Genomic DNA, 66,704 nt, shown 5'->3' on the forward strand with positions numbered 1-66,704 from the left:
CTCCAAAGCTCAAATTCAACCCCTGGCAATAAACACCGTCAATGGTTTTCTTAAACAAACAGGCTCCTTTCATCAATTTTTGGGAAAACCACGCCAGTGCGTCTGTCAGTCACACATTTGAGTGAAAGTGGCACCAGCGGCCGGTTTAGCTCGTGACTTGAACCTCCGCGCTGTGCTTTTCCGAGACACTGCAGCCTTCGGGGTGTGACAGAGCCCGGCGGGTGGACTTCCCGGCTCCTCACACGGAATACTGAAAAGACGCACTCCAGCGTCAAGATTTAATGGGATTAATAAAGTTTACTGCTTCGTCAACGAAGTTCCTAAGTGACACTGGCAGTTGGCCAAGTCCCGGGACTGTGGTGGCTTCTTGGGGTGAAACCCATGTTTTGGGGTGACCTGCAGTCCAGCCCCACTGCCGGGCCCCTGGGCCCAGCCAGTTTCCTTGTGTGAAGGGCCCTCCCTGGGGGGCCTGGCCCAGCCCCCTCCCAACCCTGCCTCTTCTCTGTCCCCCACCCTCACAACTCTTCCTCCCCCAGATTCTGTTCTCCTAGGTCTCTGGGGCACAGCTCGCGTCCCCTCCTCCAGGGAGCCCTCTCTGACCAGTTCCCCTGGAGGAACCCTCTTCCTGGATCTCACGTGGTCCCTCGTCCGCCAACCTGTGACTCCAGGGCCGCGCGCTTCCTCCCAGCCCCAGACCCCACGATGTGGTCTTGGGTTTGGCAGCTGTTTATCTCTCCGCCATCCGGCCTGGAAGTGCCTCCTGCAGTCTATCCCACAAACCTGTTGCTGCACCTTAAGCCCCTTTCCTTGGCCCTGGCAGCAAAGGGGCTCCTCCGGTTCTGGGAATTCTTTTGAGCCCTGGTGAACCACCGGGAGCAAAACACTCGGCCCTTTGCTAATTACAAGCAGAGTGTGGTCAGGGCGTGCGGCTCCTCACTGCGATGGGCCCTGCCCCAAGCCCCTTTTCATGCGCAACACTCAGTAATGAACTTCCTAGCATGTCACAGGGAATTAGACTCGAAATCCAGCGCTGAGTTTCCATGGAGCTCACCGTGGGCAAGAATTACTGGGATTAAGGGGCCCGAGCCCCCCCTTGGGCTTCCTTTCCCGGGCAGCCCCGGGATGGTCCTTTCCACGGTGGAGCCCAGGAGGCTGGGGAGGGGGCCACGGGCTCCAGGGCCACCCCCTTCCCACCTGCTTCTCCTCTGCCTATGCAGCAGAGCCAGGCTGGCACCCAGCAGAGCCTGCAAGAGGCCATCGGGCCAGGGCCCGGCCCGGGCTCCCCCTCGCCTCTCCGTCACCGGGGATGGGAGCACACGGAGTGCCTGACACACGTCACTGAGCTGCAGGGGACTGCACGTACACCCCCTCCCTGGAGCCTGGGCCTAGCAGAGAGAAGACCTCCCCAGTACTGGGCTCGTCACCTTTCTCCGTCCTCCTGCCCCAAGCGACTGGCCCAGTGCAGGACACGGAGAGGGGCCTGGTTGCTGGGACCGGGCCTCCCCTCCAGGCTTCCCGCCCTCCCGCCTGCTCAGCCAGCTTCCAGGACCCCAGTCGGGAGGTGCTGGGTGGGGAAAGATCAGGCACCCTGGGGCTCTGGGGAGGCACGGATGGAGCAGTCGACTGGGCACCTTGAGGGACCTTGAGCTCGTCCCCCCCACTACTCTGGGTCTCCATCTCTTGCCTGGATGGGGGGACGTGCGATCCCAGAGCCTGCTTCCTGGGGGTGCAGGGGGGCAGGGGCCATCAGGCAGCAGTCTCCGCTCATCTCTGTGTCCCTGGCATGGGCCACTCACAATTGGAAGTGAGGCTGGAACTAGGGGGTGCTGGAAATCAGGCCCCCAGCCCTCCTCCTGCTATCACCTCACAGGACCCCCGGACCCTCCTCTGGGGTGGCAGAGAGACCCCAGCCCAGCCGAGAGCGGGGGCCTGAAGCACCACTTGGCGCTGGGTCAGCACGAGCGAAACCCTCAGCAGTCCCACGAGTCGCCTCCTGGAGCCCCTTTCTCTGGCTGCTTAGTCGGGGGGCAGGAGGGGAAGGAGCCTGCCCCCCGCCACCTGCACCTGGTAGACAAGAGCAGAGCCGAGGGCTTCCCGGCAGAGACAGGCCCACAGACGTCTCTGGCATTAGCCCCCAGAGAAACGAGGACTCGGGCCACCCAGCGCCGCTGGGGGCCTGGGGAGCTTTAGAGCCAGCAGATCCAAGGGCCTGTTACGCGCAGCCGGTCACTGGGAATCAGCTCATCACCCTACCTGTCGGTGTCCGTCTCTCCCTCCGGACAGGGAGCTGGCCGGGGCAGGCTGATGGCCAGCGCCGAGCACGAGCCCGGCCCAAAGCACAGCCATCGCGAGCCGCTGCCTTTTCTAGGGGGCATCTATGAAATGGGGAGTAGGACCCCACCTCTGAGGACTCAGTGGTAGAGCAGATGTACAGCAGGCAGCGCGAAGTGGCCCCGGTCAGCGGAAACCTCCGGAGTGGAGGCTGGCTTGTAATGGTTAAGATGGATGGGTAACAGGCCCCTGGAATGTGGCGTGAGAGAGACCGGGGTGGCCGACACCCGGAATTCCGGCTCAGACGGCTGAGCGGATGGAGCGGTGCTTCTGTGAGACGATGGGCGGCCTGAACTGGAGGTGCACGTTCTGAACTCGGGTGTTGGGGGGTAGACCGGGCGGAATGTGGGTGCACACTTCCACCTCGGGCGGGTGGTCCTAGAGGCCGCCTCTGGAGGGTGGTCATCGAGGAGTGGGAGTGGAGGACCTTCCCCAGGAGGAGCAGGGGAAAAGATGCCAGGACAGACACACAAGGCACGACAACGCCCGGACGGTGGCCCGGAAAGCCATGGAAGACGAGGTGGGGGCAGGCTCCCAGGCTCAAAAGACCCTTCTCCGTCATCTTCTGCCCCCAGGTACTGATGACCAGTCTATAGCTTTCCCCTGACTGTAATGTGTTCTCTTCTTCTTTCAAGATTTTCTTTTTAAATTTTCATTGTCATCAATTTAACTGTGATGAGCCTAGGCCCGATTTTCTTTGAACTGATTCTATTTGGGGTTTGTTCCGCTTTGCTAATGCTGCAGTTTTGCAGAACATCAGAAACGGTTGGCTTTTGTAAAAGGGGCTTATTCGGTTACAAAGTTACAGTTTTAATGCCACAAAGTGTCCAAGATAAGGCACCAACAATCGGGTACCCTCACTGGAGGATGGCCAATGGTGTCCAAAAAACCTCTGTTAGCTGGGAAGGCACATGGCTGGTGTCTGCTCTCTCCCAGGTTGCATTTCAAAATGGCTTTCTCCAAAATGTCAGCATCAGCTTTCAACAGCCGTCTTCACAATGTCTCTCAGCTGCAGCTGCACTGAGTTCCTTCTGATTGTCAGCTCTTTTACAGTGCTTCAGTGATTTAATTAAGACCCACACTGAATGGGCGGGGCCACACCTCCATAGAAATTATTCAATCAAATGTCTCGCCCACAGTTGATTGAGTCACATCTCCATGGAGACACTCAATCAAGAGGTTTCAACCTAATCAAGACGAAATACTTCTGCCCCCACAAGACTGCATTAAAGAACATGGCATTTGGGGGGACATATTACATCCAAACCGGCACATTGTTCTTTGAAATTGTATCTGTCAGTTTATGTTTTTAAGCAATCTGGGAAGCTTATAGTCATTCATTGTTTCTTCGAATAAGTTTTCTGTCCCACTCTCTCTCCTCTTCTGACACTCCAATTACCCATGTGTTAAACCTGTTCTATTCAGTTTCTAAAATCTTTTTTCTCTCTCTTTTTCATATTGGATAACTCCTATGATCTATGTTAGTTAGTTCACCAACTCTTCTATCATCTTCATTCCGCTACTAATCCCATTCAGTATTTTTCTTTAATTTCAGAGATTGCATTTTTCAGTTCTAAACGTCCGTTTGGATTCTTTTTTATATTGCCTATTTGCCTGCTGGAATTTCCTATACTTTCATCGACCACAAATGAAGCATACATATATATGCTTATCTTCCTAAGCATAGTTATACAAGCTATTTTGAAGTCCTCCTCTGGAAATTCCAGTATAGAAGTCACCTTAGGGCTGGCCTCATAAGTTGTCTTTTCCCTGGAGTATAAAACCCATGTTCTTGGCCCTTCTGTGTGTCATATAATTTGGGATTTTAACCTGGACTCTGTGAATTTTACCTTGTGGAGGCTCTGGAATGTGTTATGTTTCTTTGAAGAGCTTCGATGCATTTGGTTCAACTGGACATTAACTTGATTAGATTCCAACTGCAGACTCTTACCTTGCTGGGAGAGAGGTGGTGCAAATCTCAGTTCAGATTGCTTTCAGACGTACCTGTGCCAGAAACTGGGGCAGTTTATATACAAAAAAGGGATGACCCCTGCTCTGGCTACTTTTAGGATTCCCTTCTCAGTCTCCAGCAGCCTTGGCTTCCCCAGGCTTCTTCTCCTGGCTCCTCTAGCGGATTTCCACTGTGCCGTGGCGGAATCCCACAACATTCCATGACTACAGCTGCCCTCGGGGTCTGTTGCTTCCTCCAGGTTTTGACTCTTTTCCAAAATTTATCTGCTTTTGTTAACTCTCGAGAGCCCTCGGGTAGTGTTTTGTTTGTTTTCCCGGGTTTATTTTTATTGTCTGCAGGAGGGCTGCTTTGTTAGAAGTTTACTTCTCCAGACTGGAAGTTGGACCAAGAGCAGTTTCAGGATTGGGGGGGGTGGGGGGGGGCAGGAGGGTCAGTGTCAGCAAATGCTGCCAAGAAATCAAGTCTGAAAAAGTAAAACCGTGTCCATCAAATGTGGCTATAAGAAGGCTGGTGATGCTCCAGGAGTTGTCTCAGTGGCAGGGAGATAACGGGAGACTGAAGGGTAAACTTCCTCTCTTAGATTAAGACAGTTTCTTTTTATTCCTAACATGTTATATAATCGGGAATGAGTGCTAAATTTTATTAAATAACTTTTTGGCACTTGTCAATATTATATGGCTTTTCTCCTTTGGCTTATTAACTTGATGATATTAATGGATTTCTTAATGTTGAGTCATCCTTCCATTCCTGGAAATAAATCCTGCTTGGTCATGTTGTGTTATTATTTTAATTCAATACACTGCTGGATTTAATTTTCTAATTTTTCTATTTACAATTTTTGCCTCTATCTTCACATGTGAACTTGGTCTGTGGTTTTTCCTTTTTTGTGCTACTGTGATCAGATTTTGGTATCAGGGTTATTTTAGCACAGAAAATGAATGGAATTTTGTCCATCTTCTATGCTTGTGACATTTTGTATAGAATAGGTAAGATCCTGAAAGCTTGGGGAAAAAAAAAAAAAAAAAAAGACCTTGCCCATAAAACTCTCTGGGCCCTGTGCCTTTGTCTGATGTAGACTTTTATAACTTTTCAGTTAGTAACCTGCTTATCAACATGTCCAGATTTTCTAGGTACCATTGAGACAATTTCCAGAAATTTTTAAATAAGACTTTTAAATTCCATTTCATCAACAAATATCTTTGAACATCTATTATGTGCCACACTCTAGAAAGAGGATATATTACAACCTGAATCAGCACATAGAATTTCTATGAGAAAAGACTTTCAATAATTTTGTTCCATTTGCTCTCCTCCCTTATCCCCTACTAGGACCACATCAGGTAAGGACACAGACAGGTATTTCTTGATGTGCACCCATCCGCTCATCTACCCACCCATCCACCCATATACCCATCTATCCTCCCATCCTTTCATCCTCCCATCCACCTATCTACCCATCAATCCATCCACCCATGCAGTCACCTGTCCATCCATCCACCCATCCAACCTCCCATCCACTCACCCATCCATCTACTCATCTATCCTCCCCTCCAGCCATCCATCCACCCATCCACTCATCCATCCATCCACCCATCTATCTTCCCATCAATCCATCCATCCACCCATCCACCCACTGATCCACCCATCCATCCCCCCATTCATCTATCCACCTATCCTCCCATCTACCCATCCACCCACATACCCATCTATCCTCCCATCCATTCATCTTCCCATCCACCTATCCATCCATCTGTCCATCCACCTATGCACCTATCTGTCCATCCACCCATTCATCCATCCTCCCATCCACCCATCCATCCTCCCATCCATCCATTCATCCAACCATCCATCAATCCATCCACCCACCCATCTACTCAGCCATTCATCCACCAATCCACCCATCTGTCCATCCACCAATCCACTCATCCACATCCATCCAACCATCCATCCTCCCATCCACCCATCCATCCACCCATCCATCAATCCATCCACCCACCCATCTACTCATCCATCCATCCACCCATCTATCTTCCCTTCCATCTATCCACTCATCCATCTTCTGTCCATCCATCCATCCACTCATCCACTCATCCATCCATTCTTCCATCCATCCACCCACATACCCATCTATCCTCCCATCCATTCATCCTCCCATCCACTCATCTACCCATCAATCCATCCACCCATGCACCCATCTGTCCATCCATTCATCTATCCTCCCCTCCAACCATCCATCCACCCACCCATCTTCCATCCATCCACCCATCCACTCATCCATCTGCGGGACACTGATTACGTGCTTCAACTTGGCGGGCCTGGGCTGGGGGACCTGATCAGCCCCTGGGGAGGGTGGTGGGCACGGGCGACAGCGCCCTCCACTGCCCCCCAGGCCTGGGAAAGTGGAGCCGGAGGCAGGCCCCATTTCCTCACCCAAAATACCACCGTTAGGGGAGGCTTGCCGGAGGGAACCGCCTTTTCCCCACCCCCTTATCTTGCCCCTGACACTCCCCATTGCCAGAGCAACTCCCCCACCGTCAGTGCGCATGCGCAGTTACCAGAACAACTCCCGCCCCTTGTCTATCAACCTCCGCGCCCTCTCCGAACCAATCCAAGCCTTCGACCTCTACAGCTACCCCGCCCTCTAATCGCCCAATATAAGCTTGTGCTCTCGCCTAATAAAGCTCTCTCTTAGTTTTCATCTGTTACCTTAAAAGAACCGTGTCCTGCCTGTTCCTTTTCGCCGCCCTCCACACCTTGCACGCCCCCCCGCCGGGGACCTGGCCAAGTCCCCCGCCTCACCCTCGCCTCCGGGAAAGAGCCCCCGCCGCCGGTACCCTCAGAGCAAGCCCGGGAGCCTAGGATTTAGCAACCGGCCGCCACCCCCCCCCCCAGATAAATCAACTGCGACCGCATCCATCCACCCATCTATCTTCCCATCCATCCATCCATCCACCCATCTATCCATCCATCCACCCATCCACCCATTCACCCATCTACCCACCCATCCATCCATTCGTCCATCTACCCACTCATCCATCCATCCATCCTCTCATCCACCCATCCACCCACATACCCATCTATCCTCCCATCCATTCATTTTCCCAGGCACCCATCCACCCATCTGTCCCTCCACCAATCCACTCATCCACATCCATCCACCTATCCATCCATCTACCAATCCATCAATCCATCCACCCACCCATCCATCTACTCATCCATCCATCCACCCATTTATCCTCCCCTCCATCCATCCACCCATCCATCTTCTGTCCATCCTCCCATCCACCCATTCATCCATCCACCCATCTATCCCCCCTCCATCCATCCATCTATCCACTAATCCATTCATCCACACATGTGTACATACATACATGCACATACACATTTGTGGAACACCCATTGAGTGCTAACTCTGCCAGGTGCTCTTCTAGGTATTGGTGGTTCAACTGAGACATGAAAGCCAAGTGCTGGAAGATTCAAACTGGCCCCAGCAGGCTAAAGCCATACACAGAATAGAAGAAGATAAGATGCAGTGCTGGAATCTTGGAAACCAGTGACCCAGAGCAGCAGACCTGAGTGAATAATTCCAGAGTGTGCCACCCTCAAGCTCAGAGCAGGGCTGGACCACCACGGGGCCCACCTGAGCCAGGAAGGGGTGCTCAGCTGCTGCTGGGGGAGGCAGCCAGGAGCTGCAGGGCACTAGGAGGAGAGGCCCGGGACCCCAAGTAAGAAGCCCCGAGGTGACACCTCCCCCACCGGGGTCAGAAAGGGCCCTGTGGGGCGCTCACCTGGCACCCCCTTGGCCCTGCAGTCCCTGATGCTTTGGTGGTGAAGTGTGTCATGGAGATGGCCTGGAGGGCAGGAATGGAAACTGTTAGTCCTTGTAGCTCCGCAGCCTCGTGCAGAGCCTGGCATGAGGCTTGGGTCAGTGCATGAAAGAAGAGGGGAGGGTGGCGGCCGGGCTGCAGGGAGCTCTCTGCCCCCGGGATGTTGGGCAGGGGCCTGTGCCGAGCCTGCCATCCCTGGATGTGCAGTAAGTGCTGGGCCGTGAAGCCATGGTGGGGGCACAGGAGCTGGGGAGGATGGCTGCTTCATCCCACAGAGGGCTCCAGGCTCCAGGTCTGGGTCTCTGGGACCCCACCAGGCTTCCCCCAGCACTTGCCCTCCCACTGCAGCTCCCCAGCCAGGTCCAGGGGTGGGAGGAAGCCCCCCAGACACAGGCCACCCCCCCCTGCCGAGAACCAGCCGGCCCTCCTCGCTCCAGCATCATCCGACGTCGGGAGAGGTCTCCAGGGTTTTTCTTCCCCAGGCACTGCCCAGGTGGGGCCGGGGCCTTGCTGGGGTGCGGCCCAGGGCCCTCGGACGTGAGGAAGGGGGGACGTCACTTGCCCCTGCTCGCCCCCCTCCCCCAGCTCTGCAGAGAACCAAGTTGCCTTATCAGAAAGTCCCGCAAGTGACTGGTTAACCAAATAGCTGGAATTCCTGCTCAGAGGCACATCTGTTGCTGACGGAGGGGTGGACAGGATGACAAGGTGGGGGGCAGCAGAGGTAGCAGCCAGACCTTCCTAAAACGGGCTCCCAGCCAGCCTCGTGGCTGGCCAGTATTTCCAGGTCCAAGGGGCCCCCGCCAGCCTCTCCACTGCCCCTCACCCCCACTGCTGGGCAGCTGGGACCTGCCTGGGGGGTTGGGAGCAGGGGCAGAAGGAGTTTGACCCCCTCCCTGGGGCAGTGCAGAGATGCTGGGCCCACTAGATCCCTTCCCAGCCCGGCAGACTCCCCCTGCCCCACACACCTCCTCACCCGCACCAGACCATCTTTCTAGAACTTGCATCCCAGCTGCTCTCCCCCCAACCCTTGGAACTCCTTCCCTGCTGTCCAAAGCTCCAAGATCATAGTCACGTGCCTGGGCCCAGCCCTCAGGCCCCATGGTGGCCTGGCCTCCGTGCATCCCCGCGCCCCACTCTGCAGGTCTGTCCCTTTGCTCTGCTCCCCCGGAATGCCAGGCTGCTCCCCAAACCTGCACAGGGGTCCTACCGTCAGGAGCAGCCCCTGCCACACCGAGGCCAGCTCACCTCCGAACACCCTGCACATGAGTGCCCCTCGTCTGGGGGTGTCCCTCCTGGTCCCCAGGTTTCCAGGGACCCTTTGTTGGCCCCTTGCTGGGGGATTTGTGGGTCCGTCCCTCACGGCATCACTAGCCCCTGCCGGGGAACTCCGTCTGTGACTCCGGCTCCCTGGCACCCAAGGGGCTGTGGCCAAGCACGTAGATGAAGGAAGAAATGAAGACAGGCAGCAAAGGGGAGATGGGGTGGGTGGGGGGCGGTCTCGGGTAGGCCGTGGCCCTGAGGCAGGGGAAGGGGGAGAGGGGCCTGCAGGCCCCCGGCCCTTGGCTTCTCCACTGCCTTCCCTCAGAGGTGCTGGCAGGAAGGCCAACGCTGGCTTGTTTCTCCATCCATCCGGATCGCCTTGGGCTGCTCAGCTTCTTGGAGGGCAGCTGGCCGAGGCGCGTGGCCATTTGCAAACCGCAGAGCAGGCCAAGGCCCGGGGAAGGTGGAGGAGGGACGGGGCCCGTGGGTGGCCGAAGGGGCAGGCAGCCATCCCTCTGCCCTCCCCAGGGCACCCCGAGGCCCTGCCTCCCCCTCACTGAGCACCCTGCCCCTCACCAGCCCCACTGAGGCTGTCCACTCCGGGGCGGGCAGCTCCCACGGGCACAGACTGCACCCGTCTCCTGTGCACCCCGCAGCTCCGCTGAGTGGGGGACACAGGCCTGGGGTGCCCGGGAGACGGAGGAGAGGGGGAGCCTGCTGGCAGGTGGGTGGTGGCCAACAGCCCCCCAGCCCTGCCTTTCCTGGGGTGCGGCTCCCCTGCCACCCTTCCCACCCCAACTCCTAGACGGACACGCACCCGCTGCTGCCAGTCTCCAGTCTGCACGCCGGGTCACAGACCGACCCCGGGGACCAGAGCCTCCCCTGCCCCCCCAGCCCCCTCACCCCGCTCGGCCAGGCCTGCGCCCCTCGCCCGGCCCGCCCGTGCCTAGGGCACGCGCTGGGGGAGAGGCCGGGCTGGCCGGCCCGGAATGCTTTGCGGCCAGTGTAAACAGATCCGTTCTGTCCGCCTGGGGGGGGAGCAGTGGGGGCGGGGAGGGAGTTGTCTTAGGCTTTGTTATGTTCTGAAAAAAAAAAATAAAAGGCAAAAAATTTGGGTCACAAACCACAAACTGTTTTGCTTTCTGCATAACTGGCATAAACAGGCATTTTCTCTTGGGTTTCTGGCCGGCTGGGGCCCGGGCTGGCCGGGGCCGGGAGCGCCCAGGAGGGCGGAGGCCGGCTAGGGGCGCCGAGGCTGGGGCCTGGGACAGGGCCGCGGCGTGGGGGGCAGGTGGGCCGGGCTCCCGGGCAGGCAGGGGCAGTGGTCCACGGCCCCCCAGGCCTGGCACCCTCCGACCCAGCTGCACCTGTGCACGTGTCCGGCGAGGAGCGGTGGGGACCTGGGAGCCAGGCCAGCCGGGCAGGTGACCACGTTCCTGGACAGTGAGGCCTCGGAACAGCGGCCAGGAGTGTTTCTGGTCTGCTGGGAGGGCCGAGCAGCCAGGGCAGCAGGCAGGCTGCCTGGGCCAGGGGCTGGGGTCCTCCATGGCCCCCTCCTGGGCCTCTCCCTGCCCTGTCGGTGCTGGGGGCTGCAGAGGACCCGACGGCATCCGTCCTCCCTCCGGGGTCACTGAGCACCTCTGGGGACCGGGGAGGGTGCTAAAGGCTGGCCACTGTCTACACAGGAGGGGACGTGGCACAACCGAGTAACTGCACTGGGGGGCTCTGGTGGGGGTCAGAGAGAGGCTGGCCAAGGGCTAGCGGAGGAGAGTGGCTGGAAAGTCACCCGGTAGCTGGCCCATGGGCCTTGGTGCCCACTGTGTGGAGTGAGGGGAGGACAGGATACCCTGGAGCTGCCCCCTGAGCTGAGAAATGGGGAGAGGGAAGTAGGGGAGGCTGGGGTGGGTGGGTTGGTGGAGAGGCCGCCCCTGGGGGGCTGAGCAGGAGGCCCCGGGAGATGTCATCTGGAAGCTCGGGAGAAATGCCAGGTCGGGGCTCAGCCACCTGATCGCAGTCTAAACCTTGGGGTGCCCTCCTTGCACCCCCACCCTCCTCAGTCAGTGACAATCTGTGGACCATGCAGACACAGGTGCCCTCTGTGGGTGCTGCTCGGGGCAGGCTCCATAGAGGGGGTGCCATTCAGGAAAGGAGAGGGGGGCCCAACCCAGGCCAACATGGTGAGCTCCAGGCCGCAGCAGCCGTGCCAATGCCCTGGGGCCACAGCCAGCGCCTGTGCTCCGCGAGTGGCCTCCGGGGCTTCCCGAGAGTGCCTGCTTGTTCTCCAGGAAAATGAGGCGCCTCTTTGGTGTGCTGAGCTGACACAGGGCCTGGTCTGACGTTTTGCAGCAACAACCAGGCTGGCAGTGGGGGGCCGGGAGCCCCCAGGGCAGGAAGCGTTTCCACGGCGCGGGAACGGGGACTGGGAGAGCAGGGGCTGGGAGAACGTGCATTTCTTAGTCTTGGGCAGCCTTAGCAGCACCACAGAGCGGGAGCCCTAAAACCAAAGAAATTCCTTCTCCCCCAGTTCTAGAGGGAGACCTCCGAAACCCGGGGGTGGGCAGGGCCTGCTCCGTCCAAAACTGGGATGGGGGGCTCCTTCCGCCTCCTCCCACTTCTGGTGGCCACCGGCCACCTTGGGGCTCCCTGGTTTGTGACGGTCACCCCAATCTCTGCCTCGTCATCATGTGGCGCCTCCCGGGGTGTCTGTGTGCTTCTCAGATCAGGCTGCAGGCCCAGGTTCCGGGTGTCAGCCCATGATGCATTCTGGGGGGCACCATCGCACCCACTGCAGCAGAGACCCATAACCATTGGTGAATGAATGACAAGGGCCCCCTGGCCCGGCTCTGGCCCCTGCTCTCCCCACAGCAGCTCCAGCTCCTCCTCCACGGAGCGCCTCCCCAGAGAGCCCCCGCCTGGCCCTCAGCCCCCCGGGCCTCCACGCCAGTGCCCCCCACCTTCCCTGCTGCCCCTCTCCAGGATCCTGAGCCCAGAACGCGTGTCCAGTGAATGAGTGAAGGAGTGAACAAATGAATGAAGCCTCTGGGGTGAGTGAGAGCTTGCAGAGCGAAGAGAGGGGAGACGAGGGCTGGAGCAGGGTGTCCCCACCCCCGAGTGAAGCTGGCCGAGGCAGAGCTGGAGGGGCAGGGGCTGCAGTGAGGGGGTGCCGGGAGGTGGGTGAAGTGGGGGGCTGGCAGCCGACCAAGGAGCCTTTCCAGAGGCCGGGAGGGGCCAGCCGTGCCCAGCCGTGCTGGGAGGTCAAGGGGAGGCCTGGGGTGGGGGAGAGCAGGAGCTGGGGAGCAGTGGAGCCAGCACGAGAACGCCCATGGTGAAGGGAAGCCTTGGGGCCCAACTCTGGGGAAGGGACACCCCAACTTGGACTTCGGGGCCCTGGTGCTCACGTAGGGGCTGGGGAAAGAGAGGCTCCAATGTGGGGGCTGGGCAGGGTGGGGCAGAGGGTCCCCAAGCCATGCCTCCACCCCCCAGAAGTGTCTCAGATACCACCTAGGGGCTGTGGACCCTCTGCCCCCACCCAGCTTCGCCACTGTCCAGGCCCCTGGCAGCCCCAAGAGGGGCACAGGTGACCCCCACTCAATGGACACTCAAGCCAAATTGGACAGATGGACAGATGACCCATTTCCCCTGAATCCTGAAGGCCCAGGAGTGTAAGATCTTCTGACCCACATGGGGGTCCCTGAGAGCAGAAGCCCCCCTTCCCTGTTCTGGGCCCCTGGTGGTGAAGTTTCCCTCTGGACAGGCTGAGCCCACCCTCGGAGGCAGCTGTGCCCTGAGCTCTGTGGCAGCCCTGTCCACCGAGCCCCCTCCTGTGAGCCCTCCCCACAGGGCACCGTCCACAGGCTCGGGTGACTTTGGAGACCCCAGAAGTCAGAGGCAGGGCGGTTGGAGCGGGGGTCGGGGTACAGGCTGTGTCCCGTCCATCTCTGCCCCTCCAGCGCCTGGCGGGTGGGCTTTCGGGGACACCACGGTGGCCACATCTGCCTCCGTTGACAGGGAGATCTCGGCTGGGTCTCCAGAACCTGCCCGGCCCCCAGCCACCCAAATTTGGGTTCTCTGGAGCTTGCAGTGGTGGGATTTCACTTTTCTGCACTGGACTCTTTCTGCAAGAAAGACCCCCACAGAGCCCCCTCCCACCCTGCAATACCCCATCCCCAGAGGCTTGGTACCCCAGGCTCAGGGCCCCAAGAACTGCTTTGTGCGCTTCTCATTTCCTCACGCGACTGGCTGGGAGGCGGAGGGGGCGTCTGCACCTCCAAAGCCGTCCCTTGCCCCCTACCCTCCCCTGCCAGGTGTGCAGCCCCCTCCCTCCCAGGGAGCCCAAGGTAAAGAGCAGAGGAGGCGGAAAAACGATTTTAAATGCTTTATTAAGATTGCGAGCAAAAGGTTAAAGACAAAACCAAGCGATGGATTTTGCCAGAAAGAGCATGTTAGAGGAATTAAGTCGAGGCGAACACGGGCCGCTGCAGGTGGCTGGCAGCGGGCACAGGTGACATGGGGTGTTCGGCGCGTGGGGTCTTCAGGAGCTGGCACGGGGAGGGGCCCGAGAGGGGGCCCGGCTGAAGACACTGGGGGGGACGGGGGATGGGCTGCCACTACAGGGCGCGGGCGGCAGGGCAGGAGCGGCGGGTCGGGTGGTGGCGACCAGGGGAGAGCTGCACTTTGGGGGACACAGAGGCTCCACGGCGAGCGCCCCAGAATGCCCATCCCGAGCGAGGCCAAAGCATAACACTGGGCGGGCTGGGCGTCCGGCTGGACGGGCAGGCAATTTGGGGTGCCTCGCGGTGCTTTGGGTATCTCCTGCCAATTGGTTTCGGGGGTCCAATTGCAACAATTTAGCTCTTTGGGCTCGTCCAATGGGTCCAGATGGCCTGTTCGCCAAGCGTCCCCGGGGACCCTCTGTGCCACGGGCAGACTGGCAGAGACCGCCCCCTGGGTCCTGCCAGTCCTGTCGCCAGAGTCCAGGGGCCTCGGGCCTCTAGATTGCTAGTCGGGCTGCTGGGCAGGGGGGCTGTGCTGGGGGGCAAGATGTGGGGGTGAGGTAAACCCCCCAGCCGCCCGGGTCCCCGCCACAGCCTTAGGCTCCGTGGTGGCTGGTCCGGATGAGCCAGACCCGTGGGCCGCTGGGCCCTGGCGACCCCGGTCGGTGGACGGACGGGGCAGCTCTCCCGGCTCTGCGGGTCCACTCCTCCCTGCCAGCCCTGCTCCCCGGCCTCGCCCCACTTTGTGCCCCGGAGACCCCGCGGAGCTCCAGGCCTCCCGGGGACAAAGCGGGGTGCTGAGGAGGTGGGCAAGGTGTCACCGAGGGAGAGGGGCGCGGGGTCCCCGAGTGCACGGAAGGCGGCCACGGCTCCCGCCCGGTGGAGACCCTCTGCTGACACCCACGCAGCCCCTTCCCTCCCGGTGGCCGAGGCCGGCCAGGAGCCCCACCCACGTGGCCTCCGAGCACCAGCCGCGCCCCGGGGAGCCGTCACCCCAACTCCCTCCACCACCCCTCAGGACCTCCGGGAACCAGCCACCTCCCGGAAGCCAGGCCGGGGAGCAGCCCTCTCCACCCCCGGACTTCGCGGTGGGCGTGGTGGCGCGCGCCCACCGGGGCTCCACTCTCAACTTAACCCAAGCGACAGGGACAGATTAAGAAAATCAAATCGGTGGCGATAAATGGCGGAGAGCAGGGCGCGGTGGTGTGGCTGACGGGCTTTGCTTGTTCTTGACTTGTGGCCCTGCTCCCCTGTTACTTAAGGATGGGGTGAGTTTAATTTGGCTTAACAGCGCGCATAAAGCTAAGGAAGGATAAAAAAAAAAGATAAAAACCAAAAAAAAAAAAAAAAAACCCCAAAAAAAAACCAAAAAAAAAAAAAAGGAAAGAAGCCCCAGAGAGCCAATTAAAGGGGGGGAAAGAGATCAATTGACGTGAATTTGGGTTCCTGATTTCCATCTGTAATTCCACAAGCGTTCCCCGTTGCACCCTCTTCCTGACTTTTCTATCCAAAATCTCCCTGGACACCTCCTACCCAGGAGCTCCCCCCACCCAGCCCCCACTGTCCCCCACCCACCCCTCCAACCGCCAGACTTCCCACACTCCCCGCCATCCGTGCGAGCCTCCTGGGGAGCCCCCGTTTGTGGCAGAGGCTCCCCAAGAGGCTGGCAAGGATGGCCACTAGATGTGCTGGGGGGTTGGGGTCTCCCCCACCCTTCTGCTAGCTGCACACCTAGAGGGTCAGGCCACACGGGGGGGACGTATCTCACTTGCTTCTCACCATCTCCCATCAGGCCAAGCTCGTTCCCTGCTCTGCGCCGTCTGCACGGGCCGCGGAGGAGGCTGGACGCACGGAAACCTCCTGGCCGGACAGCTTCAGGGGTGGGTGGGCCGCAGCCTGAGCCGCAGAAGGCCGGGCCCACCGATTTTAGTGTTTTGGTTATTTTTTCATAGTTCTAACTCAGCTGGGGGGCGGGTGGTGTATGCGTGAGGGTGGGAGTGTATGTGAGGGTGTTTGCTTGTGTGTGACAGAGAGTGTGAGCGTGTGGGTGAGTGTGAGTGAGCATGTGGGTGTGTGAGAGGCTGAGTATGGGTGTGAGGTTGAGTCTGCATGTGTGTGTGTGCCTTAGAGAGTGTGTGTGTGAGTGGGGGGATGTATGCGTGCTCATGTTTAGGGTTGGTGATATGTAAGATTTTGGGGGGATGTAAGTTTGGAGATAGAAATTTTCGAGTAGGGGGCTTCTGCTAATTGAACTTGACTTGCACTAATTTCGGTTTCCGTGCTCCGTGGTCCCCTCCTTTGTCCTCAGGTCCCTCCAAATAGTTGGAACGATTTTACGATGGACAGTGGACTGAGGAACGAGGTGGGGTTGTTGCTGTCATCGTCACGCTTTGCGAGAGGGGAGGTGGCGATGAAGCAAGCCTGACTGGTGACATTTCTGGGCCTTCCTTCGTCTCGGTGGTCCAGGACTCCTAAGTCCACGGCCAATCTGACTCAAGGTCCAAAGGGAGAGAGAAGGAAGGGGTGGGGGGCCAAATTCCTTTATTTTGCCAATTGTTTCTAAGCCAGTTAATTTTTAGTATTTTTTCAGCCAATTGGTTTTTTGGTTTTGTTTTGTTTTGTTTCTTTCAAACTAGTTAGTTCCTATTTTGGGGGGTCTTTTTTGGGAGGGAAGAGAATCTTTGAAGCCAATCAGGTGTACACATTTTTGAAGCTGTTTCTGGGTGGCCTGACTCAGGGGAGGCTGGGACACGGGGGCTGGGGTGAGGGGGAGCCCATGGAGGGGTGCAAGAGAGATTTTGGAGGCGGGACCCTGGTGCAAAGGCCCCTGGTCAAGAGGAGGGCTCGCGGGCGATGGCACTGGCTTGTGGAATTAGACAATTTGGCTCACTTCCGACTGCCGGAGATCTCGGAAGTGGAGGGGGTCCTGGGTGGGCAGGGCGGTCGGGGGGCGGCGGCGCGTGGCCTCTCGGAAGGCCTCGAGCTCCTTGGCGAGCGCGCGTCCCCGGCGGGCACGCAGGAGGGCAGGCAGGCCCCTGCGCAGTCGCTGGGCGGACTGCTTCCAGGTGTCGTAGTGGAAGAACTTGCCCACGGGGTATCTGGGGAAGTTGTCCTGGGGGGGAGTGCAACCGTCAGGGGTGCCCGGCCCCTGGGGCTCCTGCGCCGCCCCCAGCCCCCTGCGGACCTCGAGCCTCCTCGGGGAGGGGCCCTGGGCGCTCCTGGGCCCCTGGCCTGGCCGGGGAGCCCTTACCTACCCATTAGTGGGGCCAGCTGAAGTGTGACAGACCAATAACCCGCGTGTCTTCTGGCTAATGTCCACGGGGGGGAGAACAAACAGCAAACATGCGAATTACTCTCCAGTCACACTTCAGACTGAGACGCTGGCTGTGCCTCAGCTCCTTCGCCTGGAGACCCCAGCCCCCGAGCAAGGGTGGGGGGCAGCCCCAGGGGTCCCCAAATGGGAGAGGAAGCGGGGGGGTGGTGCCTGGCTCCCCCAGCCTCCTGCTGGCCCTCCCCGCCCGGCCCGCTGTGGGCACCCCTGCGCTGCGCCCTGGGGGGCTGCCTCACCGGGAGTTGGGTCGGAGGGGCTGACACGTCTCGCTCGGACTTGGCGGGGGCGGCGCAGTAGGTCTCCAGCAGAGCCAGGTCGCAGCTGCGGAAGCAGCACTCCTCCACAATGCCACGGCTGCGGCGGCTCGCGCGGACGGTCGGCCTGCCTGCAAGCCCCCGGGGGAGGCCGCCCATCAGCGCCGGGGACCCCGAGAGCAAGGGGGTGCCCTCGGGCCGGCCAGCCTGGGCGGCTGCGGTGGACAGAAGCCCCAGAGAGGGGAGCAAACGTGGGTGGGGGAGCGGGGAGGCCTCGGGGGGCCCCCAGCCCTGCCCGGGAGGGGGACCTGGCACCAGGCACCCCAGGCACCCCGAGAGACGCGGCGCAGGCAGGACAGGGGGGAGAGACAGAAGACAGGAGGGGAGGAGTGAGGACCAGCAGCCAGACCGCGCCCTCCTCCCTTCCCGCCCTCCCCCTCTCCCCCAGCGGAGCTGCAGGTCCGGGCGCCCGGCAGAGCGCGCTTCCCCTCGGGGGGCCCGAGGGCCGGAGAGGGAGCCCCGGGGTGCAGGTCGTGGGGGCTCAGCCTTTGCATTTAAGGACCCCGGGCTTGGGGAGAGGTCTCCTCCGACTGGGGTCCCCCAGTCCTGCCCACACGAGGGAAGGGGCAGTGGGGGAGAGGGTGTGTGAGGTCCGAGGAGAAGCAGGACAGAGAGCAGCGCCCTCCACCACCCCCAGGCTGGAGAATCCAGAGCAGCAGGGAGAACTGGGAGGGTCCCTGTGGCAGGGGCTCGGTCTCTCCTGCTGGACACCCCTGGCTGGCATCTTCGGTCCCGCCCTCCACCAAGGACATCTGATCTGATTTCTATTTACTTCAAATCACCCCAATAATCCGTGACTGCACTCCCATCAGTAAAATGATAGATACCACCAAAATGCACAAAGGAGAAGGCGGGGGCTCTTCTCAGGCCCTGCGCCCCATGACCCCAGCACCCAGATCGGGGTGTACAAGGGGAGGCATTGGTGGGGGGCAGGGCAAATTGTCCCTTGCCACTCCCCCTTTCTGAGCAGGGTAAGACCCTGGCTACGCCCCCTGTGCCTGCCCACTTGGGGACAAGGCCTCAGACGCCACTGGGACCCATGCATCCGGTGGGCCACAGAGGCACCCCAGAGTCCCCGAGCAGGCCGGGCGGCGAGCTGGACCCCAAGCAGGCTGCAGCTGCTCATCGAGGCTGGAAGGAAGCTCTGGAGACCCTGGAGGCCGGGACCTCGCCCCCAACTCAGGCTTCCAGCCTCTACCTTGTGCCCACTGGGCTCCCCCCGGGCCCCTGCCCTCGGGGCTACTTACTGAAGTAGAAGCCGCGGTCCCCGCAGACGAACTGCAGGGTGTCCACGAGCTCGCCCCCGCACAGGGTCTCACTGGGGCGGTAAGCAGCAGTGCAGCACGAGGCGAAGGCCAAGAAGGCGAGAAACATCAGCGTCGACTTCCCCACTGGGGTCCCCATTGGTATCTGGGGGGCAGGAGAGGGGAGAGGCCCATGAGCAGGGGGCCCGGTAGGCGGCGGCAGGGGCTCCCGGACCAGGGTGAGCAACTCCCCTGGGGCGCAAGGGCCCTGCTGGGGGATTAGCCACCTCCCGGGCCCGGGGACACCCCAGCCATCACCCCAGGAACACTCAGCTAAAATGCGGAAGACGAGCTTGCTGCTGAGCTCCACCGTCAGGGTTATGGGAAGAGCACGTTTGGGGAACGGGGGGACGCTCATGAAGCACGTGGGCTTGAAGTCAGAACCAGGCCCTTTACGGGAGGCCCTCACCGCCCCCCTCCTGCAGGCACCCCGGCCACACCCACGGCTGCAGCCCAGCCTGGACGCTGGACCTCGCCTCCATGGGATGCAGCCGGGATCGGGGGACATAACCGTTTCTCAGCCCCCCACAGCCCCAGCTGAGCAGGAGGACCCAGGAGGACCACGCCCCCTCCCAGCTGAGCAGGGGGGTCCAGGAGGACCACCCCTCCCTCTCACCCCTACCCGTGCAGCAGCGAGATGCCCTGGCAGGCCCACCCCTCGCCTGCCTGGCCCAGCAGCACCCGGGCCGAGGGGTCGGCACCGCCCACGCTGGGGAGACCCTGTCCTCCAGCTCACCCATCTCCCCCTTCCATCGCGTCTGCCCTGGGGTCCCCAAAACACACAAAAAAAGCCCAAGGCCCCCTTCCCAGGCCTCACATCCCAGCCCAGGGCCAAGGATGGCGAAGTCTCTCCACAACCCCCGGACCATTTCCCCATCTCCCCATTTCTGGTACCAAACTCCCCCCTCCCCGGGGCAAAGGCTGAGGACACAGGAGCTGGAGGGAGCCCACCTCCCTCCTGGGGACCCGGACCCCCGCTCCTCTCAGGCCGATCACCTCGGGCCACACCCCCTCCAGAGGCCCCACAGCTGCAGGGTTAACCGAGCCCCTCAGGGGCGAGAGGCGCGGGACGGGGCCAGGGCTTCTCTGCAAGCGGCCAGAGCGCCCCCTCCCAGGCTTCACACCCCAGCAGGTACGGGGTCCCCAGCATGGCGGGAGGGGCTGCGGCTAGACGGCTTGGGCCGCGTCGGGGGTGGGGGAACATGCAGTAAATCACGGAAGAGTCAGAAGGAAAATAAGGAAACACAATCTTGAGCTCTCCAGAGAGCAGCGGTGGCCGGCTACGCCCCCTCGCCCACCTCTGCCTGCCCCGCACTGGACCCCGGCTGAGACCCCACCACCGCCCCCTCCCAATTCCAGGGACAAACATCGCCAGCTAGAAACGCAGCTGCGATCTGGGCAGCCCCCCTCCCCTGCAGACCTGCCCACCCCTGCGGCGCTGGGGGGAGCCGGGGGCCCAGGGGGCAGAGCTGGGGACAGGTGAGGGGCGGGGAGGGGACAGGACGCTGGGACAAGGAGGGAGGAAGGCAGCCGAAGGACTGGGAAGGAAGCAGGTGAGGAAGTCAGAGGACAAGGCGGGGTGAGGGGGCAAGGCCGGGAGGTGGGGGTGTGGGTCCGGCTGGGTGGCGGCTGGTGCCCTGGGGCAGGCGGGCCAGCCGGGGTGGGCGGGCGGAGGGTCCTCGCCCAGCGGCCAGGGTTTACCTGCTGCTGGCTAGGAGACTCGCCGGGGCCGGAGGAGGAGGAGGCTGGAAGGCTCTCTCACAGGAGAAGCTAATGTCCAGTTCCCAGGCTGGTCAGTGCCTCAGCTTTTATGTGGGAGCCGGCTCCTCCCAGCCCCCGGCTCCACCCTACCCCCACCCCTCTCCAGCTGACCACTCCCCCCGCCCCCTTGCTCCCGCCCCCTCCCTCCTTCCAGCCAGTCCCTTCCTCCTACCCCCCTCCAACCGCCAGCCCTGGACCATCCCTTAGCAAAGTACCGTGGGGGGGGGGGGGCATCCTGCATCCCCAGCCCATCTCCCCCCAGGGCAATGAGCGTGGGGGAGGGGGCCGTTGGGGGGGGAATGCTTGCCACCTCCTGCTCCTGTGGAAACTTCCAGGCTGCCCAGTGGGCAGGGGCACTCCTCTGGGAGCTACACACCAGCCCTTCTGAGGCTGGGTCCCGACCCCTCTCCCCGCATTCCTGGTTGGAGATGTTGGGGACAGGGAAAAGGGGGTGAGGGGAATCTTGCGAATGTGGCGCCTGGCGTGACTGCTGGGCCCACCCGGCCCCCCTCGCTCCCAGCTGGCCCCGCCCACCCAGTTTTCCTCTCTCGGTCTCGCTGGCACAGAGTCAACATACCGGGGTGGGCTTGTGCGCCCCTCCTCGCTGGCCGGCGCGCCCCGAGGCGCCCGCGAGGGGGGAGGGCGGCCCGGGCCGCTCGCGACACGAATCGCGAACTTTCCGCAACACCCCGCTGTACCCCCAAACCGACCAGGAAGTCGCCGCGGCAGACAGCTCACACCTCCCCGGGCGCTCCCGCCGCACCCCCCCCCCCCCGGCCCCGCGGCGCAGGGAGAGCCCCCCGCCGCCGCCCACCTCTGCCCGCGCTCGGCCCGCGCCCCCCGAGCCCCCCGCGCCCCGCGGGGCGGCGGGCCGGGAGCGCGCAGGGGGGCAGGGCCAGGCGCCCGCGCCGCTCCCCGCGGCCCCCGACCCCGGCCCGCTCGCCGCTTACCTGGAAGCCGGCGCCGCTGCCGCCCACCTCCCTGCTGCGTATTGCAAACCGAACAGCGGGCGTTGGCCCTCCTGCCGGGCACTCCTCTGCCAGGGCCGCTCTGGCCGGGTCGCGGAGGCCGAATGTGCGACGGGTCAGAACGGGGGATTGGCTTTTTTTTGGGGGGGGGGCTCTTCTGATCGTTTAAGGGAGGATGGGCTGTCTGCGGGCCGGGGCGGGCCAAATGTTGTACTTTTCGGGGGGGAAAGGGTATCGGGAAATGAGGTCAGCTGTTGTATCAAGGATAGAGGGGGGCAGAGATAGAGGGGGACAGAGAGAACGTGAAACGGTCGGGGGGGGCCGAAGAGAGGCGGAGAGAGAGGGAGAGGGGACAGCGAGAGGCGGGCAGGCTCACAGCGGGAGAGAACAGCGAGGAGAGAAACAGAAAGCTGGTAATTAATCCACTTTGGTTCGGCGAAGGCGAGAGGGCGGGCGTGAAGGGGGGAGGGAGTCGGAGGCGAGGAGCCGGGGGGGCCGGGAGGGAGCCGAGGGAAGGTGGCGGCAGAAGAGAGAGCGGGGGGCCGGGACCAGAGGCCGGAGAGGGGCGAGGCGCGACAGAGAAGCCGAGGGAAGGCTGCGACGTCGGGGGCCGGGGGAGGGCGCGGACGGGGGCGGAGTGGAGGCGTCACCCGGGCCGCGGGCGCCCAGCTCGGTTTGGGCCGACGGAGCCCTCGGCCGTCGCGAGCCCGGGCCTCGGGGGAGGAGGCGGTGGCGGAGCGCCGGGGCCGCTCGGGGACGCGGCGTGGAGGGGGAGCGGCCGGCGGCTGCGCGCCAGGGGAGGGCCGGGCAGGGAGCGCGGGGGGATGACAACGCCGGCGGCCTGCGAGCCGGACTGCCTGCGGGGGGGACCGCCTCCTCCGGCGAAGCGGGGACGGGGGGTTGAGGTAGATGGAGGAGGAGGCGGCGGGGGATCCGCAGGCCGGCGGAGCGCGGCCCCGCCGACGGCGCCCGGGACGGGGTCAGCAGCGCGGCGACGGACGGCGTCGAGGCGGGGCCGCCAGCCCAGATGGAGGCGCTGGCGGGCTGAGCGCGGGCGAGCGTGGGCCAGGAGGCGGGGGCGGCCGGAAGGGGGGGCCGGGGGCCGGCCTGGCCTCACGCAGCTCCGCCGGAGAGCAGGCGAACTCCGGGCGCCAACGCCCGGCTCTTATAGCCGCGCCACCCCGCGGCGCGGCGCCCGCTCGGGCCCCGCTGGCCGCGCGCCCGCGCCAATGGGCGCCCGCGGGGCCCTCGCCCCGCCCCCGGACCGCCCCCGCAACTCGAGCCGACGGGGAGGGGGCGGCGCGGGCCGGGGGCCCCGGACCTCGGAGGGGGGGCCCGCTGTGGGGGGGGGCGAGGGGTGCGGGGCTGGATGGGGGGCGGGGAGCGGCGGCGCACAAGAGAAATGGAGAATAGCCTTTCTCAAGCGTTCAGGGTACCCCTCCTCGGGTTTCTGGGGTGCCAAGGGCGCGCTCGTTCCGGCGCTGGGGACGCGGGAAGAGCCGGGGCCGCCGGGGTCCCAGACCCGAGAGGCTGCAGGGATCTCCGCGGCTGGACGCCCCGTCGGAGCCCGGACGCAGGTGGCTCGGCTCTGGGTCCGCAGCTGCGGGGGGAGGGGGTCCCCGGCGGCGGCGGGACGAGCAGTCCACCACCTGCCCGAGCAGGCGCAGCCGTCGCCGCAGCCACACCTGGAGCCGCCGCCGCCGGAGCCCGAGCGCCCCCCGGTGCGCGGCGCGGAGGATTGAGGAGCGAGGCCGGAAACACCGCTCGAGTCCTACCTGCAGGGCCCAGCTCCCCGGGCGCGTCTAAGCAGCTCGCCTTCGGGGCCCCCCAAAAATATCTGCGTAGTGGTTCCCGCGTCCTCAGTGCTTTGGACTTGCGTGGACGCGGGTTCGGCCTCGGGAGCTAGCACGAGAATTCGGGGGCCTGGGGAAACCATCTCCTGGAGAGTTCGGACGATGTCAAGAGGCGCTATGATTTTTGCCGACTCAAAACACCGCACAGCCCGCGCGCCGCGCTCGCCAGGGAGCAGGGGCCGGGGCGGAAGCCCGCGCCCGCTCGCCCCTCGCTCTCGCCATCGATCACCTCGCCGCGCCTTCCCCGGAGCCCTCGTCCCGGCGGACTGGAGGCGCCACGGCGCTCTCCCCGGGATCGTGAGCTGTGCAGAGACCAGAGAGCGCGGCCCGAGTGAGCGCGGCCAGGGAGCCGCCAGCCCTCCTCCGGCTGCTGCGCCCGGCGCGGGCCTCCTCCACGGGCGCCCGCGACGAGCGCCAGCCCGGCGGCCCGGGTGGAGAGCCCGGCGCGGGGTCGTGGAGGCGGTGGGGCCCGCGTGGCCGGCGCGGCGGGGGGCTCACCGCGAGGCTGGAGCGGAGGCTTGGCGCCGGAGGGACCCTGGCAGCAGCGAGCCGGTGAGCGCTCTGCGGAGGTGGACTCTTCTGAAGGTGAGCAGGACCCCGGGGGCAGTCCCCGATGTCGGGGGCAACGCCCAGTCCGTTGGAAGACCCGGGGACAATGCCCAAATTTGGGGGAACCTGGGGGCATTGCCCATTCGTTTGCCTGGATGCGGGAGAAGCACTGCCCCAGTTCTGGTGGACACGCGCCGGGCCAAGTGGGTTTGGGGAACACGCAGAAAAATTTCCGAGATTCGAGGAGCTCCGTGGCTTGGTAGGAGACATGGACAGGCCCCAGTGCAGTGCCCGCCGAGCCGCTGCTGGGGAGGCTGCCGCGGGCGGCGGGGACAATGCGCGAAGTTCAGGGAGGCGAGAGTCAGAGCTGCTTCTGATTTGCGGTGAGAGAATGAGTGTCCCCAAGACAGAGGGCAGACCCCGCCAATATGAGGGGTCTGTGGTTAGTGACTAAATTTGAGACTCCAGAAAAATCCAGTTGGAGTTTGGGTGGTCAGGGGAATTGCTCCGTGTGGTGGAGATAGGGCTCAAAATGGGGGGGAATCCTGCATCTTGGTCAGCAGCTGGGGAACCCATGGAACCCGGGTCAAATTTGTGGGTATCTTGATGGAAATCTCCAGTGTGAAATTCGGGGGACCTAAGAGGCACACTGCCGAAACTGGGGGCACATTTCGGGGACCCAGGGAACTTCTTAGTGAGGTGGGGGGCACATTTCAGGAATGCAAGCTCATGGCCCAAAAACTGAAAGTAACGTCCACGACTGTGGTGGCTTCGGGGAAATTCCTGTGTCCTTTAGAAGCCTAAGAAACATTGCCTAAATTCGGGGGGAACACCAAGTGTGATCAGAACACTAGGGAGATGCAGAAAAATCAATGTCCTTGTTCTATATTTTTATTTTTTAAGTGGTCTAAATTAGTTTCTTTTTAGAGAACTGAAAAAAGATATTCTATATGTTTGCTTGGACAATGTCTGCATTTGGAGAACCCCAGCCAAACATGGTTCAGGTTTGGGGGAAGCAGGGAATTTGCTGAATGCAGATCCATTTCTAAACTGTAGGAAACCTGGTTAGTGGCCGGGGAGATTGTAAGGCTCAGGCCGGTAATGCCTGGGATTTGGGGAGTCCAAGAATATTTTTCTGTGTGCTTTGGGGACCCGTGGAACATAGCCTACATTTAGGGGTGCTTGGGATGGGAGAATCAAGTCAGGGGCCCCATAAATCAGTGTTCAAAAAAAGCTCGCATTGTGTAGATGGGAAAAGCTCAATTTGTCTGAGAGGGCAGGAAAAAGGACCTCAATTTGGCGGCCCCAGGGAAATAACTTTAGAATCTAGGGGCCCAGGAAGAGTACTCAGACTCCTCTGGGAATTTGGGGGGCAATATCCAAGTTCTAGGGTGGAGGGGCTGTGGGACCTGGAGAATCAACATCAAAAATCGATGATACACAAGGGGTGAACAGTTTTGGGGGACACGGGAAATGTCACTGAAATTCAGAGTGACCCAGGGACATGTATTTTTGTGACCCTAGGAAAATATTAAATGTGTTTTGGGGGGGGCCAGAATGCAATGCCTAATAATATTCAAGGAACACCAGCATGTCCAAAAATGGGGCGCATGGGAAGGAACCAAGGACCCACATCTAAATTTGAGGAAATCCAGTTGCTGGTCAGGAAGCGGGGCGGACCCAGCAAATTGTTTTAACATTCAAAATGTTGCGATGCGCAGAGAATGCTCAGAATGCTTGGGGTCTCGTCACGCTCCAGACGAAGCTTGGAATCCTCCAGAGACCCAAGAAATAAACTTTGTCCGAGGGGTTTGTTTTGCGGGTGGCATGACCCGGGGACGGTCCACGAGGCTGTGGGCTGGAGGACGGTGTTTGACTTGGGGCGGGGGGCAGGGGGGGACATGGAACCACCACGTTTACACATGAGCACCCTGTGGCCTGATGGCTCCTTGAGGTTCAACGACCTGGAGAACAGGGTCTAAATTTTAAGGGGCCTGATAGTGGCCAGGAAGTTTGTAGAGCCTCAGAAATAATTGCCCCAAATCTTTGTGGCACACACAAACACACACGCGCGCGTGCGTGCACTCCATGAGTTTTGGGGAACAGAAATTATTCTCTCAATTTTAGGGGACCCAAGAAGTCAGTGTAGCAATTATCTATAATTCAGAAAAGGGCTCAGTGTATTTGGGGGGTCTGGGCGTATGGCCTAAATTTGGGGGGAGGCATAGGATATACTGTTCAAATTTAAGGGTTCCAGGAAAATTGCTCAATCTATTGTGCGCGGGGGAGACCTGGGAGTCAACGTGTAAAACTGAGGGAGCCCAGGTTTGTGGAACTCCGCAGTTAATGTCCAAAACTGTGGTGAACTAGGGCACAGGGGTGACAGCTTGGGAAACTCTGGAGTTAAAGTTCAAAATTGTGGGAAGCAGGAAAAAAAGCTGCCTTGTTTGGGGAAGCTGGGGGACAATGCCTGATTCAGGAAGAACAGTCTGCATTCTGGGACTGAGGGTTTATGCTTAGATTTTAGGGGACCCAGGTTAGTGCGCTATAAATCTGTTGGGGGGGCCGGGGGATAAAACTATCGAGAACCGGGGACAATGCCCGGTGAGTTTGGCCACATGGTCTGAATTCGGGGAAGCGGGTGGGGACCGGGTGTATTTTAAGGTCCCCAAGCAGTATGCCCAAGAAAACTCGCGTGCCCCGAAAGCTGGCTGTTTTTGGGGGATCCGGGAAGCAATGCTTACATTTGAAGGACCCCAGAAAAATAACGTGCTCCGTTTGAGGGCAGCAGGGAAGTCGCGCTGTGGGTTGGAGCCCTGGGGGTTGAGAACCCTTTGAGACGAAGACCCCTGGGCCCGGGAAGGAGCCCGCTGCCGGGTTCCGCGTCTGACGTCCGGGGACCTGCGCCCGCCGTGGGGCCCGCCCCGGGGGACAGCAAGCGCGGGGTGCGCGGCGGCGGCTCTGGGGAGGGAGGCGCGCGGGGCGCGCGGCGCGGGGCAGGGAGCGGCGGGCTCCTCGGAGCGCACGCCGGGTGCCATGTGGCTCCGCTTTTGCCTGCTCCGCCACGACAGCGTCTGGGTGGCGAGAGCCGGGGCCGAGCGCGCGCCGAGGAGAGACCCGAGGGCGGCGCGCGACGGCGGGGCTCGCACGGCGCGGCTCCCGGGGCGTCCCGGGGCTCCGGCCGCCGCCGAGCAGGCCCTCGGGCTCCCCGCCGCCTCCGCGCCCCACGCGGTCCGCGCTGCGAGCCTAGGCGAAGCCGCTGCTGGCGGCCGCCGCGGGCAGGCTCGTCCCCGGCTCGGCTTGGGGACCCGGGAGCACCCCGGCCCCCACCCGCCGGGCGCCCCGGAGCTGTGCGCGCCGCGCGGGCTTTCGTTGGCCCCAGATAACGGGCGAAACCAGTTTTGTTCTGTTCAGCAGAAACAGGAGGCCAAGGGGAAGAGAAGGAGAAAAATGAGGGGAGTCTGAGGGAAGAGACGGGGGGACCAGGCCGGGGTAGTGCGGAGAGTCGGGGATCTCCTTTCACTCTTGCAAAAAGAGTTTTCCTGAAAAGCCCCCCACCCTCCCCCTGGTGGGGAAAGTCCAGTTTCTTAAGGACAAATAAATGCACAGGCCAGTGCGCCCACGGTGCTGCCGCCTGGGGCAAGGTCACCCATGCAGAATTGGGCAATGTTCCGGATGGGGGCTGCAGCTTTTGGGGGGCTGTGAGGTTGGGGGTGCTGGCAGAGGGGCGGCACTGTTTGGGGGCAGTGAAAGAGTGGGGATCCTGGGGCAAGTACCGTGAGGTATTGCTTGCCCCCATGGTCACCCCCCAAGGGGAACGTGTGGGCCACCGCAGCCCAGCCCAGCCTGGCACACTGGACAGGGAAGGGTTAATGAGGTCGGGCAGATGTGGGGACCCAGGCAGGGCCAAGGTCTCTCCTTTGCATTAAATTAGCTGGGAGATCCCCCAACCATGAAAAACAGCCCGTTTTCCACCCCTAAAGTCCAAAGCACGTGGGGAATGTCCCCCCTGCAAATTCCAGTCCTCATCCATCACCCCCGTGTCCCATTCCAGGAACATCTGGCCAGCCCCCCCCATCACTGCCCACCCCCCCCCCCCAGTCTTCTGCAGTCCCCAGTCCCCTGCTTTCTGGCCTGTGCTGGGCGGGTTTGCCTGGAGGGGGGTGGGCAAGGAGGGGGCCTCTGGCTGCGAAAAACAAGGGAATATTTGTGTTTTTCTCCACTTCGGGGCAACCTGGTAAATTTGGGGTGGGGGGGACATTTAGAAGAGCCTGCCTGCAGGATCCTGGGTCTCCGGGAGCCCAGAGCAGAGGCAAATCCCTGTGGAAGGTCCCTGCTGGGGGCAGACAGAAACAGGCTCCTGCCTGGTGGGTGCTGGGTTCTCCAGCCTTTCCCTGGGCTGCCTCCCCAGCGGGGGTGGGCAGGGCTGCTGGGGTGAGAGCCCCATTCCAGAGTCCTTGGGTGCCCCTCACTGGGGGGGTCCCCTTGCTGCTTTCTGCCCCGCAGAGGCGGCTGCCCGAGAGCCCTCCCCCACGCAGTGCCCCAGCCGAGCCCCAGGACTTTGCAAGGTGGGAAGGAGGCCTCCCCCGGTGCCCAGGGGTGGGGGTAGGGCTCTGCCACGGCGGCAGGCGGCAGGGGGCACACAGGCTTCTCCACCCCCACGGTGCTGCCCGCTGCGCCCCCGCCTTATTTAGTCAAAGGTGAGGTCACGGGGCCGCCTTGAGGCTGGGACAGATCCGGGTCATCCTCAGAGAGCAAGCGGGCCACGTCCCCAGCCAGGACCTGCGGTGTCTGTCTCTGCCTACGTCCTCTCCTTCCCGCTGCTTTCCCGCCCCCATGGCTGGGAGGAACCCGCCAGCGGCCCAAGGACGTCGTGGGGCCGGGGCCTCCTCCAGCCCAGAGCTTCCCCGCAGAAACTGCGGCGCCGCCCTCCCCCACAACCTCTCCCAGCCCCGCAGCAGGGCTGGGCTCCTCTCTGGACCCGAAAGCCCAAATCCCAAAGGCAATAAACGCCCCCTCAGAGATTCGGACTCCCATGCGGGGCCTGGCGGCCCTGCGCGCCGCGGGCTCCCCTCCGCGGCCTTTCTGTTCGCCACTGCCCCTCCCCTGGCTCGGGGGCTCCGGAGTGGCCTCTCCCCTCTCCCTGGGGCAGAGCCCGGGATTTTGCAAACCCCTGCTCTATTCTCCGAGGGTCCCCGGAGCGCCTCTCCCCCCTTCCCCGCAGGCTCCAGCCCCCCGCGGAAGTGCAGGCCGTGGGCTCAACTCCAGGAAGGAGACACCGCGGGGTCAGCCCAGCCAGCCCGGGAGGCCACCGACCCACCGCCGCACCGAGCCCGGAACCACCGAGGCCCGACGGCCCCAAACCACCCAAAGCCTGTCCAGAGATCTCGGCGCTGTCACGACACACCAAAAGTACGTCCGGACCCAGGTTGGGGACACCGGGAGAGGGCCTGGGTGGGTGTGCTCGGGAAAGACCCAGGCCAGGCACCACTTTCACCCCCAACTGGATTTAATGTTTGAACTTGACATGTCTTTAAAGAGAACATTCTGGGCCCCTCTGTGGGGTGGGCACTTGGGCCTGGAGGGGCCACCTGTCGTGTCCCTCCCCGTGGGCTCTGCAGGAGTGGCCTCTGTGGCTGCAGGATCAGACCCGAGGACAGAGACCCACCCGCTCCTCACCTCCAGTGCTCCCCAAGACCCCAGGGCACCCCTCTGTGGCAGGTCCCCCGTCCCCCCATACCTGACCAGTCAACCAGCCGGACCCCCGCACCGAGCTTGCTCTGGCCGAGTCCGAGGCAGCTGTGGCCGGGCGCCTTTCCAGCACGTTCCCCCCCAGCACACACAGGAAGCCCCGGCCTCCTGGACACAATGGCCTGACACAGGCCCTTGGAAAGCTTTTAGCTGCTCGGAAGGCCTTGCATCCTTCTGTCCGGCCTCCCCTGCTCTCCCCGTGGGGGCTTCTGGGATGTGGCAAGGGTGCGCCCTGCAGCCACACTGCCCATGGCACGGGGACCCCTTGCCTCCTGCTCTCTGCCCACAGGAGTTTTCCCTTCCGCTGCTGCTCCCCCTTCACCTTTTCTCAAACTCGGCCTCACCTTGTCTCCCTTTCTTACCCCACCCCACCTGGCTTCCCCCGTGACCCTGTTCTTCTACCAGGAGCCCCCTCGGAGGTCCTGGGAGCCTGCGGAGCACCTGCCCGGCCCACACCCGAGCCCCCCGCGTGCAGAGGGCAGCCGCGTGCCTGGAAGCCTCCCCGGGCCCTCTGAGCCTGGGCACCTTGGCAAAGGGCGGCTCCGAATCTCTGCCTCGAGGGGCTTGAAGGACTGAAGGAGAGTGGGCCCTGCCCAGAGCCTGGCACCCGCAGAGCCGGAGAGCTGGCAGGAGAGGACGGACGGACTGCCCTGCCGTGCCCCCGGGCGCGGGCACCACTCACCCTTCCCGGCCTGGCGCTGGCAGCTGCCTCAGCACTGCGTGTGCAGGATGGTCTCCACCACAGGCCGCGGCAGCTCGGCTCAGGGCTGTGCCTGCGGGCTGTCCTGGCCGCTGGGGCTCGGGCCGGGGGTCCGGCTGGGCCGGGGCTTGAGCCGGGTGAGATGGGGGTCCCAAAGCCACCTCCTCCTCCTCGAGGTCAGCAGTGACTCTCCGGCCCCTTGGGAAGAGCCAAAGGGCATCCTGAGACAAGCTCTTCTGCAGTGAATCCCCCCAGGCCGGAGCCCAGTCCTCTCCCTGTCCCCTGGCTTTTGGGTGGGGGTCCCCAGGGTCACCCTTTCAGGGTTGGGGCAGGGTCTCCCCCTCCTGTCCCGAGGGCTGCCCCATTTTCCCTTTTCCAGAGTCCAGTGGAAGGAGGAAGTGGCGGGCAGTTTGCCTGAGTGGCTTCTGGGAAGGAAAGAGGCCCTTCTGTTGGAGGGACTGACCCCTTCCCGGCTGGCATGTGTTGGGGGCACTAGGGGGGCTGCACACACATGACCTGCCCTGGGGAACTGCTGTACAAAATGGGAAAGTTCCCCTCCACCGCCCACACGGCCCTGAGGTGAGAGCAAGGAGGGAGCCGGGCAAAACCCAGAGCACTGAGGGGGAGCTGGGGAGGGGGTAAAAGGCAGCCTTCTCTGTGGACGGGGGAGCCTGGGCTCCGGGGTGGAAGGGAGAGAAGCTTTCTGTGTTCCTGGGAAACCGCTGTGGCCCCACCGCACAGGTCTGTGGGCAGAGGGGACTGGGAGGGGGGCAAGGAAGAGCTGGGCACAGCTCTAGGAAGAACGAAGCTCTGCTTTGGGAACGCTACTGGGGGCTACCGAGGGGGCATCACCCCTCCGTGCCCCCCTTACTCCCCTTCCCGATTTGTTGGTGGGACTCTGGGGTGGGGGCCGGTGCAGGGAGTGGGGCCAGGGAAGCATTGCTTTTTAAATGGTCTATTAAAAAAAACTGCTCCAAACTCTGGCTCCTCTGCATGGTTTGTTTTTGGTTGGGGGACTGGGGGGGGGGTGAGGGGAGGGGGTGGGAGGGCTACAGCGGGAGGAAACGTCTCACGCAGAAGAGCCCCTGCCTGCGACATTTGCAGACCCAGCCGTGCAGTCCTCTGGGCAGAGCGGCCCAAGCCCCCCGCCCCCGCGGCCGTCCTGTTCTGCCTAGAGGATGAGTGAAGGACAAGCCTTGGCCCCGTGCAGTTCTGCAGGGGAACCCCTTCCCCACCGCGTTTCCCGCCTCCCCCAGAGCTGAGGCTACTCCTGGGAAGTTGGCCTGGGCCCTGGGCAGTCGCGGCCCTCACCCCTCTGTGGGGTCCTGCAGCAGCTGCCCCCAGCCCCCAGCCCACCCATCCGGGAGCACTCGGAAAGCAGCCACATGAGTGGCGGAGACCCCCTGACCTGTCCTCTAGTTGCCACACAGCCCCGGGACCTCCCGGACGGTGGGCAAAGAGGACTGGGGAGTCGCCGGTGCCCAGGGCCTCCAGTTGGGCAGGCGAGGAGGAGGAGGCGGCCGAGGCTGTGGGGACGAAGGCACCTTTAGAGCATGCCTGGTCCCCGAGCCCCTGGAAGTGGGCAACTGCTCAAGTGCAGCTAAAATGATGGCTTCTGCCCCTCACCTGCTCACCCCTCCAGGCCTCCCCTCCTCTCCTTCTACCACTTCTGCTCTCTCTTGGGACCCCTCAAGCCCCTCTGAATTTGGGGAGCCTTGCTCTAGCTTGGGGTTCCTGGGGCTGCAGGGGCCACTGGCTGTGGCACGATGCATTGGGGGGTGGGGTTGGCCCACCCCTGACCCAACAGAAGGGCACCTGTGGGCACCTGTGGGCACAGGCAGAGGCCGGAAACAGTCTTCGCTGGCTAGGGGCAGGGTGGGGGTGGAGTGGGCGGGGCTTCACAAGAGTGACACTTGGCAGTTACTCGACACCCTGGCATGTCGGTGGGTGTGGCATGGGTATATTGGGGGGTGAGGGGTGAGGGGAGGATTCAGGGTCCAAAAATGGGCACAAGAACTTTAGGTACTCCCAGCATGCCTACAGCACCAGGCAGCTATGCCCATCCTTCACTGCACAGTCTCAAGGAAGGCACCCAGCTGGGACTTTCTCCTTTGCCAGTCACGTCTGATCTGACCCCTTACATTTAAGGGGTGGCACTAGGCTCTAAGAATACAGCCACAGATGGCAGGTGGCAGTCAGGGAGCAGCTGTCCTGCCATCAGGCCCTCCAGGATGGCACGACTGGCCAGAGGCACAGCCTTTTGAGTCTGGCTGAAAGTCCAATTAAGGTGCAGACTCAGAGCTGACAGCGGCTGGGGGAGGCTCGGACAGACTGACTCTCACTGGGAGCTTGAGGCCCTCGTCTCCATGCCCTGCAGGGAGAGCACGCGGCAGAGCAAGACTCGCCAAGAGATGAAGACAAGTGAACTCAAGGCCAGCTGTCCCCACTCACCCCGCAGGCCCCCCATCGGTGCCCGCCCTCTGCATGCACGGGGGGTTCACTCCTGCCCATCTCACCGGCTCGCCCGCCCCAGCCCAGCCCGCTCACCAGCCCGTGCTGGGACTGAATTCTCCCCTCTCCATTTGTCTCTCAAGCCTTCCCATCCTCGGCTAGAAGGAGAGGGCATCCGAGAGGAAGAGCTGGGCTCTCAGCGGGGAACAGAGTCAGACTTCAAGGGCATTCCAGTCTGTCCTAAACAGGACACCAAATACCCCAGAGTCACCCCATTCTGAGGGAGTGCGACAGGTGAGCCGTCTCACCCGGTCCTCATGCCAGGAGGGATGCAGGGACAACACTAGTGACCCTGAGCCAGGCCTGGGGCACATAGCTGGAGCACACCCAGGGGGCATCCCCGCATTGACAGTTCCACCAGAGAAGGGGCTGAAAGGGATGCAGGCTGCAGCCCACAAATCAGAATCCTGGAAATGGGGGTATCCCCTACTCCCAAAACAGGTGTCTCAGATCTGAACTCTGTGCTAAGCTGGATTCGCACCCCTGGCCTGGCCCAGAAGGGCTCCCACCACTCCAGAGCTGTTATGTCACCAAAATCTCTCCTGAGGATGTTTCAACAAGAGAGCAGGGAAAGGGGCCCGGGTGGGGAGGGCACGTGGGGGACCAGCTGAGTCATGGCACCAACGGAGGGCTTCAGACGTTGGGGGTCGGCGAGCTGGGGTGGAGGGCTGTGCCCCCCAGCAGTGCATTCCGAAAACCTGAGGGGGGCCCATGGCCTAGAGGTGACGCCGAGCGGGAAAAGGAACCACAGAAAAGACACAAGTTGAGGTGCAGGGATAAGGGGCACCTCACGGCAAAGCTCTCCTCACCCACCGGCTCTCAGGCCTCTGCGGGGCTGCAGGACCCCGGGAGCCTCCAGCTCTGGGTCCCTCTGCTCGGCCCTTTCGCGGCCTCGTGCTGACACCTGGTGGCTATTTCTAGAGTTTCAGTGGCTCAGCCCAAAGATTCTATGCCTTGCAATTTGGGGCACCTCGTGGGAGCCCTGGGGCAGAGCCAGGATATTTCCCCTTGCAGGGACAAAGGGCCCCCCTCTGTGGCCTCGGGGTACAGGTGGGTTCTGGGTCTTTGCTCTTGGATCTGAGTCTCTTCTCTGCCTCCCTGAGGGCATTCCAGGCCTGGAGGGGGCCTGAGGAATCCCCCGTTTGGGGTGCTCACCCACCCCAGGGGTACGTGGCGGCAGTGGGTACCCAGTGCCAAGGATAGCCTGGCACGGCTCGCTGAAGCACCATTTTGCTGTGAGAATTGGAGTGAACTATTTTAATTTGTATTAAAGTAGAAGTAGGTATATTCCTGAGAGGTCCTGGTGAGAACATTGGGGCCCCACGTCCGGCAGGGCTCCTGCAGTGCTTGTGGGGTGACAGCCCCCCGGCCCTCCTGCCCCAGGACCCCCGCCCTGTCCTGTCCGGGATGCCCGGCTTTCCAAACCCGGCCCAAGCCTGACATCTTGTGGTCACGCAGGAGAATTGCAGCCGCAGAGAGACCCTTGCTTGCCTAGAAAACCGGTACTGCCCTCGGGAAGACACACTTCAGCACAACTAAACCTGAGAGAAGAGGGGCCGTGACCCTTAAGCCCCATCCTGAGCGCACCAGCTTTGTGCCTGAGAACTTGGACCATCTGGACCTACCTGAGCCACGGGGGAGACCCCAACCCTCCTGCAACAGCATGAAACCTCCTGCAGAGGCTTGCAGGGTCTCAGCCCAGGGGTCCGGGGGATCCAGGGTACCGGGGGCTCAGGGGGCTGATCTGTCCCTCTAGGGTGGCTGTGAGTCCAGACGGAAGAAGAACGGGAAGGGGGGCCGCTGGGGGCCAACTGCCCATCACCAGCTGCCTGGCCTCGGGCAGCTACTTTCCCTCAGACCAGCTACTCCCCCTCGGGCAGCTACTTCCCCTCAGACCAGCTACTCCCCCTCAGGCAGCTATTTCTGCCCCCCCCACCTCACCACACGCACCCCCCCCACCAGTTCTTCCCCCTATGCAGCTACTCCCCCCCCGGGCAGCTATGTCCCCTCTTCCCTTGGGTTCCTCTCGGGCCTCACAGGGTTGCCCTGAGGTTCCAGTGCTCGATGCTCACACACCAGGAGAATCATCTCAGAGCAAATGCTTGACAGACGTCAATTATTGTGTGCTCCTGGGCGTGGGGTCACATTGGCCCCTGACCCCTGCATGGTTGGTACTAGAACTTTCTGTTCCTGGACTGGAGGCCAACATGGCCTGGATAGCTGGTCGTTCTGCAGCAGGCCTTGTACCTCCTGCCTGGGGGGCAGCCCGTGGAGAGCTCGTCTTCCCTGGCAAGGGGCTCCTGCATGCCCTGGGCCCCCATGTGGCCTGCGGCCTGGTGGTTCCCCACGGAAGATGCACTGCTTTCGTCTTGCCGAGGGTGCTAGGGTGGGGCAGAACCAGACCAGTGATTCTGTCCCGTGAGTCCAAGGCCCAGGGTGGGGGGCAGCATGTCTGAGACCCTCTGCCAGGCTCCTGAGTGCACACCCTTCTGCCCTGCACTGGCCCCTGCGTGGACACCCCAGCTGGCCCCGGGGAGGCCCAGGTGGACGAGGAGGCGAGGGCCTGTCACCTGTCAACACCTTTGAGAAAGCGCCCATGAAACCTTCAAACCACAGCCTGCTCCCTCCTCCCTCACGGCGGGCACAGCCAGGCCAGGCCCACGCCCGGCAGGGGGAAGGGGCCCAGGTTCCCAGCTCCAGGGTGAGCAGCAGGTGGCTCGGGGCAATGGACGCCTCCTCCAGGAAGCCCCTCTGCCTGCCCACTCCCACCTCCTCTGCTTGTCCTGGGCTCTGATTGTGCAGCTTTGCACCCACCAAGGAGCTCAGCTACAGCTGCGGGTGGTGCGGGGAGGCCAGCACCCCCTCTCCTGTTCTCCAGCTCTTCCCCCAGCCTGGAACTTGGTCTTTCCCTCTCCTTCTTGGCCACAGCTGGGTCAGGGGTGGGGGGAGCCCCCCGGGGCCAGCCAAGGGTGAACCCACCCTCCAGAAAGCCCACTCCCACCAGCTGCCCACTCCACCTTGCACAGGACGAGCCCCTCAGGCCTCCAGAAGCGACCACAGAGGCACACATGAGGTCAGAGCCAGAGCGGAGGGTTCCAGAACCCTCAGGCCCAGCCCCAGGACCTGCCCTGCTGCCCCAGAGCCCCCAACCCCGGCCACTGAGCCGCCAACATGCCACTGGCCACGGTCATGGCCCTTCGCCTCATTTCTCAGATACGAAGACTGAGGCCCAGAAATGGTGCGGGGCCGTGGCAGGGTCACACAGCAGGTCAGGGGAGGGGGCCAGAGGAGAGGCTGGGGTGAGACTGGACTTTGAAGAACGAAAGAATCGCAGCATGACTGGCCACAAGCCAGTAGGGCTGCCTGGGGTGCCGGCTGTTTTCCAAAAACACAGATGGGCCACGAGGGGGGTCAGAGGGAGGCAGGGCAGAATGGGGTCCCACCTGCCCCCACCCCGGCCGGAGATTCTGATGACTCAGCAGCTTGGACCATAGAGGGCTGGAGGGGACAGGGGCCGCCCTGGAAGCTCGAGGGCTGCAGACCCCCAGGCCAGACTGCCCAAGGGCAGCCTGCACCCCTCCCTGGACCCCACAAAGAGTAGGGGAGCCCGGCTGGGGAGACCCTTCTTTGCTCACAGATGGGGGGCCTGAGGCCGCCAGGGCCAGGGCCTTGGATTCAGGCCCCTCGGCCCCAACCAGGGGCTCAGCTGCTGGGCCCAGATACCCCGGGCACCTCCGGGTGAGGAGTTGGGGACAGGCAGGCACCCGCTTCCACCTCCAGGCCCTGGGGCCCCCAGACTTGTGGACTCCACTTAGCCACGGGCTCCCAGGGATCCCCAAAGACCCCTTTCTGACCCTGCTGCCTTGGAGAGTGGGGTGGGGTGAGCCTTCGGGAGCAGCCCCAAACTGAGAATCTGGGGACGGCCTTTGAGGACAACTCTGGGCACCATCCCAGGGTTCCGAGGGGTCAGCCGGGGCAGACGGGCAGGCAATGGGGGGCTGAGCCGAGGCGGGGTGGGAGCTAGAGGGCCCCTTGGGTGTGGGAGAGTGAGAAGACCCCTGAGGCGGCTCGGGGCGGCTCTCCCCCAGCATGGGGCGTGGGGGTGTCCCCGTGCTCTCCACTTTCGAAGGAATCTGCCTCGCTGTTCCTGAGCCGAGACCAGAAACCAGAGTCCTGGGGGGCGGGCGCAGGCAGGGGGTGGGCAATGCTCCAGGGTTTCTCATCTGCACCCTCCCCAGACCCCGTCCACTCTGCCCCAAACGTTCTTTCTGGAGACTTCTCTCTCCATGCAGTGGGGGGTGGGGGGTGGGGAGTGGGCATGGGGAAGTGCTGACCCCCACCCAGTGGGTGGCCCCCGGGGCCCGGGTCTCCTGCCTGAAACCCCCCCCCAGCCCCCTGGTGAGAACAAGGTTGTGGCCTTTGGGCTCATGGGGTATTGCCAGGGCCACCAGGACTGACACAGACCCCCAGCTTGTCCGCAGCCCCCAGCCTCACTACCCCCTGGGACCCTGGAGGCCTGAAGCGAGGACCCCGCTGGGAAGGGCCAAGTCGGGCCTGGAACCCTCTCCAGGGACCCCCAGAGCCTGCAGTGATACTGGGGGGGCGGTTAGCGGGGCAGGAGGGGGTTCAGACTCATGCTGGAGACATTCACAGAGGTTGGAGACCCCAGCTGTCTGTCCAGCTATCCCCACCCTGAGTCCTTTGGGAAGCCTGGGCGGGTGAGGTGAGGGGTGGGGGCTTAACCTGGGGGCTCAGACACCTTCCCTTTTGCTAAAAACCTCACTCCCTCCAGAATGCAGGGTGACCGGCCCATCCGGGGAGCTCCCCCCCAGCCCCTGAGAGGGCCAGCAGTGGGGAAGAGGCCTTGAGCAGGGGCCTGGACCCTCCCCGGGCAGCAGACCCCTGCAGGCTGGGCCCAGGCTGGAGAGTAAAGGCCAAAACCCGGGTCCCCGGGAAAGGGGTGCCACCGAAAGTGGGCCTTTGGTGCCACCTGCTGGTCGCATGTGGGAACAGCCACTCCTGGGCAGCACCCTGACTGGCTGCGGGGGCCCGCTCCGCAAAGCTTCTGGGGCCAGGGGCTCCCCAGGTGGGGCCAGAGCTCGCCGACCCCCGCAGCCTGGTGGAGACACAACCCGGGCTCTGCCAGGGGCCGCCTCTGCCAGGGGCCTGCTTGGAGGTGTGTGAGCCTGGGCATGTGGGGGCTGGACCCCTGTGGGCCTGGGTCCCCACCGAGCCGTGGGCATCAGGCAGCCCCTGGGGCAGGGCCGCCTTGGCATCCCTGCTTCTGCCTTGCATAGCCCTCAGTGTCCGCTCGGCCTGGGGAACAGTGAGGACAGTAAATATTTACTGCTGCTGTGGTCACTGCTGACCCAAGAAGGCAAATAGTGCCCATGGGTGGAGGTGCCCATCTGCCCATGCCCAGGAATCAGAGCACAGAGAGCAGGTGCAACCCAGAAGGTCTGCCTGGAGGCAGCAGCACCCACAGAACTTCCCAGGCCTGGGCAGGGGTATGTGGCCAGTGTCAGGGGAGCCTACTGAGGGACAGACGGACGTCCTGGCTCTGGACTTCATGGTCCCCCAGGAGTGTGGGGGCAGGAGCCTCGCCCCCCACAGCGGTGTGCCAGTGGGGCTGGGAGACGACCAGTGCGGGGCCAGCTGGCTGCACCAAGACATCGCCCAGGAGACCCCAGCCCTCCACACACGGGCCGGGGTCTGTGTCTGTGGGTCCAGCTGCGTCAGGGCCTGAAGGGAGGTGCCCCTCCATCCCCTGCTGCCCCCAGGCTGGGCTGCTCAGACCCTCCCCAGAGCCCCAGGCCCGAGCCTGCTGACAGCCACTGGGCTGCCCACGCCAGCCCCGTGGGCAAGTGAAGTCCAGGTGCCAAGGGCAGGCCCGGTCTGAGGGCACGGGCCGTCCGATTCCCAGAAGGGGCGGGGCAGGGCCCGGGTGGGCAGGGTGGCCAAGGCCTGTGGGCGGTGGGGGGCTGGGGCTCCTCGCTCCCTGACGGCCCCAGCTGCCAGCCTTGCCCCCCATTGTCCTTGTCCTCTTTCCTCTGCCGTAGAGACCCTGCCCCCCGGGGGCTCCTGGGGGTCAGGGCTGGTCCTGCCTCTGCCAGCTGCTCTCTGGGGGACCCCCACATGACAGGGGTTGGAGAGGCAGACAGCCCCCCTTGGCACCCCTGACCACCCCCCAAGGCCCTCCGTGGCACCTTTGCAGGCAGGTGGGGCAGGCCCAGGGGGAGGGTCCTGGGACCACGGGTCTCGTGCATGGGGAGGGGACCCCAGCCCCACCAAGGGCTGTGCTGAGAGCCCCCAGTTCCCTCTTCTGTCCCCCCACTCACATCCCCTGGGCCGCACTTCTTTGACCCTGAGGAAAGAAGCCGCCTGCCCGTCCCCCTTCCCTGCGGCGACTAGACCTGACCAGGGTCTCCCGGGGCCACGGTGCCAGCCAGGAACACGGGCTTTTGCCAACAGCCGGCTCCCTGGCTCGGCTCCCACCTACCTCAGCTCCTGAGGGGCGTCCCTGTCTCCACCATGCAGCGGGGCCTTCTGGGGGTTCCTGGGGTGCTCAGTGGCGAGGCCCAGCCGCTCCTGCCCTCCCCTTCCAGGACCAATGTCCAGCGTCCACCTCCACCCGCTGGCCCATCCCTGGCCCCACTCAGGGGCGGGGTTTGCTTGGGTCCCAGGACACCTCCTGCCGGGCTGGGAGTGCCAATGTGGTCATGGGGCATCTGGGGAGCCCCCATGGGGTCTGCAGCCAGCGGGGACCCAGGTGCCCGGCCGGCAGAGCTTTCAGCACAGGCAGAGACTGGTTTGGCCTGGGCAGCTGGTGGGATGGCCAGGTCACCCGCTGGTGTCCCAGGCCCTGCCGAGCAGACGCTGGGGCAGGTGGCTGTGTCCAGGAGACCCAGCCCCTGTCAGGACCCCCAAGGATGGGCCCAGCAGGGCTTGTCCTTGGGCACCACTGGGGGTGCCCATCAGGTTTGCAGCAAAAGGGGTCTGCCATGAGGGCCACCTGCTGGGTCCCTAGAGCTGGACGGACCGAAGGGGTGGCCCCTGGAGAGGGAGGACCCCACCCTGGCTGGCCCCAATTCCCAGGGGCCTCTCAGCCGGCACAGCCCCCGAGGGCACCTTCCAAGGCCTCGGCTCAGGAGTGTGTGGACCCTCCGTCTGCCCCTGGGCTCGGGGGGACACTGGCCTCTCCCAGGTCCTCCATGGTCCCTCAGTGTCTCTGGCTGGGTCTGGACTGGGGCTGTCGCCGACCCGGCCCCCAAAAACTGGGGACAGCAGCCCTGAGAAGGCTTGGCACCAGGCAGCCCCTGGCCCCTTCCCCACCCCACAAGACAGGAGCCCCCTCCCCCACCCAGCGAGGCCGCCTGGTGGAGAGAAGGCTCTGGAATCTCCTCATTCTCTTGCCTTGAAATCCTTCCAGGGAGACTGGGCCATCGGCAAGGGATGCACCAAGACCCCCAGCCCAGCCCCCCAAGACCCCACTTCTCCGTCCCTGTCCAGGGCCACGGGCAGCCAACTGGCTTGGCCACTCCGAGGGGGCTCAGTGAGTGGGGGCGGCTTGGGGGGTCTTGGGCAGGGCCCACAGGTGAGCCAGCCCCACCCCCAAACCCCCAGATGCCCACGACACACAGACGACACCGGCCAGAGCTCGCTTCGGGTTTTTATTTGCTGCCGGGGTGGGGGCTCTAGTTGCAATAGTTCTCCAGCTGGTAGAGGGAGCAGATGCCCGTGCAGCACTGATCCACGATGCCGCGCTCCTGCCTGGCGGCCCCCGGGAGCAGAGCCTGCAGGCTGCCCGCGTCCAGCTGCGCCACGCCCACTGCCAAGGGACAGACGGACACTCAGGGAGGCACCGGCACAGCCCTGGGGAGCGGCCCTGGGGAGCCCTCTGCCACTGGGCATTGCCTCCGGTGTGGACCCCAAACCCCCGCCTGCCAGCCACCTCCCCGTCCCCCACCGCCCCAGGGCGATGCCGCAGCTGGGAACAGAGACAGGTGTCCCCCAGGAGCCCCCACTTCCCCCGGAGCCCCAGAGGCTCTCTCTGGGTGGGGGGTGGGACTGGGGCACCCCGTCACCCCCCGTGTTGCCCTGAGACAGGCCCAGGTCTCCGTTTCCTTGATGCAGCTCCTCTTCCCAAGCCGTCCTTATGGAGCTGAGGGGTGGGCAGGAGGGAGGGACGGCGGGGACTGGCCGTCCTCGTGGGTGTCCTTGGAGCCTCAGGAAGGGAGGCCTCCGCCCCCGATGTCGCCGCCTCACCCCCAGATCCCCCGGCTCGGCCACCCGGGCCGTCCCTCGGAGGACGTGGCTGAGGGATACTCGTCTCCCCGCCCCGGGCCCTCCCGGCTGCCCCAGGCCCAGGCTCACCGGGCGGCTCCTCGGCGTCCCTGCGGGCCTTGGGGGAGTAGAAGAAGCCGCGCTCCCGGCACACCAGGTACAGCGCCTCCACCAGGTGGGAGCCGCACAGGTGCTGGGTGACGAAGGCCGCGGCGGGGGCGGGCACCCCGAGGGCCAGCAGGCCCAGCAGGGGCAGCAGGCGCAGCCACAGGCCCATGGCAGCGGGCAGCGACCTGGGGACAGCGGGGCTGAGGCCGGCCCGCCCGGGACCCCTGCCCGCCCCCGAGGACCCGCCACGCCCCCCGGTGCTGCCCACCTGCTCGCTGACGGCCTCAGAGGTGGCTGCTCCCAGAAGGCTGGGGGCCGCTGGGCCCTGCGGGCTTTATAGCCCCCCGTGCCATGCCCCTGCCGCCCGCTCCTTAGGCCCCCCGGGGGGTCGGCAGATGGCCGGGGGCTGAGGCTGCAGTTTCTGGCTCATTGCCCCAGGGCCGTGTCTCCCCGGCGGTCAGCACCTCTCGGCCGCGGGAGGGCCATTAGCGTCTTAATGAGGGGCCCGAGGGCCAGGAGCTGCGTGCTCCCAGCGGGGGACCCACGTCACCCCGAGAACAAAGCCCCTGCCAGCCCCGCCCGGGCGTTTCCCACATTAGTCCCCTAGAACCGGGCAGGAAGAGGGGGCCCCGGGGGTCCCAGGCGTCCACCCCTGCCCTGGATCCTGGGTCTGCCTTCGAGGCCCCATGGATGGGCAGAGGCCGTGGGGCGTGAGGTGATGTATCTCCTCCCGGCCCCCCACTAGCTCCCCGTTCCCCACATGCCCCCAGACAGCAGCCCCCGTGGCCCTGGGGTGGTGGAGGACGGAACGGGGGACAAGCAGCCGTGTGGCTCCTGACGGGTTGACCGGCCTCTCCCGGCTCCGGTTCATGAAACTTAAGGTGGGGGCGGCAGACCCCTCTGTGTGGCGGCCCCCACCGGGCGGCACCCCCAGGTCTTGCTCAGCCCCCATCCAGCCCCTAGTGCTGGTCCCCTCCCCCCGGTCCCAGGTGACCCCTCAGGGGCTTCTGGGTTGAGTCCCTGCAGCTCCCCCTCCCGCCTCTAACCCTCTCTCGGCACCAGAGCCAGGACTGGAAAATGCCAGCTGGTTCTGAGCTCAGCTGTTTTCCAGGAGGGTGAGTTCTGGCTCAAAAGGGCTGAGGCCGGCCCCCTCCTGCTCTTACCAGAGACCCAGGGGGCACGAGAGTCTTTGGGGGCATCAGGCATCTCCCCCCATCCCTGCCACCTCTTCTGTTCAGTGGGACCCCTGCTCCAGGCCCCAACACCACCCTCAGGGCTCCAGAGAGGGTGGGAACCAGCCCCTCTCAGCTGCCCCCTGACTCTGGGGCCCTCGGTGGTCCCTGGAGCAGGGTGGGCAGGGGGACTTGGGTGGAAAGGTGGGAGCCAAGGGTCACGTGGGTTGGGAGGGGGAGGGGACAGGCTGTACCATCGGAGCCATCCCCAGGGTCTCGATGGGGACTCACAGCCCTTCAGAAATGGCCCCAGGCAGATTCACAGGCTGAAAGGACAAAGTTTCTGGAGTGCTGGGCATAGACAAAGGACAGCAGCTGGCAAGACAGACTGCCAGGGAGGGCTGCCAGGAGGACATCAGGAAATGGGGTTTTGATGGATGAGTAGGAGTTTGCCGGGACAGATATCCTGAGAGCTTAGAGCCAGGAGCTTAGAGCCAGGCCTGGCAGGGGTGGCTGGAGAGGGTGGGCAGGGCCCTGAAGCTGGCACCTGCTCCACCCTGCAGGCAATGGGGGGTGAGGCACCTCCCAGGCGGCCAGAAGCTGCTCCCCCAAGGGCCAGAGGGCACAGAGGAGGCCAGGGTGTGCCCAGCTGGTGAGCTGAGGGCCTCTTGCACAGCCCATCACCCAGTCTCCCACTGCCTTGCTGAGGAGACAGGCTGGCAAGATTCCTCGAGAGCCCATGCAGCTGAGCTCATTCCCTCCCTTCAGGACACATTTCAGGGAACACCTGGAGACCCTTCTTGGCCTCTGGGTCCTGTTCCAGGATGAGGAACCCTCTGGGTTGGGGTGTGGGGCCTGGTGAGGTCGGCTGTATGCAGTGCCCCTTTCCTCCATCTATTCCCCCAAGGGCCGACAAGCAGGAGCCCTGACCCCTCCTAGTGAGGGGTCCCTGCTCCCCACCCGGGCCTGGGGGGCACCCTCCACCGGTCCCCCACCTCCGTGCTGCCGGCCCCCTCAAGGACGGGGCTGCTCAGCTAGGGATTTGGGGCCCCTGCTGCCTGGGGCTGGGGTCCTCTGGGATGTGCAGGATCATGCTGGGTGCCCAGCAGGTGCCGGGGAGACCACAGAGCAAGGCAGGGATGGGCGTGTGAGGGGACACGCGGCGTATCTCTGTGGCCCCTGAGCAGGCGGACAGACGGACGCGGAGACCGGTGCTGTCACAGCAGGTGTTGCTTTTATTGAGCGTGAGCGGGGGCGGCACGGCCTCCCAGGTGAGGGGCTCGGCGGGCGGCACGACGGCAGGGACACGGGGGCACACACGCACGCCAGGCACAGAGCTGAGAAGCGGGGGGCTGCGGGGGACAGGCGCCGGGAGGCTGGGGAAGGGACCGAGGCCCACAGGCCAGGCCCGAGCCCTCCACGGGGCTGGGGGCAGCGGGTGGCACCCCGGCCCTAGCTGATGGCACTCAGTGCGTGGGTGAGGGCCTGCAGCTCATCCTGGACGCCCTCCAGGGAGCGGCGGATGGCGCCAGGCGAGTCCAGCAGCTCCACGGCCAGCGTGTAGGGGTCGAACTTCACGGAGAAGGGGCGCCGGATGCGGGCGGCGTAGCTCCTGGGGTGGGGGTGGGAGCAGGGCCACCGTCACCCAGGGAGGGCCAGGGGCCACCGAGGGACGGGGAAGGCCAGCAGCCACCTCTCCATCTGCTTCTGAGCCATTGGGACCCCGAGGGCCACCCTGCCTGGCCACCGGGACGTGTTCGGATGGGGAGACTGAGGCCAGCTCCAGCCGGGGTCTGAGACATCCCCACCCCCACCAGGGCTGGCAGACCCGTCCGCGCCCCGATCCCCCAGGCCCAGCGCAGTCAGCCCTCCTCCTCCGGGAATCGTCCCCAGCTGTGTCCCCACACTGGTGCATGGGACACCCCCTCAGCACCCAGGGCAGGGCGGCCAGATGTGGGGACTCTGTGTCCCCCTCCTGGACCTCACTGGTCACCGCCCCCAGCCCTGGGAGCTGCCCGCCCCCCGCAGCCATTTGGGGGTGCAGCTGCTGGGAGGGACATGTTGCACTCAGCATCACCTTTCCCGCCTGTGAAACGGGAGCCTGGCCTGGCCTGCTCAGGGAAGTCTCACTTGGTTTGGGGGTGCAGTGGGGACCCTGCCTGTGGGAGCACCCCACCTGAGCTTGTCCTTGGCATCGCTGAAGCTCTCGGACACAAAGTACACGGGCTGGTAGGTCTGGTCCTGGTACGGCTGCACGGCTGCCACGTCGGGCTCGAACGGCCGGACCTCGGGCTCCGGGGACAGGGCATGCTGGGGCGCAGAGGGGCAGGGCCGGACGTGAGGCCCAGGGGTGCTGCTCACGGGATGGCCCCTCCCCATGCCCTGACCCCCAACCCCGACACCCGTGGCCGTGCCCGGTGTCCCATCGGGCTGGGGGGCCTCACCAGGAGCTCCCCGTAGGAGGACAGCAGGCCGGCCCCGTAGGCCTTCACCTCGCCGTTCTGCTTGCACAGCCCGAACTCCACCGTGAACCAGTACAGCTGCGGGAGAGCAGGTGTCGGCCCCATGGCCCCCAGCCAGGCCAGAGAAGGGCCCTGCAACCCCGAGACCCCCACCCAGGGGCCCTGCGGGCAGCTCCGAGGCGGGGCCGGGAACCCACCGTGGAGAGCTTCTCGATTTCCTCATCCGAAGCCCCCAGGGACGCCAGGCCGATGTCCTGTGGAGGGAAGGGGGGTTCAGCCTCTGCTGCTTGGGGGCCGGGGCGAGGTGGGGGCGCTGGGGCTGCTGCAGCCCATCCGGGGGTCTCCAGGAAGCTGCCCGGAGGGGCAAGAGGCTCATGGGCGACCCCGGGCCCCAGGGGCTGCTGCTCCATGGGCCTCCAGCAGGCGGCAGCACAGGCCGCGGGACCCCAGCCCGGAGTCCTCGTGGCTTTTGCACGTGGTCTCGGCGTGGCCCGAGCACCCACCTGCCCCCTCCGCCGCAGGCTGCAGTCGCCCCTGAAATACCCAGGGCCATCCTGGGGTCCCCGGCTCCCCGGAGGGCTTGGGCCCAGTGGCGGTGGAGGGGGCACTGCTGTGACCCCCAGCTCTGGCCCGAGGTCGCGGGGCTCACCTGGGAGAACTGGGCGAAGGTGCGGTCGGCCAGCATGGGCACGTGCCCCAGCAGCTCGTGGCAGCAGTCCCTGCAGGCGGGCGAGGCCGGGCTGGGGGCTCACCCACCCACCCACGAGGCCACCCGGGGCCCGTGCCCGGACCCGCCCCGACCCTGTGGCTCCGCCGGGAGACGAGGCCCCGCGGGGGGCAGGGCGGGGGCGGGCCGGGCCCGGGCGGCACTCACGGCTCGGGGGAGTGCATGGGTGAGGACGCGTGGCGGATGTACTGGGTGCACTGGAACACACGGAAGGCCAGGCTGGCCAGGAAGTCGCGGGCCGACAGCAGCCCGGCCACCGGCCGCAGCTGGAAGCCGGTGCGCTCTGCGGGGACCGGCCGCGGGGTCAGAGCCCGGGGGTGCCCCCCGCCCGCCCAGCCCGGCCCCCCGCCGCCCGCGGCCGCGCACCCCTCAGGAAGCGGGACACGTCCTCCAGCTGGGGGATGCTGTCCTCCCGGTAGCCGCTGAAGTGCTCCAGCAGCTCCAGGGCCTCGAGGTGCTCGCGGCAGGCGTGGGTGCTGTACAGACTCTTGAGGGTGGAGTAGACCTCCTGCCTGCGGGGGGCTCGGCGGCCTCAGCCCTCAGCTCCCCGGGGGTCGTCGCTGTGCCCCCCTGAGAGCCCCAAAGTCCCCGGGGAGGGGCCTCTGCTGGCAGCCGTGGGGCACCCAGGGGCCCGGCCCCCCTCCGCCTGGCTGTAGCCCCCCAGCAGTCACGGGCCTCACCAGGTGGCGATCTCCTCGGCCGTGTACTCCACGCGGGGGATCGGGTCTCCACTGCAGACGGGGGGACGGGGGTGCGGCAGGGGGTTGGGAGGTTAAGCCCGCGGCCTGGCTGAGCCGTGCACCTGGAGCCTCAGCAAGTTGCTTAACCACCCCGTGCCTCAGTTTCCCCAGCGGCGGCGTGGTGCCACGGCAGCCCCTCCTCCTCTGAGCAGTGCCAGGGAGGTCAGCAAGGCCTTTGAGCTGCTCAGCCTGGCTCGAGCAGGACCCGTGGCGGCTGCCACAGTGACGCCAAAGGTGATGAGGCTGAGCCCTCCCCATCTCTCCCCTGCCCCGTCCCCTTGCCCAGGGCTGGGGGCCGCGGGACAGGGTCCGGGCGCTGATGGGGACTTACTGCTTGAACTGGAAGGCGATCTCGGCGATGAGCTTCCTGCGCTGGCGATACGCCTGGTCCGAGAAGCCCTGGCGAGAGAGCCCCAGCCACCTGCTCGGAGCTCGTCCTGCCTCTGCCCAGCCCCACCACCCCCGATGGGCAGCGGACAGAACCCTCCGTCCTGGCCCGGGCCCTAGCCCACCCCTGCCGGGTCTGGGAAGACGTGGCTGGGGTCACGGGGCCCGGGAGGTGCCAGCTCACCGGGTGGTCCAGGTCGAGGTCAGGGTCAAACTTGGTGACCAGGTGGTGACACTTGTCCAGCTCAGAGACTTTCCTCGGGAACCAGGGGACTTCACGGAAGAGGCGAGGAACAGGGGCCCCAAGTGGGCTGCGTGCCAGCAGGGTGGCCCCGCTCCACCCTGGCACAGCACCCCACCCACCAGCTTCCCGGAGGAGGCAGCAGGGGGGCCGGGCAGGGTCTGCAAAGGGGGACGGGGCTGGCAGGCAGGCACGGCGGGGCCCCACGGTCCCTGCTCACCCTTGTCCTCCCTGGCGCTGCGCACGTCCTCGGCGACGCGGCGCACGGAGCTGAGCAGGGCGGCCAGGGCCGGGCCAGGCACCTCACAGCGCACCAGGCACTCCAGGCGGGCACCCCCGGCCGGCGCGCGCTGGGCAGGCCGCGTCTCCAGGTGGCGGATCTGGGCATCGAAGGTCTTGGGGAGTGAGAGGAGAGAGGGGGTGGGGGAGGTGGGGGGCAGACAGATGGACAGACAGAGAGACGGAGAGATGAGAGGCAGGTTGAGGGGAGAGGGGCAGAGCTGGTGAGGGAGCAGGGCACTGGGTGACCGGAAGCAGGGGGCCCCAATGGTTGACGCAGTTTGGGGCCATGGGCCAGGCTGGTCGTGGGGAACTGGGATTTGTCTGTCTGTCCCGGGGCCTCCTTGACCCACCCCGTGCCCTGTGTGCCCAACACTGCCCCTCTCCCCTCAACCGAGGGTCCGCAGCCGCCTGTCCCCCCCCACCCGCCACCACCACCACCCAGCCCCCAGCAACAGGTGTCTCTGTGGTGACAGCTCTGGGTCCCCGCGGCAGCCTGGAGCTGGCCCTGATGTCACCTGGCAGCTGCTGCCCGGGTGGGTCGCTCATCCACTCAGCCTGGGGGACCGTGCGGCAGTGCTGTCGGCTGTCGCACTCGCCCCAAGGGTCCCGGGCGGGTGGTGGGGGGCCCTGTCCAGGCTGCACTGCCGGGAGCCGCCCCACACGGTGACGGGTGATGGGGCCGGCCGGACGGGCCGTGGTGCCCTCTGGGCTGAAGCTGGGCTCAGGGAGGTGCGAGACCCCAGGGCGGAGCGAGGGGCCGCGGGGTCCCCGGCCTTTCCCATGAGCCCGCCGCAGTCCTGCACGGGCTTCAGGGGCCTCCCGGGACCCCCTCCCCGCCAGCGCCCTCCCGGCGCCCACCCCAGGCTCACCTCGAAAACCTTCACGGCGCGGGACAGCGCGGACGGCTTGGCACCCCTCAGGGAGAACAGCAGGTTCAGCACCGCCCGGCCGTCCCTCTCCTCAAAGGCGATGGCCTCCAGGGGGTCCCCGGGCTCCGAGGCCCCCGCCGCTGCCGCCGCCGCCGCCTCGGCCGCCTCCCGCTCCTTCCGCGCGTCTTCGATGAGGCTCTGCCGCCGCCCGACGAAGCGGGGGGACTACGGGGAGAGGGGCAGCAGCCGTGCCCACCCGCCCACTCCCTCCCAGCCCCCCCACATCCCACCACCCACGCAGCCGGGACGGTGGGCCTGCCCGCGGGGACAGAGCACCCCACCTCTCAGCATTTAACGCCTACTGTGTACTCGGAGGGACCAAGCCCATGTTTGCGCGTCCATCCCTACGGGGGCTGGCAGGGAAGGTGCTGGAAGCCGTGCCAGCCGTGGCAGCAGGGGGATGGTGTGGGGTCTGGGATCTGGCCCCTGCTTCCCTAAGGCTCAGGTGATGTTTCACCTGGTTCCCAGGCCCAGGCCCAGCCCCAGGTCCCACCTGGATTGGGTGGCAGGAGGGGGGCTCTGCACTGAGTGTCCTGCTGCCCCCTCCCCACCTCAGCCTCCAAGACGGACACAGCCCGGGGTTGAGGGTGGCCAGTAGTGGGGCGTCTTGGGGCTGGAGCTGGGTGCACAGAATCCTGCCCCAGCTCCAGACCCCCTGAAGGCCTTTCCCGTGTCCCCACCTGGCGCTCAGCCAGGGCGCGGGGCCGGACACCGTCCTGCACAGTGGCTGGGGACCCTTTCTTGGCTGCTATGGAGGGAGGTGGGACGGCCCTCCACAGCCCTGGGCATGGGTGGGCCCTCAGAGACCCTCCCCCAGTGGAGACACCTGTCCTCCTTCCCCTGCCCCTCCTCAAAGCCCCTACTGCAGCCCCGTCCTGGGCCTACCTTGTCCCCCTCTGCCTCCCCAGCAAGAGGCTGCGAGACCCTCGGGGCAGTGAGTCCGCCCCCCCACCCCCACCCGGCCTGGGCTGGGGAGGTGCTGAGCAGACAGGGGGCTCCCGGCTTGGAGCTGACTCTCCAAGGAGGCTCTGATCCCTTGGGGAGGGGGCTGGGAATGGGCTGGTCTTGTGAGGCCCTCCCAGAGACCCCACCCCACGTCCTGGGGGTGTCGAGGCCACAGTGAGGGCCCCAACCCAGGCCTGGGAGAACCTCAGAGCTAGGCAGAGGCTGGAGCAGCCTGGGAGGCATCTCACTGAAAACCTGGGGTGGGGGAGCTGGGGGGGACACTTTTTACCCCACCACCACCACCACCACCAAACCAAGCTCCTGAGAAGATGCTGTAAAGTAAATTCCTACAACTCAGGCTGTGTTTGCATTAAAGCTCTATAAACAGAAGCCCCTCTTGCACCTTCCAGGCTCTGAAGCCCCTTGGTCTCATTGGGGGAGGGGGTGGGGTGGCCTAGGGGGTCTGAGAAGCCCGGCTGTGGACTTGGGGGCTGGCAGGTGCCGGGCAGACCCTTTGGGCCCCACCCCTGGGTTCTGGGCATGAGAGTGGGAATTCAAGCCCAGAGAGAGCCCTTTGTCTCATGGGGCCTCGTCCTGGGCGCACAGAGCACCTGCAGAATGAATGAATGGATGGATGAATGAACGAATGAATCGGTGAATGAATGAATGAATGACTTGCCCTTGGGCTCGGGCCTTGCGCCACTGTGCACCCAGCACCCCGAGCAGGCGAGCCCGTCGTGGGGTGGGGGCAGGTGGCCGGGCTGCCCCTCCCAGGCTGTGTGGAGGAGGCGTCCGCTCCCGTCCCCGTTTCCACCTGCGACTGAGCTCTGGAGACCAACCCGAGGCCCCAGAGGCCCAAAGCAGCCCCGAGAGAGGCCGGCGCGGGCGAGAGGGGCGTCCGGGCACGTGTGCAGCCCCGGCGACCCGACAGCCTGCGATGGGGCTGCCCGGCCGCCCCGGGCTCCGTCCGTCCTTCCGGCCCCTCCGCTGCCGGCTCGCCCTCTTACCATGATGGCCTCGGCCTGCTTGGCGTCCAGCTCGGACACGGCCCTGCGGAAGCCCTTGGCCGGGGGGGCAGTGGTGCCGGGGGTGGGCATGGCGCAGGCTCGTCTGCAGCTCCGTCTCGCAGCCTCTGCCGGGCGGCTCTTATAGGCTGAGCTGACGTCAGAGCCCCCCGGGCCCCCCACCGCCTCCTCCCCGACGCCCCCTCTGCATCCCCCCCTGCCCGCTGCCGCCCGGGGGAGGCTGGGGAGGAGGGAGCCGGAGCGCGCCGGGCCCATTAAATCTAATTACTCCTCGCCGCAGCCGCGGGCCCCGGGCGGCCCCAGCCCGGCCTCCCAATTGTCCTCAGCTCCGGCAGGCGAGGGGACGGAGCCTGGGGCGGGGGCCCTTCGCACTCACCCCCAAGTGGGGTGGCCGCCAATGCCCCAGGAGGTGCTGTTCCAGGCTCCCCAGCCCCCCTCGGATGTCAACAAACCCCGGAAGAAACCCCAAGAGGGGAAACCCAGAGTCGGTGCTGAAGGGTCGGAGGCCACTGGTCTGTTTTTCCAGAGGTTTCTTCCTGTCACAGAACTTCCCTCAGGTCCCACGTGGGGGCGCCCAGGATGGGGTCAGCGGGAGGCGGTCAGCCCTTTGTCTGGACCCCAGGCACATCCAGCGGGACTTGAGGGGAGCAGGACGCCTGAGGAAAGGCCCCCACCCCCCGTGGCCCCCCACCACTGGCTTCCTGGGAGGCCTGGCCTCATCTCCCACCCGCCCGGGGCTTCCTCAAGGCCCTCGGACCCCTCCTCCTGGGATCACGCCCGTCCCTCCCTGTCCCCGTGGGGACCCCGCTGGCACTGGCCCCTCTTCTTCAGCTGGGCTCCCCCGCCCCTCTCCAGGCTTCCTTCTGGGGCTGGCCAGCGCCGACCTGACGAGACCAGGAGGACGAGCCCCCCTCGGTGGCAGGGCTGCCCGCACGTCCTGTGGCTGTCCCTCGGCAGGGAGGGGTTGAGATGTGCGAGCAGCTGGTCAGAGCCCCCACAAAAGGAGGCCACGAGAGTGGGGGGCACCCTTGCCCCCCAGAGCCTCATGGGGTCAGCGTGGACATCCCAAGGCCAGAGTCCACCGCTGGAGACAGCAGCCTGGCCAGCGGGCAGGGCCAACCCCAGGCTATGCTCTGCCAGGGAAGAAATGGACCTGACCTCTGACCCTGACTTGTGACCCCAATGTGTGGGCTTGATCTGTGACCCTGACCCGAGGTCCTCACTGTGACCCTGATCACGACCTTGACTTCTGGGCCTTGGGGACTGGGTCCTGTGGTATCTGGAAGTGACACGCCGGGCACAGCAGGAGCCAGAACGCCGCGCTCTTTCTGCAGGTCCACCGGGCCAGCCACGGGCCACCTCTGCTCGTCCCCTCCAGTCGACCTGTTCCCCGACTCGCTCCCCAACAACGGCCCGGGACCCTCCCCCAGGGGTGCCCGAGTCCACCCCTCCCTTGCTCCACACGCCTCGCTGGCTCCCTGGCCTTGCCTCCTGCTCCAGGAGGATTCAAGCCCCACCCCCTCCTCCTGGAGAGCTCCTACGCATCCCGCAAAACCCAGCTCAGCCTCCAGGTACTCTGAGGTGCCTACCCTCTCTTGCCCGTGACCTCAATCTCCCCTTATCTGGGGCTCGTTCCATCGCCGTGTGAACTCACTGAGGGAGCTGGCGAGGGCAGGAAGCATGCCACGTGTGTCCACTGCTGCCCTGTCTCCTGGACGCGGCCTCTCTGAGCTCCTCTGGGCTCGTGGCCTCTACTCCAGGGCCTGGGATCGGGCCTGGCTCAGGGCAGGACTTCAGCAAGGGTGTGTGCCCGGAGCCGCCTGGAGAGGACCCGTCCTAGACCCCAGCGGTGAGGCAGGGGCTGGGCTCGCCCTCAGTCGGCGGGCCCTGGGTCTGTGTGCTCCCAGCGTCCCAGCCTGCAGGGGACCCGCCTGAGACCCCCACGGTTCCCCCAGGGACGGCTTCAGGGGACCCGCCCGAGGGCCTTGGGGCATCGAGACCTGCAGAAGCTCTGGACAGGATCCCTTTGCCCCCCAGAAGCCCCCCACAGCAGGGCTCCCTGAGGACTCCAGGGTGGGCGGCTGAGGGTCCCTCAGTGCCCCCTGCCCCCCGGGCTGCCGTTTGCTCAGGAGCTGGGGCAGGAGGATGAGCTGCCTGCTAAATGCCAGGCGGCCGCCCCGCCCCGGGGTGTGGATTTAACCTTTTGGCAAATGTCTGCCGCGGATACAAGCATTGCTCTTTAATTCAGTTTCTTCCTGAGCGCTTCAGGCTTGGATGGAGGCTAGCGGGGGGAGCTAAGCTCTCCAATTTCCTCCCAGAAAACGGCTCTGGGACCGGGGCCCTAATTCCCAGGGAGCCAGCCCCCCAGGCGGGGTCCAGAGTACAGGTGCCTGCCCCGGCCCTGGGCTCTCTCCTGATGGGCACCCTGCAGAGCCCCCCGCCCCATTCCCCCAGCCCCAGCCCTGCCCGCTCCCCACCTCCTGCTTTGTGCTGGGGCTCCCCTCCACTGATGGTGCAAGGGGCGGTGGGGCCCCCAAGCCCACCCCTGGCCACGTCCTCCCCCGATGTGCCGCCATCGTCTCCTGCTTCCTGGCCTCACATGCGCAGACCGTGCTCCAGCCTCTCTATCCCCTCCAGATACCCCCACCAGGACTCCCAGCATGCTCTGGGGCAAGCACCTCCTCCATGGGGGGCCCAGGCCAGCTTCTGGGGGTACACGGTGCCCTCCCCCCAAGAGAACCCAGTGCCCAGGCCCCTGGGGCTAGAGGAAGGGCCCGGCAGGCTGAGGTCCCAGGGCTGGGGACAGACGTCTCTGGAGGCCAAGTTCAGGTGAGGAGCCAGGGGTGGTCCCAGCTCCCAGAAAGCGTTGGGGTCAACAGCGAGACCCCCAGCAGAGCAGAGCCAAGGAGGGGCCAGGTACAACGGGGGACTTTGGGAGGTATTGGAGGACAGCCGGCCGGGGTGGGACGAGCTCAGGGGCCCTGCTGCTCCAAGCACCCCCTGGCCCCTCACCTACTCTAGGCCCCAACCGGGGAAAGATGGGGTCCCCTCCCCAGTCCCCACCCTCTGCCCTCTGTGCCCACACCCCTCCCCACAGCCCCTTCCCACAGCCCCTTCCCCTTGCAGCCATGCCGGGCGACGAAAAATGCCTACGGAGCCTCCGTCCAACAGTCCCCCAGTGTGACGGCCTCGGCGGGGTCAGTGGCCACGGTGACCGCATGCCCACCGGAAGGGGCAGGGGCAGGAAGCCGGGGTCAGGCCCCCTGGGTCCTGTACCGAGGTCACCTGACCTCCCTCCTAGCCTCGCCCACTCAGGGGACCTCCCCACCCCTACCTGTCCCCCTAAAATGAGGCCCACAGGGCCCCCGAGATGAGGCTCAGAGTCAAGGAGATTCGGAGGCGGCTCCAGGCCCCTCACGCAGACAGGCACCCTGGCCTTGGGGTCCTGGTGGGCATGGGACTGGGGGAGCCATGCACGGCCCCCTCTCTTCTCAACCACACGCTGACCTTGACCCCCAGCTTGGACCCCTCAGCTCCTGGGGGTCAAGGCTCCGCCAAAGAAATTGTTCGCAACAGTGAATGGGTGGGACCCCCGGGCAGCCAGGGCCCAGCTCCTCCCAGGGGACCAAGTGGGCTGCAAGGGCCAGGCCCAGTGGCATTGCCGGGGCACCTCGTGCAAGCTCCCAGGAGATGCTCACGTCTGTGACACGCGTGCACACGCAAACACACGCAAGCACACACGCAATGCATGCTCAGACCCATACCAAAGCTCTCCACGCAGCCCCCCAGGGCCCAGGCCAGGGGAGCAGGGACCCCACTCTCGGACACACTGACCCCGTTGCCCCGGGTGCTGCTGGGGAGGGAGCCCTGGGGGCTCTCTGTGACACCTGACTCTCCTGGGGTGCCCCCAAGACTACAGCGGGCAGCGAGCGAACCCCAGCCTCCCTGCCACATGGGCCTGGGGCTGCTGTGGAGGGACCCCCTGCAAAGAGCCCCCGCCGGCACCCAGCGATGGACAGGGAAGAAGTCGCCCCCTTTCCCTCCCCTCGAGCTGGAAGAAAAACCCAAGTGCCTGACAAACAGGAGCCGCCCGTCCCTGTCCCTGTCACGGCTAAATGTCAGAGCAATTAGCCCTAACGAGGCCATCAGATGGAGCGGGCAGCTCGACGCGGAGGACCCGGATCCGCCTCCCGCCGGGTCGATAGGACGTTCTCAGACATAATTGGGCATCTGGAAGTCAGGCGAGAGGCGGGGGCGGCGGGCAGGGCGGCGGGCTCCAGCTCCTCGGCCCTGTGGGGTCTCCCCTGCCCCCCTGCCTGCCCTCCATACCGGGCCCCACACGTCCCTCCCACCCCCGCGCCTGCCCCTGCCGGCTCCCACCGGCCGCCCCCCTGCTCCCGTCCCCTGGCCAAACCCACCAGGCCTCGGGCTGCCGCCACCGCCTCCAGGCAGTACTCCCTGGTGGCTCCCCCCACGTCCCCTTCCCGCCAGGCCCCCCGTCGTGTGGGGGTGGGGACGTGCCCGTGTGCCATCTGGAGAGTCCATTCGGTGGGGGCACCCCCTGCACCCCTGGGTCCCGTGGTCAGTCCCGGTCCCTGGGGGAGACTCTCTGCCACTCCTGAGGGCCCTGCCTCCAGCGGTGACCTCTCTCCCCATCCCCCCTACCAGGGACAGCCCCGGTCACAGCTCCCAACCCGGCCTGGGTCCCACAGCAGAGCATCCTCAGAGCCTGCCCAGCACTGGGCACGGGTCACCCACATGACAGGCAGCCGGAGGGGCCAGGGGGAACCCAGGCACAAGGCCGCAGGGATGGAGGGCAGGCTGCTGAGGCCCCCGAGGGGGAGACCCTGCGGACCGGCAAGCAGCCCCGCTGCCCTGACACCCCACACATCCATCTGGGGGCAGAGGTGGTAGAGGGTCCCGCTCAGGACCCCTCCTGGGTGCCAGGCCCTTCACAGGGTCCCCTTTACACTCCAGCCTTCAAGGAGCCTGGCACCAGCCTCAGGTGGGTGCAGAGGGGCAGGAGGAGGGGGAGCAGCTCATCCCTGCCTCCCCTGAAAGCCCACACCCAGCTGGGAGGAGCCAGCGCACTGGAGCAGCTGAACTGGTCAAGAATATCCCTGTGTCACATGTGTGTGCATGCTTGTCCAGGTGAGTGTGTATATTCCTGTATGCATGCATGGGTTTGCATGTTTGTGTGGGCATGTGTGTGAGTGCCTGTATGCATCCATTGGTGTTCTCTCATGTGTGTGCATGTGTGCGTGTGTCTTATGCGTGCATGGCTTGCACACTTGTGCAAGTATGTGAGTGTGGCTCTGCATGCATGGATGTGTATACTTGTGTGGGAGTGCAGGTGTGAGTGTGCATGTGTGTGCATGAGTGTATGCATGCATTTGGTGTGCTTGTGTGTGCATGCATGCGTGAGTGTGCGTGTGCGGCTTGCACACTTGTGCAAGTCTGTGAGAGTGTGCCTGGATGCACACATGGGTGTGCATACTTGCATGAGCATTTGAGTGTGGCTGTATGCATGCATTGGAGTGCGTGTGTGTACATGTTTGAGTAGCATGTGCATGTGTGGCTTGCACACTTCTGCAGGTTGTGTGAATTGCACACTTGGGTGTGCGCCTCTGTGTGAGTGTAACTACATGCATGGGTGTGTACATGTGTGTGCATGTGCACGAGTGTGTCTTGTGCATGTGTCGCTTACACACTTGCACAGGTGAGTGTGTCTGAATGCACACATGGGTGTGCAGATGTATGAGTGTGGCTATGCATACATTGATGCACATGTGTGTGTGCATGTGTGTGAGTGTGTCTTGTGCATGCATGGTCTGCACACTTGTGCATGTGTGTGTGTCTGTATGCACACATGTGTATACACAGCAGGGACTCAGCCGGCCTGACCAGCCGTGGATGGAGTATAACAGGCAGAGTCCTTCCGCCTGCACCCCGTGACCTTTCAAGGTCGTGGCCGAGGCCCCAGCTGGCCCTGGGTACCTGCCGGGCGCCCTTGGTCCTCTGTGCCCCTGCCCAGGCCCCCCGCCTCGCCGGGGCCCGGTGACTCAGTCTGGGCTGCTCGCCCCCATGCCGCCCCTCCCCAGCGCGTGCAGGCCTCCGACAAACCGGCCGGGCGAAAGCACAAGAGCAGCGGCGCCCTCGTTAGTCACTCGCGGCCGGCGGCGCAGCTGTGTTTTGACAGCAATCATGTCTAATTGCAGGACGCCCCCGCCCCCCGTTTCCCCGGCACCGGGGCCACGGCCTGGGTCCCCGTCACCTGCCTGCGCAGGGAGCAGATGCGGCCCCACTGCTCCGAGCCAGAGCCGTGCGCGGGGGTCCCGATGATGAGGGGCTGCCTCGTCCCTCCTCCGACTGGGAGAGCCCCTCGGCCTCCTTCCCGGCCCCCAGGGGTGCAGATGCTCCTGCACATAGAGCCCAGCCCTCGGTGCGCACCCGCCCCTCGTCACGGGACCCACATCCCAGGCTGCACCAGCAGAGGCAGCAGCCAGGGCCTGGGAGGGGCCGGTGGGCTGTGCTTGAAGGGACCCGGCCACACCTTGAGCCCCCTCCCAGGCCCTGGACATGCAGCCAGCCCCCGGGAGGATGGCAGAAGGCACGGGGCGCGTGTGTCCCAAGGCCCGAAAACACCGGAGGGGCAGGAGGTGGTGTCAGCTCCTGTCGGAGGGAGGAGGGGGCCGCCTAGCCGAGCAGGTCTGACAGGGGAGGCCCAGGGGCGGTGGGATGTGGGGGTGGCCGGGCACGATCAGGGTGCATGCTCAGTGCCCCTCAGCATGACCTTGGGACCCTCTGGGTGGCTGGCCTGGGGTCCACCCAGCCCCCAGCTCCTCCTTGGGCCCGGCCCGCCCCCGGGGTCCCCCTCACACCCTCCACCCAGCACCCCTGCCCCTCAGGCCCTGCACAGGCCCTGCCGCCCGCACCTTCCCCACAGCCGGGCTCAGTTTGGGAAGTTTTTCCAGCAGATCCCAGGAACCAGCTGGAGATTCCCAGGTCCGAGGGTCCCCCCACTGTGTCCTGGCTGCCCAAGTCCGGTCCTTGCCCCTTCTGGACCTGCCTTCGGCACCAGCAAGGGCCTCTCCAGGCACTCACCTCCCACCCCAGGGATGAGCAGCCGGGGGCAGGGGCTGCCTCTGAGGACTGCTGTGCCCCACGCTGACCTCGGGGGACAAGACAGCGGCGACGGTTCCACCCCTTGGCCAAGTCAGTGGTTTCCGCCATGAGCATTTTTCCCGGGAGGCAACGTATGTCCCAGGAACCTCTATTTTCTCTCCACCTGCCGGAGCATCAGAACCAGAGCGGGGCCCCCCGCTGCAGATCCTGGGGCACAAAGAGAGGGGCAACCTGCTCGGGGACAACCGTGCCGCAGCCGGAGCCGGAGCCCGGGCCTCGACCTGCCCCTCTCAGGCGCTGCAGCAGCCCCCTGGCTCAGGGTCAACCTGATGGCCCTATGTCCCCCCAAAACACAGCTCCACGCCCTGTACAGAGCAGGAGCATGTGGGGAAACTGAGGCCTGGAGTGACAACTGAGGGGGCACAGTCACCTGGTGGGTGGGGGCTGCCCGGGGCCCCCTGCTGCCTGCTCCCCACAGGCTCCCGGTCCAGACCCAAGGGCTGCCTGCCTCCCTCGGCCACCCCTACGCCCCCAGCCAGCAGAGACCCCGGCCCCGAGCGGCCCTGGCCACGCCGTCCTCCCGAGCCTCTCGCTGCCCGGAGCCCAAGTCCCGAGCACGAGGCCCACATGGGCACAGTCGTTTCAGGAGCCGGGACTCATCCCGGGGCGGCTCCCAGGGGCTCCCCTTCCCCCCACTGACATTTCCAGGCGGCTCCGGAGCTGACCCAGCTGCGCCATGACATTTAGACAAGGCTTATTTGCTGTGTGATTGCTTTTGCGTCTGGGCTGAAGCTCCCGGACACCGGAGCCGGCTCACGCTGATCCGCGACTGGATTTTAATCAATTCGTCCCCCCCTAAGCCCGCTCCCCGCACCATGGGCTCGGGACCCCCCGGGCCAGGTCCCCTTGGCCGGCGGGGAGGAAGCCCAGGCTTTCCTCGGCCATGATGGCATCTCGGTTTCCACACTTGGTGGTCCCACAGCCGGGGTCCCGGGCCCCCAGCAACCCCCCAGGCAGGGCCCAGGGCAGGGGTCAGTATGAATGTCTGCCCTCGTCCCCCTGAACGTGCATTCTTTTGTTCTTCATTTATTCATGCACCCTGCAAAGACTTCCTGGGGTCTGTTTGGAAATGAAGTGGTGCCAGCCCTGGGGGTTCTCATCATTTGGGGAGGGGGAGCAGATCTGGGGACAGGACCCCACACGCAGGTGAGAGCCTAGAAAGACCACAGACCCACCTGGGGGTCAGTGCCCAGAGGAGACCCCCGCACCCTGCCCCCAGCTCAGCGTCACCTTTGGGAACCCCAGGAGTCTAGAACTTGGAGGGGGTAGCCAGTGGTCAGTAATGCCCCCAGCCCCAGGGCTTCCGGGAGAGGAGTCCATGTTCCAGAAATTGCCCCAGATTCCGAGCCTCGGAGCCTTGGAGTCTTCCAATGGGTCCGGCCTGGGTCCGGCTGACGCTGCAGCCGGGGAGACAAGAGCCGCGTCAGGTGGAGGCAGGGGCTGTGGGCAGGGGGTGCAGGGCAGGGGTACCCCATGGGGGCAAGCCTTGGTGTGGAGACCTGGAGGGAGCTCTGGGAGGAGGATGTGGACCCTGACAAGGTGCGGAGCCGAGACAGCAGGTGCTGGATTCAGGGCCCCCCCCACACACTGCCACCACCCCGGCCCGACCCCCCTGGTGCTCAGACTGCGCAGTGCCTCCTTCCGGATGCCCCTGTGTGTTGACCATAGTGTGTCCCACAGCCATCACTGTCCCAGGGAGGGGCTCCCCCGTCCCTGCTCCCCCCTTTGCCTCACCAGCACCTAGAACAGGGGCCCCCGTGTCTGCTAAACAGACTGATGAGGCAAGGAACTCAGAGGGGCAGGATGGGGTGGGTCACCCCCACCAGGACCTGCCACCCGGCCCGGCTCTTCCCTTCCCAACAGTCAAGCTGAGGTGCATTTTGAGGGGCTGGTGGAGCCCTGAGCCCTAAATCCCCTGAGCCTGGCCCCGGGCAGCTTGAGGTAAGGGCAGCTTCTCTCTGGGCCCCCACCAGCTCCAGATCCCCCAACCGCCCACTCATCCTGGGTCAGGGGGGCTCCTAAGATCCCCAACTGTGTCTAAAGTGACCCCAAAGTCTCCACTGCCAGCCTCTCCCCCCTCCCAGCTGCCCACCGCCCAGGCGGCTCTTTGAAGCTTTGTTTTCATTTTAATTGTACAAGCAACAGACTCTCCTTTAAACACACACACGTGCAGGCACACGTGCAGAGTTCAGAGGCACACACACAGACATTCTCACGTGCATGCACAGGCTCACTCGGGCACCCTCATATGCGTACCTGTGCACACACGCACACATACACATACGCATGCACACACACACGCACACACACACGTTCATGCATACACACATACAGACACACATATGGGAGCACACACACAGACACCTGCACATAAGACACTCACATATGAACGCACATGGGCACACACATACACTTATGCAGACACTCACATGTATGCAGCACACATGAACACACTTGCACACACATACAAAACATGTATACACTCAAGCATGCACAGAAACATGTGTGCACACAGATATGTACACATGCACACTCATGTACATATGGACACATGGGCACACATACACACATGCATACAGACAGACATGTGCACACACATACAGAGACACTCACACACACTCATGCACACTCATGTGTGAACACACATGCACATACTCATGTAGATACAGACACATTCACATGCACACACATGTACACACATAAGACACACATGTACACATTCATGCACATCCAGACACATGCACACACATATGGACACACACATACACACTCAAGCACATATAGATACATGCACTTGTGTACACAGGTATGACACACACTCATGCACATACAGGCACACATATACAGAGACACTCATGCACACACATGCACATAAGACACTCACATATGAACGCACATGGGCGCACACACACATGCACACTCACATGTATGCAGCACACATGAACACACTTGCACACACATACAAAACATGCACACAGCTGTGCACATAAAGACCCATTCATGTGTGCACACACTTATGGACACACTCGCATACACACACTTATGCACATACAGATGAATGCACACACACAAATACACTCACACACACTCCTGCACACACAGACACACACGCACATGTATACATACTCACATGCACACACTCACCCATGCACAGAAGCCAGTGGCGTCTGTGCTCCTGGCCCCCCACAGCCTGATCCTGGAGGGTGAGCCCTTTGGGGGAGGATGCAGTTTGTGTTTTTATTGGCGATGCCCCTTTCCCTTCCAACCCGGCTGCCCCGGGTCACTCTCCCGCTAACTTAACACTTGAGCGTCCATTTTCCATCTGTACAAACACTTGCAGACTTTTGAATATTTGCCAACCTAATGGGTGAGAAATGGAACCCCACTTTCCCGTGGGGTGTTGGTTCTGGACGTGCACCCCACTAGGGAAGGCCTCCTCCCAGCCCTGGCCCCAGGTCCCTTTTTCGTGGAGCCCTCTGTCGCCCCGAGGGCTTGGCTGGGGAGTGACCTTGCAGAGTCGGGCCCACCCCCCTATGGTTTTGCATCTGGGTCCTGTCCAGGAAGCCCCACCCCAAATGGAGCCACGCCCTGCAGACACGGGCCATGCCAGCCCTTCCCCAGTGCACGTGGGACGCTGGGGGTCTGTGTACACCCCGAAACGCAGCTTCCTTTCAGAACGTGATGATGCCCTTAGAGAGCAGCCACCACGAAAGCCAAAGCTGCTGCTTTCATTTTACAAAGCGTGGACAGGGTTGGGAGCACGTGAGTGTGTCCCACGGGGGAGGGGGCTTCAGGGGCCCGGAGCCCCCGGGGTGGGTGCTGAGGTTTTGACGTTTATCGGAAAGGTCAATGGTTAGAAAGGCAGGGGCCGCCCTCAGGGGACGCTCCAGCTGATGTTCTCCAGGCCCTGCCCCGGCGAGGGGAGGTGAGGGCTCCTCCCCCACTTCTATAGCTGGTCGGAGGAGCCCTCCTGGGGCTGGGTAACGTGAGGAGCCCAACAGTGTCCGGGACCCTCAGAACTGCGCCGGCGCATCCCCCCACGAGGGCTGCGGTGGGGTCTCAGGTCCAACCGTCTGTGGGCTCGTGGGGCGGAGGCTGGGGGGCTGGGGGGTGCGGGACACTGTTATCGAGTTCCGACCTGGCGGGCCTGGGCCAGGGGAACTGATCAGCCCCTAGGAAAGGTAGTGGGGCACGGGTGGTAGCGCCCTCCACGGCCCCCCGGGCCTGAGAAAGTGGAGCCGAATGCAGGCCCCATTTCCTCACCCCAAAGTACAACCGTTGGGGAGGGCTTGCCGGAGAAACCCCCCCCCCCCCGTGCCTTACCCGCACCCTCCACCCTCTTCGTTACCGGAGCAACTCCCGCCCCTTTTCAAACAACCTCCGCGCCCTCTCAGAACCAATCCAAGCCTTTAACCTCTACAGCTACCCCGCCCTCTAAACCGCCCGATATAAGCTTGTACTCTCCCCTAATAAACTCTCTTGGCTTCCTCACCCTCAAAGAAACGTGTTCCGCCTGTTCCTTCTCGCCGCCCTCCACACCTTGCACGCCACCGCCGGGGACCGGGCCCAGTCCCCCGCCTCGCCCTCGCCTCCGGGAAAGAGCCCCCGCCGCCGGTACCCTCCGAGCAATCCCGAGAGCCTAGGATTTAGCAACCGGCCGCCACCCTCCCCCAGACGAGTCAACTGAGACCGCAGGGGGGCAGGGCAGAGCCCGGGCCTCGGCTCCCGGGAATTGGCTGCAGAAACTCAATCCATCTTTGCAGTCGCCCAAGGAAGCCAGGGGCTCAGGGTTTGGGGCCGGGGGACGTGGGCAGGGGGTGCAGGAAAGGCATCCTTCAGTGTGCGTGGGATCAGATTCTGGGGTTCTCTGGAGAAAGAGGGAGGAAACTCCAGATGACCTCTTCTGGAAGGAAGTGCTCCTTGGGCTGCAGTCCCTGGGGCCTCTGTCCTCCTTGTCCCCTGAGCGGTGGACACCCCCACCCCACCCACCTGGGGGCTGTCCATCCTCCACGCATAGATTGTGAGATTTCAAGGCCAGCATCCTGGGGTCCCCTTCTCACCCTCTCCACAGGGATCCCTGAGCGCTGGGGCTCAGACCCCTCCCTCCCCAGCTGACCACTGCTTTGCCTCTGTCCCCTGATTCTGGGCCCCAGGGTCCCCCATGGTCTCTCTCCTTCTCCACGTCCCCAGGGCATGTGGGCTGACTGGCAAGCATTGTGGTTTGTCAGCACACACTGCAGCACCCCAAGACCCCGACGGCAGGCAAGGACCCCCACTGTGTCCCCAGAGGCCCCACACTCCCTCATCCCAGCCGGCATCTTCCGATACCGGCGCATCGGTGATTTCACCAAATGTGTATTGCCGCGGTCGCTCCTTCACTCAAGAATCCTCAGTGGCTCCCACTGTCTGGAAATGCCAGGGCAGCCTCATCAGCCTGCCAGTGAGGAGGCCCCAGGCTGGCCTGACGCCCCATTTCCAACGCCTCCCCACTTCCCTCTGCGTGCACCCCCTCCAATCTCAGAGGCCAGAGGGCAGGCCCCACTTCTCCCTGCGAGCAAAATTACCAACCAGTTTCGCACATCGTTAAGTTTGAGCACTGGCTCCAGTCTGCTTCACACGCACCAAGGCCTGCTCGGATACTGCTGGAAGGAATCGATCGGTGCCGCCCAGACAGAGGCATTTGGCAGCATTTATCCACTTCACGGACGTTCAGATCCTGGGACCTGCAATTCCATTTGAAGCCGTCCCCGGGCGAAGGATGCACCAGGCAGTGGAGGCGACACTGTTAGAAGACGAATGGTGCTCGTCTGCCCGAGACCTGGGGGGCTGCGGCGGGGAGGTGGGTGTCATGGGTGGGGGGCAGCAGCTCCAGGGAACGAGGTGAGAAGCAGCCGGCCGGAGGCCTGGGGCAAGGCGGTGACGGGGGTCCTGGGCTAAAAGCCTAAAAGGATGACCGTCTAGACATCCACACACGTGCAGCAGGGATGCGGGAGGGAGGGAGCCGAGACCCTCGCTCCCTGGGTGGTCCGGGTCTGGGGAGTGGGGGTGACTGTCCACGGGGAAACTGGTTTTGGACTGTATGGAAATGTACATGCACAACCTATTCAAAAACAAAGAACACAAATCCCAGGACGACTTCTTGCGTACAGGGGAGTCTTGCCTTCCGTGTTATTTTCCTTTGTGCCGACTTGCCCTTTTCATGTCACATGAGGCCCGAGCGTGACCTGCCCGGTGTGCCCGGGGGCCAGGCCGGAGAGCGGGGGCGGCCGAGCAGGCGGCCTCTCTCCGGGGCCAGGGGGCGGCCGGGCCAGCGTCTCCAGCCTCAGTGGGGCTGGGCAGCTTCTGTGACACCCCAAAGCCTGCAGCCCCTGCCCGGCAGCACTGGGGGCTCGGCTCCCCCCCGGGCCCTGGGAAAGGCCCCTCCAGGTCTGCATGGCCGGGAGCAGCCGCCACCGCAGACAGACGCTGAGATCCTGCTCCGAATCCCTCACTTGGGTCACTGGGACGGGTCTGGGGGACCCTCGTCTGGCCAGGGGTCCCTGCACAGGCACTCAGGGCAGCTTCCTGGGGACCGGGCGGCAGAGCCCCTCCCGGCCCCCTCTCCGGGGCACCATCTGGGGGACACAGCAGGGTCTGTCCCTGGGTAGGAAGGAGGGACGCTCTGTCCACCCTGCCCGGATCCGGGTGCCGCCGGCCTCACAGCCGGGGACTCAGGTGGCCACGGCAGGACGCGGGAAACACGCGGCTGGGTTCTCTCTCCTCCATGAAAGCGTCGAGACAGCGTATTGATTTTTTCACTATGACGTGTCATTTTCCATTCAGGGAGCAAAGTGAACGAGCTAGAGAAAATTGACGCGAGGCCCAAACCTCCACGGAACGGCAGCTCTCCTCTTTGGACACTTTCCACCCTAATTGTCACAAGGATGCGCCGCGGCTCTCGGCGGCCGGCAGCATGTCAGAAGCGCCCAGTCACGTCCCCGCGGTGCCATCTGTCCGCGGGGGGACACGCTGCGGGCAGGAGCAGGGCCGCGTCGCCAGTGCTGTCCTTGGAGGCAGGCGTGGAAGGCTCCCGCTTCGGCCTAATTAGTCCCCACGATCCGTATCTGAGGAAATGGCTACACGGTAATGCCCGGAACAGACCCTGGTTTGTCCCTTTATCTGTCCCCAATCGGGCACAGCCACATGGGGCTGCAGGCGAGCTGACTTCTTGCACGCACGCAGGCAGGAGGCAAAACGAGGAGCGGGCAGGGCGGCCCCCGGGGGCCACGGCAGGAGGCCGGAGCCCCCAAGGCTGCAGACCAGCTTCCTGGGGCCGGGGCCACCCCGGCCTCTCCCCCTGGCCATCGGGGTGCACGGGGGGCTGTGATTTGAGGGAGGAGGGAGGAGGGAGGGAGGAGGAGGGCACTGCACGCACGTGGCCATCTGGTCACTGTCATCTGTCGCACCGCAGATCCCGGCAGCCACGGCCGTCTCTGGGGAGGGACCAGGGCCCTGGGGTCACAGCGGAAGAGGAACTTCATTTGCCCTGTGTCCCCTCACCCCACCGAGTTCCTAACGAGCCCCGTGAAACCCTTTCAGTGCCGCGTGGACGGGGAGGTTGGTGGCTTTACATTTATCGAAGAACCAGAGTTTTTTTAAAAGTGAATATAAATATTTGTTGGACTATAAAAGTAATCCATGCTCTTTATAAAAATTTAAGAGGTGTGAGAAAGCCTAAAGAAGAAAACAAAAATCATCTCTAATCCCCCCAAGCACATAAAACAGATGACATTGTTAAAGGCATCCTGGAAACCCACTGCCTGCCTTCACTAAAGCCTGGAAAATCAGGGCTGGGTGGGGCAGCCCCCAAATGCGACAGGGTGGTGAGGGGCTTCACGGGTGAGGGCCCGTCGGGTCCTGGGGCTGCCGGAACGACGTCCCCCCACCGGGGGCTTCAGGCAGCAGCAAGGCACAAGCCCCCAGTCCGGACCCTGGAATCGAGGGTGCTCCCTCCGAGTCCCGCAGGAGGGGTCCTTCCTGCCGCTCTCTTCTGGCAGCAGCCGGTGAACCTGGGGGTCCCCCCGTGTACCCCAAAGTCCTCTTCCAGGGACCTCGGTCATGTCAGGTCGGGCCCCACCGTGCCCCAGTGCGGCCCCATCTCCACACACCGCATCTGCAGAGACCCTGCTTCCAAATAAAGTCGCAGTCACGGGGCCTGGGTCTTTTCAGGGGGGCAAAATTGAAACCCCAACAGACCCCAAGGAGCCAGGGGTGGTTGTGTCCGGACAGGGAGGGAGTGAGCAGAGGGGAGCGCGGGCCGGGTTTGGAGCTTCAGCCGGGTGTGGTTCTCAGTTTCCCGAGGCCTGAGGCCAGTGCGGCTCCAATGAGTCACCGTGCGATGGGCGACGGGCGTGACCCTCCCTCCACGCGTGGCCTCGCTCCCTCACGCTCGCAGGGACTGTCTCACTCACTGGAGGTCTTGGGAGCCCTGCCTTGAGCAAAGCCTATCGGCACCATTTTTCCAACAACAGGTGCTCTCTTCCTGTCTCTGTGTCACATTTTGGTAATTCCCACAGTATTTCAAACTTTTTCATTATCATTGCATCTGTTATGGTGATCTGGGATCTGGGATCTTGGATGTTACTATTGTGACTGTTTTGGGGCGCCACAAACTCACCCACACAAGACGGCAAACTCAATCGCTGATGTCATGCGCACCGTGACTGCCCACCGCCCGGCCGCACCCCCCTCTCTCTCCCTCCCCCGGCTCCCTCGTCTCTGAGACACACGGTACCGAAATTAGGCCAGTTAACAACCCTGCAACGGCCTCTGAGTGTCCAAGGGAAAGGAAGAGCCGCACGTCTCCCACTTGAAACCAAAAGCTAGAAATGATTACACTCAGTGAGGGAGGAGGGTCGAAAGCCGAGAGAGGCCAAAAGCTGGGCCTCTTGTGCCAAAAAGTTAGCCGAGCTGTGAATGCAAAGGAAAAGTTCTTGAAGGAAATGAAAGCCCTCCAGTGAAGACATGGTGATGAGAAAGCGAAACAGCCTCGCTGCTGACACGGAGAAAGTCTTTGTGGTCGGGACAGAAGATCCAACCAGCCCCACCGTTCCCTTGAGCCAAAGCCTGATCCAGAGCAAGGCCCCAACTCTCTTCAGTTGCATGAAGGCTGGGAGAGGTGAGGAAGCTGCAGAAGGAAAGTCTGATGCTAGCAGAGGTTGGTTCGTGAGGTTTAAGGGAAGAAGCCACCTCTATGAAAGTGCAAGGTGACGCAGCAAGAGCTGATGGAGAAGCTGCAGCAGGTTACCCAGGAG

General features: G+C 64.1%; 5 protein-coding genes across 8 annotated transcripts; 2 read left to right on the forward strand and 3 right to left on the reverse strand.

Moving 5' to 3' along the window:
- Positions 1-15,465: 15,465 nt before the first annotated feature.
- Positions 15,466-39,561, reverse strand: IGF2 (insulin like growth factor 2). Of its 4 annotated transcripts, XM_037841009.1 has the most exons (5): positions 39,425-39,561; positions 30,397-30,612; positions 18,776-18,938; positions 17,451-17,599; positions 15,466-16,995 (listed from the first exon to the last, which is right to left on the reverse strand). In XM_037841009.1, the coding sequence occupies exons 3-5, from the start codon at positions 18,930-18,932 to the stop codon at positions 16,756-16,758; spliced, it is 546 nt and encodes a 181-aa protein (XP_037696937.1). In that variant the 5' UTR covers positions 18,933-18,938; positions 30,397-30,612; positions 39,425-39,561; the 3' UTR covers positions 15,466-16,755. The 4 variants fall into 4 exon arrangements, with proteins under 4 accessions (XP_037696937.1, XP_037696939.1, XP_037696940.1 ...); XM_037841011.1 differs by lacking the exon at positions 30,397-30,612 and having other exon boundaries at positions 39,425-39,555; XM_037841012.1 differs by lacking the exons at positions 30,397-30,612; positions 39,425-39,561 and adding an exon at positions 23,353-23,497 and having other exon boundaries at positions 18,776-18,955.
- Positions 28,225-31,336, forward strand: LOC119538201 (vegetative cell wall protein gp1-like). Its single transcript, XM_037841008.1, has 2 exons — positions 28,225-29,375; positions 30,120-31,336. Exons 1-2 carry the CDS (start codon positions 28,800-28,802, stop codon positions 30,288-30,290), a joined length of 747 nt encoding a protein of 248 aa, XP_037696936.1. The 5' UTR covers positions 28,225-28,799; the 3' UTR covers positions 30,291-31,336.
- A 1,058-nt stretch (positions 39,562-40,619) lies between the features above and the next one.
- INS (insulin) lies at positions 40,620-41,497 on the reverse strand. The gene is made up of 2 exons (XM_037840453.1): positions 41,299-41,497; positions 40,620-40,753 (listed from the first exon to the last, which is right to left on the reverse strand). The coding sequence occupies exons 1-2, from the start codon at positions 41,483-41,485 to the stop codon at positions 40,620-40,622; spliced, it is 321 nt and encodes a 106-aa protein (XP_037696381.1). The 5' UTR covers positions 41,486-41,497.
- Positions 41,498-43,712: 2,215 nt separating this feature from the next.
- Positions 43,713-50,298, reverse strand: TH (tyrosine hydroxylase). The gene is made up of 13 exons (XM_037838924.1): positions 50,209-50,298; positions 48,197-48,421; positions 47,266-47,440; positions 46,989-47,077; positions 46,749-46,816; positions 46,358-46,408; positions 46,044-46,189; positions 45,825-45,960; positions 45,600-45,669; positions 45,148-45,204; positions 44,933-45,028; positions 44,665-44,798; positions 43,713-44,100 (listed from the first exon to the last, which is right to left on the reverse strand). Exons 1-13 carry the CDS (start codon positions 50,296-50,298, stop codon positions 43,941-43,943), a joined length of 1,497 nt encoding a protein of 498 aa, XP_037694852.1. The 3' UTR covers positions 43,713-43,940.
- Positions 50,297-58,091, forward strand: LOC119535960 (proline-rich protein 36-like). The gene is made up of 21 exons (XM_037838363.1): positions 50,297-50,305; positions 50,354-51,276; positions 51,561-51,658; positions 51,727-51,797; positions 51,987-52,075; positions 52,182-52,299; positions 52,356-52,413; positions 52,545-52,713; positions 52,864-53,055; positions 53,324-53,479; positions 53,587-53,809; positions 54,008-54,343; positions 54,648-54,807; positions 54,895-55,231; positions 56,261-56,384; positions 56,513-56,668; positions 56,797-56,934; positions 57,135-57,231; positions 57,343-57,441; positions 57,524-57,671; positions 57,830-58,091. Exons 1-21 carry the CDS (start codon positions 50,297-50,299, stop codon positions 58,089-58,091), a joined length of 3,963 nt encoding a protein of 1,320 aa, XP_037694291.1.
- Positions 58,092-66,704: the final 8,613 nt, after the last annotated feature.

The sequence above is a fragment of the Choloepus didactylus genome, chromosome 6, assembly GCF_015220235.1.
Source record: "Choloepus didactylus isolate mChoDid1 chromosome 6, mChoDid1.pri, whole genome shotgun sequence".
In the NCBI taxonomy this organism is placed as follows: Eukaryota; Metazoa; Chordata; class Mammalia; order Pilosa; family Megalonychidae; genus Choloepus; species Choloepus didactylus.

Bases quoted from the DNA above. Each gene is read 5' to 3' on its own strand.
- IGF2 (XM_037841012.1), bottom strand. From the start codon at position 23,497: ATGGTTTCCCCAGGCCCCCGAATTCTCGTGCTAGCTCCCGAGGCCGAA. The intron at 18,956-23,352 runs GAGCTGGGCCCT...ATGGGCCTCTCC, and splicing joins GCTGCTTAGACGCGCCCGGG to CCTCTCCTGCCCCCCAGATA. The intron at 16,996-17,450 runs GTGAGGCAGCCC...ACTCCCCCCCAG, and splicing joins CCCCTCCGACCCAACTCCCG to GACAACTTCCCCAGATACCC.
- LOC119538201 (XM_037841008.1), top strand. From the start codon at position 28,800: ATGGCTGGGAGGAACCCGCCAGCGGCCCAAGGACGTCGTGGGGCCGGG. The intron at 29,376-30,119 runs GTACGTCCGGAC...TTCTTCTACCAG, and splicing joins GCTGTCACGACACACCAAAA to GAGCCCCCTCGGAGGTCCTG.
- INS (XM_037840453.1), bottom strand. From the start codon at position 41,485: ATGGGCCTGTGGCTGCGCCTGCTGCCCCTGCTGGGCCTGCTGGCCCTC. The intron at 40,754-41,298 runs GTGAGCCTGGGC...GTCCCTTGGCAG, and splicing joins GGACGCCGAGGAGCCGCCCG to TGGGCGTGGCGCAGCTGGAC.
- LOC119535960 (XM_037838363.1), top strand. The intron at 52,714-52,863 runs GTGCTGGGGCTC...TATCCCCTCCAG, and splicing joins CGCTCCCCACCTCCTGCTTT to ATACCCCCACCAGGACTCCC. The intron at 56,669-56,796 runs GTGCGCACCCGC...GCCCCCTCCCAG, and splicing joins CACATAGAGCCCAGCCCTCG to GCCCTGGACATGCAGCCAGC.
- TH (XM_037838924.1), bottom strand. From the start codon at position 50,298: ATGCCCACCCCCGGCACCACTGCCCCCCCGGCCAAGGGCTTCCGCAGG. The intron at 46,817-46,988 runs GTGAGCTGGCAC...CTCTCTCGCCAG, and splicing joins ACCTCGACCTGGACCACCCG to GGCTTCTCGGACCAGGCGTA. The intron at 46,409-46,748 runs GTAAGTCCCCAT...CCCCGTCTGCAG, and splicing joins ATCGCCTTCCAGTTCAAGCA to TGGAGACCCGATCCCCCGCG.